This window comes from Hevea brasiliensis, chromosome 6 (genome assembly GCF_030052815.1).
Source record: "Hevea brasiliensis isolate MT/VB/25A 57/8 chromosome 6, ASM3005281v1, whole genome shotgun sequence".
Lineage (NCBI taxonomy): Eukaryota > Viridiplantae > Streptophyta > Magnoliopsida > Malpighiales > Euphorbiaceae > Hevea > Hevea brasiliensis.
Window position 1 is genome coordinate 18,603,325 of NC_079498.1, and position 72,089 is coordinate 18,675,413.

A 72,089-nucleotide genomic window follows, 5' to 3' on the forward strand; every position below is an offset into this window, starting at 1 on the left:
AATTTTTGTTTCAAATTTTGAGTTAAAAAAGGGCAATAATCTTCTCATCTTGTATAATTGAATTAGTATTATGGATTAAATTTACATCTCCTATCATGTATAACCAAAGATAATGGAAATATATCTATGTATCTAAAGTGTCATTCAGTAATTATGAATAGGTTTTATAAATTTAAGGTCAAATACATCATTTTGGCACCTGACTTTTACTGGAAATGTCAGTTGGCCCCCTAACTTTTTCCTTGTCAATATTTAACACATGACCTTTCCTTATCAGTTCGCCAAATTCATCTTAATAAGCATGTCACATGGAATCATGCATTAATACTAGAGTGATATTCTTAAATGAAGATGACAGTGTACATACATATATACATACATATATGTGTGTGTGTGTGTGTGTGTGTACACTGTCACCTCATTAACAAAATAGTAAAATACCTTATGCATCTTATACAAGAAATCCAAAAGTAACCAGCTTTCTCCTTGATGCAAAGCATGAGCTTCCAACCTCTTGGCAATGCATCCCTAAGCACACTAGCATCCACAATCTTCTTCTTCTTCCTGCTATTCACCTATTCTCCCTCTAACGCTTGCAAAAACCTTAACAACTCTGCCTCTATATATATTCCCACCATTTGCCTCCTCAGCTTCTATCTCTTGATACTCACCAATGCCACTAAGTCCATCTTAATTCCATTCTTATTCATCATCAACATCTTTCCCTTTTCCATCTTCATTCAATATTCTTCACATTGCCATATGTACCAATTGCCTCTCTCTCTCTCTTCTCTCTCTCTCTCTCTCTCTATTTGCTTATGCTTAGTCTTAGTCACTTGATTGAGTAGTTGATTGAAGGCGAAATTTATTGAATATAGAGCAATCTATTTGGGAAGTGTCTATATTAGTTTTGTTTTGGTGATAATAGAGATAAAAGGAAGAGGAGAAACAAAGGGAGGAGGAGAGAAGTTCTAACTAGGAGAGAAGGTGGAGATGGATGAGAGGAAGGGACTTTGTGTGGAGGTGGTTTAGGTGATTATGGTTGTTAGAGACAAGGGAGTCAACAGTAGTAGTGATTATAATAGTAGAAGGAGAAATGATATGGTTCCTTTGGATTGGTTGTAGAAGATACAAAAATGAGGGTTATGTTATGTTTAGGGTTAAATAAATTTTACTCTTTTTTTAGCATTTTTTTTTCTTTTTATCATTATCTTACTTGGCAATAGTAATACAAATGGACATATTAAAAAAATCATGTTAGCGTTACTTTCCATGTTATCATGCGTGTTTATCACGGCCATTAGTCTTCTAACGTCATGTGTTAAATTATTACAAATTTTAAAGGTTATGTGTTAAATATTGACAAGCGAAAAATCAAGGGTTAATTGACTTTTCCTATAAAGGTCAAATGTCAAATGATGCCTAAATTTAAATTTATTACTGATTTTAACGCCTTAACTTTTTAAATTTTAATGTCACCTATATATATATATATAGCCTAAAACTAATTGAATGACTTCTAAATTAAGTCATTTAATTTAATAATAGTACTTAAAAAATGTTTGATGACATAAACTTAGAAAATGGCCACGTGAATATGATTCAAAAAATAAAAAAAAAATAATATATTAATCAAATTATTTTAAAATCTTAAATTATTTGATATTTATCTTTAAATTTTTAAAAATACTTTCTAATACTTAAGTTTGAAAATTCCCTGATATAATTACTAATTAATCATTAAAAATAGGTTATCTAAACAGTTTATGCTAAAATGCAAAACAATTTCTATCTATCCATGATAGAATTGCCAGTTGTGTGGCATTTAGTATGATGGTTGTTGTAAAAAAATATTTAAAAAACTAATAATCATTTAGCAATTAAAAATTTAATTTGATTTAAATAGGCATATAATTATTTAAAATTTTAATCTAAATTTAAATTATATTTATTATAATTAATAAATAGTATGATTTTAAAAATACAAAATAAAAAAAATATTAAGTTATATTATAATAAATAATTTGCCTAATGCATAAATAAAATGATTAGTTTTGATTTGAAAATGAATTATGACAATAAATTTTAAAAATATTTTTTACCTAATTAAATAAAAGTTCTAAATGATGGAAGAGTATATGGAATAGTACAAAAATTTCTCAAACAATATTTCAATATAATTAAGAAGAATTAAATAAAAGTGAAAATTTTCCTTTCTGTGTCAATTTATTTGGTTAAAAATTACCAAATCCTTATATAAAATTAAAGATGAAATAATAACACTTTTTTTAGAATACATTATTAGTTTTAACTATTATAGATAAATTGAAATTAATTTTTAATTACTCAAACAATATTATTTCATAAAATAAATTACAATTAGTAGATTAAAAAAAAGTACTATTTAATCTTTCATTTTAATAAAAATAACTACTAAATCTTTCTATTTTGAAAATATGTTATTTATTTTTATTATTTATAATCTGTTAAATTATTTAATCTTTGCATCAATATTTCTGTTGGTCAGTATATTTTAATGTCATTCAAACTATTTTTTAATATCTTTATTTTAATAAAGTTAATTAATTAATTTCTATATTTTAAAAAATATATTTATTAATCCATGTAATTTGGTTCTGTTAATTTTGTAGACTTTTTTTGTTCAAAAATTTTTTGTTATAATCAAACTGACTTGACCCTCTCTTGTTTATATGTTTCTTGACTTGACCCTCTCTTGTTTATATGTTTCTTACACAAACCCCCAAACCCCCCCTCTACTCATATGTATATATATATTTTTTCCCTTTGCACCCATACATTTCTCTTTTCATTATCTTTTATCATCTTTTGATAGAAAATGGTACAAGATGTATTCAAAAAAAGTTAATCAATTTCCCTAAATTTTGAAGTAATTAAGACGATACTATTAGACAATTATTCTAATAAAGAAAATATGAAAAATAATACTTAGAGAATTATATAAAAAGTGATTAAGCAATTTAAGAAAAATGTAAATTCAGATTTAGTCTAGCAAAAGTTTCATTTTTGATCTAGGAATATATTTCTAAAATATTATATTTTTTAAAATTTAGAACTCAATTAATTAATTTTATTAAAATATAAAAATTAAATAATATATTTTTTTAAATACGGGATCGATTAATTAATTTTAATAAGATAAAAAAATAAATAGTAATTTAATTATTATTAAAATAAATCAATAAAAAATATTTTTTTATAAAAAAAGTAAACTATATTTAAAAAAAAATGACTTATATATGTGTGATATACATGTATCGTTGGTTTACTATTAAAACTAAATAATTGAAAACATTTTTATGAAATGAAAAATATTTTTCATGCACAGATTATACTTTTAAACAAATAGAGGCTATATATATATATATATATATATATATATATATATATATATATATCAAAATATTAGGTTAAATATTTAATTTTATTAAAATAGAGAGGTTAACAATAATTTTACCCTAAAATATAATTACTAAAAATAAATCAAAAGAAGAAGAGGGCTATAGGGGAGGAGGAGAAAGAAGGAGAGGTGCTTGTGCTGCTTCAACTGATGGGAAAAATTTTTTTGAATCTGGTAGATGCTCATATTCTTAGTTGAACCTTTGTTTTCTTTTATACTCATCATCGATTGATCTAACACGAACCTATAAACAATAACCTCAGATCATCCAAATGTAAGTAACCGACGAATCTTTCTCTGCTCTATGTCCAAAATCCAAACTCCATGGATTTCTCAACTCTTCAGTCTAGAGCTTCTACCGCCTACTTCCCACCTCACCGTACACAGTTGCATCCTCCCATGCACTTGGACTCCTTCTCTTCTCCATACCAACCTCCTCAAAATCCCAACAACAAATCACAAACCCACAAATTTCTTATCCTCTTCATCTCCCTTCTCACAGTTGCTTTCCTCTTTTACCTCTTTTCTACCGCTCAGAAGATCCACCATTCGTCGAAATTTGCCGAACCCAAATCCCAATTCTTCTCTGTTGTTATCGATTCGGGTCCTTCTGGGTCTCGCGTCCGCGTCTACGAGCTCTTGGTGGAGGGAAGCATGCCTTTTACCAATGGTCAAATGCCGCTGATTGCTGGGTCCATGAAGGTTCGGTCTCGATTGGCTGGATTTTCAGAGAACCCGGATAATGCAGGTGGTTTGGTTGATGGGTTGGTCGAGTTTGCCAAGGGGTTTGTACCCAAGAAAGAGTGGGCGAATACTAAGGTGCAGTTAATGGCCGGTGGTGAGGAAGTGGAGGGGTTGGAGTTGAAGGTGAGAGAGATGATATTGGAGTCTTGTAGACGTGTTTTGAGAGAGTCTGGGTTCACGTTTAAGGAAGAGTGGGCACGGTTTATTGAAGGTTTGTGGTTTTGGTTTGTGATGTGGAAGTTTTTTTTTTTTTTTTCCATCTTTTTTGTTTTCCTAGTTTGGTTGATTGAAAATGCAATTTGATTTTTTGATTTATTATTATTATTAAGATATGAGAGCTTAAGTTTCCTGATATTGACACTTGACAATGTGGCATTTTAGCTGAACCACTTTGGTTAAGAATCAATGTTTTATTATACCTGAACATATTTGTTAATGTAAGTAAGTGATCAAAGAGCAGCAGACAAGCTCGAGTGTAGTTTTGAGTTCTTTTCTTGTCTCTTTTCAACTGCTTCATGTTTTTTCATCCGGGATATTGATGCTGTATTTTTTTAAGCTTTTAAATGGTCTCATGATGGGGATGATCTGTCATTAGTTACATCATGTAAATATGAGATGTTATACTTTTTTGATGGTTAACCCTTACTGGTTTAGTAGTTGGTAGCAGACCATTTGACTATATTGAAGCCCATGTTGAAATTGATTTTCTTAATCGTCTTCATCATATTTCACATTGCAGTTATCAACCAAAAATACTCCTTAACAATTTAACCATTTCATTTGTTTTTGAACTTTCTTTTCTTTCTTGTATTAAAATGTAGACAGCAAACGGTTAACTTCTCATTCCTTGAATCCTTCATCCTGTGCACTAAGTGTGTACTTTTATTTTGATTTATCATTGTTTACAGAAGAAGGTTAATGGCCTTTGCTTGCAGCTCTTATGTTATAAAAGTTTAAGAATAACCTGATTTAGATGACAGATGATGTGATCACATTGCAGATGGCGAAAAGGGTGTCTTTGCTTGGGTTGCTGTAAACTATGCTCTTGGAACACTGGGAAGTGATCCTCAGAAAACCACTGGGGTAGTTGAACTTGGTGGAACTTCTTTGCAGGTTGTTTTCCACCATAAAACTTTAATTAAAAAAAAACAATTGCTTTTTTAAAGGGTCAAATTCCATGCATGCTACTTTGTACCCCATGCAACTCAAATTAAGGTGATCATCTAAGTCTTTTGATTGTTGTTAGCCAACTAAATGTTGCTTGAACTTCTGATGCTTGGGTTCCATTTGCTTCTGTCACAGACTCACGTTGCTTTAGTTTTTTAGATATACTAGCATCTTTTCTTCCCTAGAGGGTACATGCTTATGAATTAAGATGATAAATTCCTCTGCACTTGATAAAAATTTTGGATTTTTTTAAATTGGATTCTTTTCTAGCCTTCACGTCCCTTTGACATTTGATGCGAATCTCAAGAACGATGCTTGAAACCCACGAACAGGTTTAGTTTATAATCCCAATAAAGCCAAAATCAAGTTCAAACACCAACGAATATCTTGACCTATTAATTATAAAGAATTGAAAACTAAGATAATTCAAAGGTAGAATTAAGGATTCTTAACCCAAAATTTATAATCAAACAAGAACTAAGAATATCAAGATTATTAAATCCTACAAGATTAATCACTCTTGGAGAATTTAGTTTAGTTCAAGAAAGAACTTAAGGAAAAATCCCTCTCTTGTATTAATTTAATCAAAAGTAATGTTCAATTGAAAAAGTATTAAGTTAGCCTTATATATGTGGCTGAAACCCTAAATCTCTAAACTAAAAAAAATAAAATAAAACCTAAAAACTAATAAAAAAGTTGTAGTAGCTGCACTTCTACCTAACGCCCGAAAACACATAAATAAGTCCCAAAATACATAAATCTGACTAAAATAATTAAATAAAACTATTCAGACCTGTCCTAGATAAAAAAAAAAAAAGTTACGCCAAATTGGCATAGAAGCCCGTCAATTCTGTCCAAATATTTCTTGATCATCTCCCATGCAAACTTGGATCAAAATAAGCCACTTCCTATCTTCTTGTAACTCCAATTTATTGATTGTATCTCCATATTTAGCTTCTTGTGCAACTACTTCCTCAATTAACTCTTGCATCTTCTTAACTCTAGTCCTTGTGATTGGAGCTTCTTGTGCAATTGCATCTTGAATCATCTCACGAACATTCCTAGGATTTTATTGTTCTTGTTGATTTCCATCAACATTACTATTTGAACTGCTATTGAGAAAATACTATCTTAAATATATTAATTAAAGTCTATTAAAAATTGTTTTTAAGTTAAATTTGACATGTTTTAGTCATAAGAACTCCAAAACTGCTAAACAACTTTTCCAAACTACTTTTTTTAACAACATTTAAAATGGTGCTTTTCCAAAAAGCAGATTGGAACTACAATCCCAAAAACAGGCCATTTTTTGCCCCATAATAATCGTCAACATTGTGGATAAAGTTAATGTAATATCACAGGCATTAAATGATAATGAGTGCATTATATGTAAATGCCTTTAATATTGCTTTTTGGATGTATGCTATCCTAAATTGAAAATTTGATCCCTGTAATTAACATATGCAGGCTGCATTTGCTTCAAGAGAAGTAGCAAAAGGGCAATCTCTACGGATGATCAAATGGGCTGGAGTTGCTTACAATATTCAGACACAAAGCTTTCCGAAATTTGGCCAGGTGTTTCCCATGTATATTCCTTTGCTACTTAATGTTCAACATGCCCAATTTTCGTCTCTTTTTCATTCTTTCCAAATGATATTGGAAATCTTGCTATGGATACCAATTTGCATTTTTTCTGCGAATAAAAGCTGCTTTGGCTGGAATGAAATTGTATCACATGATGTGATTCATGTTTGCTGTTGATTTTTCTGTGGAAACTTACAGTAAAAGCTACAGTTTTTGTGCACGCTTGTGTGTTTACTCATTATCACCAGTTTGCACTGCAATACTCCCTGTTAAGCACCAGTGAGTCTGAGTTCATGCGTGAATATATAGACCAAATGAAAATTTGAAGCCTTCTCTTTAGTCGAAGACAGACAGACAGTTATCCACACGAGTTGGGCCCCAAATATGAGCAAGATATAGACCCTGAATTTTTTGTATCAATCACTTCTCTTGTGTCCCTTTCTACCTCAGTAAACTTTTGGGAGGCAGATTATAGTCCTCTGGCTTATATAATGTACGATATGCATCTATTCATGATTGCATGGCAGAAAGATGGGAAGGCAAAGTGGAGACCTTAATGGACTATTATTTTATTCATTCAAGTAGTTAAGTAGTTGAATCTCTTGCAGTATTGATTCTTTTGAACATACTGCAATAATTTGGAATTTATTATTCAACAGAATTATTCTTTTTTTTTTTTTTTTTTAATTTGAATACTTGAAGACTTGTGTTGGTTGCATTGTATTGACATTCATATGCTGCATACAAGCGTCAGAATGCATTACAGAGTTTAGCATTATCAATTAAGTCTGGATGAAAACACTGAAAATTGATTTCAATTTTCTCTAAAATGCAGATTTTTGGATGCTCTTTAATCTTCTTATGTACTGCTAATCTTGATGAATTTGGTATGATTAATCAATTATTCAATGCAGCAATAGTTATTTGGGGCAGGATTGGGGGTCATGGGGGTGTTTATTACAATCAGGTCCGTTCTTATTTGATGAGTTAAGGTCAAGACACAAAAGTAACCATACATTGTTTTCTTTATGCTATTTTATCACGTCAAGAAAGTCTTTGATAATGTTCTTTCTGGTTCTGTGCCATTATGTTCTCTTCTCTGCACAAGTTTGTGTTATTTTGTGCTGTTTCGATAAGATCAATGGTATTAATAATATTATGGAGGGTCTTTAACCAAAGAATGACTATTGTTTTATTGTAGGATGCAGCATGGGAGTCTCTACATGAGCTACACCATTCTAGAGAGTTGATCTCCCGTAAGTCTTGTGTTGACCTTTTCTTTCACAAAACTGTAGGATGGAGATTGAGTTTAGAGGCTTTGAATTTGAGGAATGCATCAGCACGATTTAATATCTTATTACTACTGCTAGCATTCTTTATCTCATTGCTTTAGTTACCCCCTCAAACATTAGTTATCTTTGGTTCTATTCTAATTGTGATTTTGAGAAGATTTGAGAAGTTGTAACAATCATGGTTTCAAATTGCGGTCGCGGGTAACGGAATAGGCCTATAACGGCCGTAATGTAACGGTAACGGCCTGGTGTTACGCAAAATTTTTTGAAAAATTTGTAAAGTTCATAAAATGACAATATTAGTAGGTACAAGTAAAATTAAGATATACAACTATATAATAAGCACAAATACATCAAATAAAGACATTAAATCTATCATATTTTGAATATCATTAGCATTAAATAATATTATAGCTAGAATAGAAATATTTACTGATGATCTTAGCCAGTGTTGTTAAAGGCGCTCCTAGGCGCTGGGCGAGGTGAGGTGATCCTCTAGCGCCTTGCCTAGCTCCGCCTAGCCTGGTTTACATGAGGCAATTGCCTGGGAGAGAGAGGCGCAGGGCGTGAGGAGAGGGAGGCGATGCCTCTATTACATAACGTTTATTTTTTTATTTTTTATTCATTCTTTAAACGTCAAGAGTTAAAAACCCTAAAGAGGAGGCTCTCATTTCACCCATGGCTCCACGGTTGCTTGAACAACCCAAGGAATAAGGTGTGTCTATCTCTCATCCTTCCTCTCTTTCCCTCCTCTACTTCTTCCTTCCTCTCTCTGCTCTCCTCTTTCTTCTATTCTTCCCTTCTCTCAAGTCCTGCATAGCACCCATGTTTTTCTTCTTTTCTTTTTTCCTTTTTAAATTTCTTTTTCTCCTCTCCTCCTCCTCCTTTTATTCTTTCTTCTCTCACAGTCATGCCATTTTTAATCTATCTGCAGCACTTATTTTCCTGCATTCTTTCTTCCTTTTTACTTTTTTTTTTCTCTCTCTTCTCTCCTCCTCTCTTCTTCTATGCTTTCTTCTCTCACAGTCACACCATTTTTAATTACCCAGCAGCAACACTTTTTTTTTTCTTTTTTAATTTGTTGTTTCATTGTTTGTTATATGGGCATTGTGATATGTATTTGTTAGATGGATATTGTCAATTTTGATATGCTTTTTATTAAATGAGTATTGTGATATGTTAGATTGAGATGTGTATTTGCAAATAGTTATTTAATTTTGAAATTAGGTCCTATTAATTGGAGACTTGGAGCATGGGTAATTGTCAATAGTGATTTTTTTATTAAACGGTATTGTAATATGTTAGATTGAGGTGTGTTATGTATTTGCAAGTGGTTACATGATTTTTAAATGGTTTATGTTCTATTAATTGGAGGTGTGATGTGCTTTTTAATATGCTTTTTTACTTATTAAACTAGTTAAAGGTATGAATTTTTATATTAAAAGTATATATATAAAATTTAGGCAATTTAGGCTATAGCATCTTGCTTCAAAAAGGTCCTCGCCTCGCCTCTCGCCTATCGCCTAAGGCTATAGGGTATCCTATTGCCTCAGTGTCTCCTTTCGTCTTAATAATGCTGATCTTAGCTTAGCAAACAATAAGAGAGAGATTTTGTAAAAGAAGGGAGAAATTTAAGTGAAAATTTGAGATAATATGAGAGATATAGTAGCTATGAAAGAGGAAATATGAAGACAAAAAAAGGAGAAGTAAAATAATACTATTTCCATGTAATTGCAGCAGAGGAATAATTAAGTAACGGCCGTTACTGTTACGTAATGGTAAAGTAATGACTATTACTGTTATGTAATGGTAAATAACGGCCATGAGTTATATAATGGTCATGATGGTAGTTGCACCTGCAACTCTAGATTTGCCTGTAAATAACAATGTATCATGTAACGGGCCATTGTAAAACCTATAAATAACAGCAGAAACCATGGTAACCATTTTAGTCTGTCAATGTGTGACAATACGTACTCTAGTCTTAAGGTAGGAGGAAAAGACCTCGTACTAAACCTCAGGGTTTCAATTAAATGGCAATTGAAAGTTTAAGGGTAACTATTCTAGATTTCCAATCTCCAAAATTGATTGCATATTTCCTTCTTAACGCTATTATTATGAGGGATTTTTCTTCACTATTATATTATCATTGTAATCTCTCTCTCTCTCTCCCCTCCTTTATATATTTAAAGTATTAAAATGACAGAGAAAGAAAGTTGATATAGTGAGTTTATGGAGAAGTGTGGCATTATATATGTGAATGCATATATTTACAGTTCTTCTTCTTTTATATGCACATCCAATGCTCCCCATCTCCTACTTAAGTTCAAGAAAGTGCTCTCTGAATAATTTACCTTGTTTTAGACAACAGGCCTGGATAAAACATAGAATTTTTCTTTTTTTCATGTTTTGGAGACAATTGAAATGTAGAGGGATAGAACAGATTGGAGAAAAGTAGCAAAAGAAGGATTTATGTGGTTTGGCTACAGAGAGCGTACATCCACACACACAAAACCTCAAAAGGACTACATTTTTTTCACTTATGTTGTGTGTCTTGCATAGTATATAGAACTCCATATTTATAATGGAAGATGCATAATATTTGTAGGATGCTATTAATAAATCATAAATGGCCCCTAAGATTTTAGTAATTAATCTCATGATTTTCTCATAATCATGGGATTGTTCACTGAGACATATCTCATGCATTAAAGAAAAATCTCATCAATTCTAATATTCCTCCTTGATGAGATTTTTGCTAAAGTCATGGGTTCATTATCAACCTCTCTCTCTCTCTCTCTTTAATATGTCCTCTCTTCCCTTTTTTTAAATTTGATTTTTATAAAAAATTCTCTCTCTCTCTCTTTTTTTTTTTAACATGTCTTTTTTCTTGGGTCTATTTCTTTTCTTGAGAAATAGGGGAGAAAATAGAGTAAGGACTTCAAGGCCTTGGCTTTGAGGAAGAAAAATAGAGTAGTGACTTCAACACTTGGCTTTGATGAAGGAGAAGAATAAAGTAGGGACTTTAAGCCTTGGCTCTAATGAAGGAGAAGAATGGTAAGGCCTTCAATCTAGACTCTGATATCATATAGAGAAAATGGATAAGAACTAATTCAATCCCAAAAGTTAGCTTAAGGAGGAGGATTGCTCAAGTTCTTATATTTAGTTCTCTTGCCTTAAGCTAAACCAATGTGGGTTCAGTGTTGTTAAAGGTAAGGTTAGGTGCGAGGCGAGGCGAGGCGAGGCTAGGTGCTAGGCAAGGCAGGCAAGCCCCTGGCACCTTACTTGGTTGACGTGAGTCAACATGTGCTAAGGCAAGTGCCCGAGGCTCTAAGTTGAGAGGCGAAAGGCGTGGAAGGCAATGCCTGTGAGAAATAATAAAAACTTTTCTCTTTTTCTTTTTTTTTTATTTTTTTTAAAACAATGTAAAGTTAAAAGAAACCCTAAACTTTTTGTCTTCTTTCACAGCAGCAGCAAATTGGAGACCACAATAACGTATTAATTCCTCTCTTTATCTCCTCTTCTTCTTCTTTCCTCTTTCTCTCCTCTTCTTCTATTCTCTCTTCTCTCCTTCTCTCTTCTTCTCTCAATCACGCCACAACAAAACTTTAATTTTTTTCTATTTTAATTTTTTTCTTCTCTTCTCTCTTACTTCTCTCTTTTTCTCTTCTTTTATTCTCTCATCACACCATCTTTACAGCAGTGCAGCACTTGTATTTTTTTAAAAAATTTTTGTTTCATTTTAATTTTTTACTAGATTTGTTTCTTTTTAATTTGTTGTTTCATTTTTTGTTAGATGGGTATTGTGTTATTCATTTTGTTAGATGGGTATTGTGATTGTGATATGCTTTTTGTTAAATGGATATTGTGATATGATGTCCTTGAAATTGAGATGTGAAAATCATTTTTGGGAATGAGGACTACTACAATGCTCCAATACTGCATGAATTCAAATATTTTCATACCATTTTGTTCTCATTGTTATTGGAGCATGCATGTGAGGAGGCATATTTATAGGTGGACTAGCTCTCTAGTGAAATATTTACTGTGAATCTTATGTTTTTTTTTATTGAAGTTCTAATTTACAATTCAATCACTCATTTATGAGGCAGTTCTCCTTCCCTTTAGATTTTTTGAGTATGTTTGCACATTATTATGTTCTTATTTTTTTGGTATTATGACTGATCTACTTGTATGATATTTTTATGTTAAAAATCTATTCGTGTTTGTGTGTATATAATTTAGGCAATTTAGGCTATAGCGCCTCTCTTCAAAAAGGCCCTCGCCCCTCGCCTAAGGTCATAGGGTACCCTCTCACCTAAGTGTTGCATTTCACCTTAATAACACCATGTGAGACAACACCCCTCCCTCATGCCTAGGCATAAACATCTAGAGCGTGAAGTTTGCAGGCATGAATATTTGCGGGTGGAACAATATCGAGACAATGGTTGACTTTGATACCATGTTAAAATTTAGAAGGTTAGAAAAGATAGGAAAAAAGTGGCAAGAGAAGGATATATATGGTTCAGCTATGGAGAGCCTACATCCACGGACTCTAATAGAGACAATTATGTACTCATATATTTTCATTTTGTACATTCTCAAGATGTTCCAACTGTATTTATATGTTACTTGCAAGATTGAGGAATTAATTTAACTCTTTCCTCTCATAATAAATGTTGTTGGGAGATGGGAGACTTATAAACTATAGGAATAATTAATTATCTAAATTTCACACAGTTTTCATCAAGAAAGAAATTTTCTGTAAGTGGACTGTTGAAAAGATATAAACAGGTGTTCCAAATCAATATAACCTTAATCAGATAGCTAAATGAACCAAACTTAGCTTATTACAAAAACTATTAGTTCCTTTTTATAAAAAAACAAGGGGTGTCCCTCCACAGTATGCCCAACCAATGCAAGTGAAAAGAGGATTGAGCTTTTTATTTTTTGTTGAATATTTAACTTCCTGTCATAAATAAACAAGGAAGTCAGCAATTTTAAATGCATTTCCCTAATAAATAAATTTTATTGGTCATTAAAAAAAATGGATTAAAGTCTCATTTATATGTTATATACAATTTACATAAAAGAAATTCAAAAATAAATGATGATTTGTGAATAATATACATACAAATATTTGGAATGAAGTTGGCTCCTGGAAAAATGTGATTTGAAAGGTTCACTTTAAACTTTACCATAAATTATGGTGTTTTGTGCATTGCATGTTTACTTCTGGGGGTCTACATATTTACTTGCAATGGTCAGGTATATCAGTTTCACTTCTATTCAAAATTTTGATGGCTTGTATAGTTAGTGTTTTAACATCAATTTCAATAAGTATCCTTGCATCTTTTTAGAAATGTTGTAAGTATTGCTAAAATGATTATGCAGTGCCTAATGATAAGGAGGGATCGTTTGGCAACCCTTGCATTCCCAAAGGATATGAGCTGGCATCCAATGCAAGTGATGCCAAACTTCTCTTATCGCACCCAGCTGGAAACTTTACTGCCTGCAGACTTGAAGCTTTGGCATTGTTGAAGAGTAGACAAGGTAACATCTTATAATTCTAAGTTTGATGAGTTTTTGACCTTTTATGTTTAATAATGTTTCGTTGTTTTATAATTCATTGTTTCCTTTGACCTGAGCCTAATGAGGACTCTCTTAAGATTGTCCTATTATTGTAGTCTTTTGGCAATTGTATCTAGACCTGATCATTGGCTGGGCTAGGCATCTGCCCAACATTAATAAAAAAATATTTTTAAAAAATTATTAAATAAATAATGTTTATATATAAAATATATTTTATTATATAAAATTATTTATTTGGCTGGGCCCTCTGCCCAGGCCCAAGGGTGTCAGGCTGGGCCAGGCGGACAGGAATTTGCAATTCAAAAAGTATAAAATTATGCGTACCATGTGTTAGTGTCATCTTGTTAGATACTATGATGTCTTTTATTATATATATATATTCTATGTTTTTTAGAGTAAAAAGATTTGTAACAACCACCAACCACAAGTTCACTATTTTGCTTTGTTTCTATTCTAGAGGCATCATATGGTCCAATTCTTAACAGATATTAGCAGCAAGAAAGTTTGTTTCCTTACTTTGTGACACCTGCAATGGCAAAGAACTTACTTCTTTTATTCCTCAATGCAAAACTAGGAAGGGGCTTGGGCTAATATGTGTAATGAAGATTGGATAGATATTGGAAAGGGAAATGACTTTGGCTTCTTGAATTTTTGATAGATTTTAGAATTCAATTCAACTCAACTCAACTCAACTAATCCTTTATTCCAAAAATTTGGGATCGGCTATATGGATTCGCTTTCTCCACTCTAAACGGTTTTGGGTTAAATCCAGATTTTAGAATTCATTGATCCAATTATTATGACTTTTGCATTTTTACCTTCACATTGGAGTTAATTTGATAGATGATAAGGTTTTGCATCTTTGCAGTTGGTTTTGGTTATCTGATAATTAAGATAATCCACCGACTCAAGGTAGAATCCTAATTTTCACAGCCTTGATAAGAATGATTTTATTATCCAAATTTTTTTCTTTGTTACTTGCCCCAAGACCTTTACTTGCTGTATTATTTAAATACAGCAATATGTTGTGATGACTAATAGAAGGTTCTTCGAAGGAGAAGGTATTGAGCAGAATAATTGATGCCTAAACCTTTAACTTTGTCAAGAAACAAGGAACCTGAGATGGATATCTAGAACTAGCAAGAGTAAGGAAATCTTGTCCCTCTGGTTTGAGACTTGTTAAGATGTTATTGTCTGGCTATGTCAAAAGAAAAGAAGTGGCAGATTGTGTATCTGGCTAACAAAAACGCCTGCCTTAAAGGGTACAAAGCTTTCCTCCCTTCACAAAGTAGGTAACTAGTCCAAGGTAGGGAGGGCATCCATCCCTACCTAGTGTAGCTTGCATCTCCTACCAACCAATTCATAATTCTCATGTCATCGTGATGTCAAAGGGCCAGCGTGGGCCTTCTTGCAGCCCCTGTATAAGGATGGTAAGGGTAGTTGTTTTAACATTTTAGTCCGCCATGTGTATAAACATGCTCATAATTTAGAGACAGATTTGGGTTAAGATGTATCTGATGTAGGATATCGCCCAAGAAAGGCAAGGATAAAATTATCTGATGCTTAGAAACATATCTGATCTTCGGGTTTCACCAATCCTGGTTGCAGGACCTTAGATTTCATTGGTTAAACTGTGAATTGAAATATCAAAGGTCTTGTTGTGTATATGAAGTTGTTAACTTTGTGAGCTAAATTATATGGCTGAGAGGGTAGATGAAATTATGGCTGGGATATGTGGATCTCTATTTTTTTTTATGCATTTATTTTTTATGGATGGCTTGTACCCAACAAGATACATATTAGCGTCCAAAATGTTGCATGCTGCACACAGTTTAGAAAACTCCAGTTGTTATTTCCATCATGAGAAAGACATTTTCAATCTTTGAGCCTGGAAAACCAGCAGATCAATTCTAGTAGTCAAACCAGGAAACATAGATTGATTTAAGCATCTAACCGGGTGAACCAACCAGCATCTTCAGACTTCCAAAAATGCTAGAAAAAAGATTTAGGCTAGGGAGCTCCTAGGCTGTTTTAGTTGCTTCATGTTTTGAAGTTGGTTTCTGTTCTCAGCAATATAACCTATCTTTTTGATAGATCTTTTAATAAACTTTTTTACTTTGCATCAATGGCCAATACATATAGTGGAGGTTGTAGGTTGCTAGTTGACTTATGCTTATCTCGTGCAATATTAATATGTCAGGCAATAATATTTTATAGATGGTTAGGCATCATCTTCTAATGTTGGATCTGAAATGTTGAGACCTTGAGGTTATTGATTCAACGTCTTAAGATATTAGTTTCTGTTGAAGTTTAATTTTAAGGCCATGGAATATCATATGTTATCATATATGAATAGGATTTTAAAATAATGACATTGGTAGTGGTGTCAGTGATGGTCTCTGTGTTGCAATATCCAACTATATTTGACCATATCAGATTGTAGTACTGTGCAGCGCTACTATGAATTATATTTTTAAAAGTTCACATAATGACACAAATCAGTACTGGAACAAGAATTTAACTAAATATGCAATAATCTTATAGATCTAACAATTTATTGTTCAACTCAAATAATAGCCAAATTAAACTGGACCAAAATGATGCCTTATAGTGTAAAAAGCTTTTGAAGCACCCCTTGTAATTCAACATAACTAGTGTTCTGATGTTGAAGTAATAGAATTTTGATGCGCTAGAATATAGAGGGCTGAAATGAAAAAAAGAGAGGACTCAGGAGTGTAAGTGTTTAAAGCTATTGGGTGGGTGAAATTATGTTTGGGAAAAAGAGAAGGTGCTCCTTCTTGGGTTTTTGCATCAGTAACATCTATTACAAATGTTAACTGGTGTATCAGACCATGTCAACATTAACTTGGCTAGTCATTTTTATATATAAAGCAAACTAATCACTTATATAAATTTGAATTAAAATGAATTAAATTGTAATTTGACTAACATTTTCTTTAGAATTTAACATAGCATTAGAGTCCGGATTGGATTGTGAGTTTCAGCTACGCATAAGGCTGTATAATTGAGCCCATATTAGGTTAAAATACAAACTAATTGTTAAGTGGCAACCATGTGGTTGCGTTTGAGTACATCAGGAAAGTATAAACATAAAAGGGTAAATATAAGTGGTTATATTGCAATATTGACTTGACTAGTTATTTTGATATGTGAAGCAATCTAATTACTTGTATAAGCTCGAATTAAAATGAATTAAATTATAATTTGACCAACACTTTCTTTAAAATTTAATAATTTCATATGACGCAATGCAGCTATAAATCTAAATTCACAGACCCTTATTGTCCAAACCCGAACCGATTTCAGTGTCTTAAATTTTCATGATGTTTGTATCTGCAGTTTTCCAATACCTTGTTCATAAATGCTTTTCTTCCAATGAAGAGATGCTTTTAGCTTCTTATAAACAATATTATTGGGCTTGGACAAGCTTATTTTGAAAAATCATTCCTTGTAGTTTATCTTTCCTTTCTGTCACTTGCACTCTCTTAAGTGATAGCACTGGTAGAGTTGTGATTGTTCTATTATTGCTTCATAGATATCCTCGCTTTCTCTACCCCTTTGATATTTTGCTTGGAAAGAATACAAGAAAATATTTGTTATATTTTTACGTTTTGCAGCAAAATGCTTACATTCGCCATGTAAAATTGTGCCATCTTTGTTCTCGGAGCTACAAGGCAAGCATGTTTCTCAAGAAACCTTGTTCTATACTTCTGAGGTTCGTATATAGTGGATTTAACTTGAAATTTAAGGCAAACACTTTAGGTTATATAATTTTAATTCATTTTATCTATGGGCTACACATATATCATGAAAGATGCCCTTTTCCCACCTCAGATGTATATTATGTTGTTGGTATAAATCCAAAAACAAATTTATTTGAATCTAAATTTAAAGCAATTATCCTAACTATGAAAACTGTAAATTTAAAAGCAAAATAAATGGAGAAAAGAAAGAAAAACTCTTTTGGTCTTCAAAAATTGGGTGATTGCTCCCCAAATCTTCCAAGTATCCAAGAGCTTTTCCTTGGGACCTTTTATTTGTGGCTGATTTTTGGTGTCTCAGCCAAAAGATGTTTTGAGCTGATGAAAGATATGTTTACATACCCTAGAAAGTGGTCCCAGCCTCCAAAATTCCCAAAACACAAATTTGGCTGGTGAAACACAAAAACAACGCCACCCTTCGTAGTTGACACGCCCTTGCCCATGTGACTAGCAGACTGGTGGTATTTCATGCCTTTTGGCATCATTCCCGCATAGAACACGCCCTTGAGCATGTCTCTTTCCATGACACGCCCTTGGGCATTTTTTTTTGCTGCCAGCTTTCTTTTTTGCGTCTTCAACATCCAATTACACAGCTGCATGGCACTTACAAAACATGGCCCAAAACTTGAAGAACATGGCCTCTGCATGTATTATCATCTTTGCATTTTCAATTTCTTTATTCTTCTTTTCATACCAATTAAAATATGAAACATGGTCCAATGAAGAAATCAATGCTTTGCATGATAATTTGCCCTTGAACTTGTCATTTACTGCATGCATATTGAGAACATGGCCAATGCATCAATGTTGATTCTCTATATAAAAGACAACACAAAAAAAAGGAATAAATAATAAAAAATTATTTAAATTATTAGAAACTTATTAAAATTAATAAAAAAAATAACATAAATAACTTACTGAAAACATGGCCAATGCATCAATGTTGATTCTCTATATAAAAGACAACATAAAACAAAAAATAGAATAAATAATAAAAAAATTATTTAAAGTATTAGAAACTTTTTAAAATTAATAAAAATAATAACATAAATAGCTTATAGAACTGTTAAAATTATGCACAAAAACAATAAAACTATCACGGTATCACCAATTATTGTTAATATTTTATGCATTTTTCCACAACATCTGTCCTTCCTTGATAAGAATTGTTGGAGTCTCAACAAAGTGGCTTAAACAAGACTTTGCTAGAGTTGATACTTATGGGTCCCTCTCAAACTGAAGGATTACGGGATTTCTTTTGTTATTGAAATTGAGCCACTTGGAGACTTAGACTGATGAAATGCGGTCTAAAATATGGCATACTTAACTTCCAGAAGTTTTTCAATGTATATGTAGCTTCTTAAAGAAATAGAGAACTTCAAAGTTATTATGGGTTGCGACTTGGGAAATTGGGACCAATTAGAACTCAATTATTTTGAATTGGATCGTGGACTTATGTTATTTGAATAGTTAAGGGATTACATTGCAAGTACACTTTCAAGTCTTTTGAAATTTAATGTATAGTGTGATTTGTATTTGAATGATATCTTTTAAAGCAAACAGGAAAAATTTCAACCATAGATCAAGGAAGCAAGGATACAGATACAAATATTTGGATACATAGATAAATATAACCAGAAAAATAAGGAAATAAATGAATAAAAGGAAACTATTAAAATTTTAGATAGAGAAGTTTGAAGTAAATATCCTTTTCTTAAACCATATGCGAGGGAATAAACAATGAGTCAATCTAAACCATACTTTAAAATGTGGCGTGACATTTTTGGCACCTGTTCTTGCAATTTACTGTGTATTTTAATGGATTGCACGTGTTCAACATTGTTTCTATGTTTCTTTGTAATTGGTTATTCTACTTGTTTCCTCATTTCCTCTCTAATTATTAAACCTTCTGCGCAGTTCTTTGGCCTGGCTCCTAGGACTACTTTGTTTGAATTGGAGGCAGTTGGGCAACATTACTGTGAAAATGATTGGGATGAACTGAGAAGTCAACATCATGGCATTGATGATATGGATTTGTTGAGATATTGTTTTTCTTCTGCATACATGGTAGCACTATTGCATGACAGCCTTGGAATTCCAATGAATGATAAAAGGTATTGTTGCTTTCCTTGCAACTTAAGCACCCAGTCTTTTGCATAAACCTGCATATAAAAAATCCTAGTGACCTTATTAGTTGGTATGTAGCCAAATTTGTTTTAATTTTCTGGCCTGAATAATAAAAAAGAAAAAAAAAGACCCAAACATGTGCATGTTTTTGCAATTTAATTCAAAACTTTCTCTTTTTTGGCGCAATAAGCTGGATTTCTGAAATTGATGGAAATTTTTTCCAAATTTTGAAATCAATTAGGGGGAAGTCTGCTTCAGCTGACATGGCAAGCCAGCTAGATTATTTTAATATAAATGTGTGAGATCCACATGCCACATCATTGTTTTTCTTCTGCATACATGGTAGCACTGTTGCACAAGAGCCTTGGAATTCCAATGAATGATAAAATGTATTGTTGCTCTCCTTGCAACTTAAGCACCGAGTCATTTGCATAAACCTGCATATAAAATCCTAGTGACCTTCATCGTTAGTTGGTGCATGTTGAAGCCTCATGTGTTTTAATATTTTATTTTCCGCCTAAATAAAAAAACTCAAACATGTGTGTGTGTTTTTGTGATTTAATCCAAAATCTTTTTCTTGGCACAATTAGGTCAGATTTCTGAAATTAGTAGAAATATTATCCAAATTTTGAAATTAATTTGGGAAAAGTGTGCTTCAGCTGACATGGCCAACCAGCTAGATTATTTTTGTATAAATATGTGAGAGTGAGGCCCACATGCCACATCATTAAAATGAAAAAAAAAAATTCTAGCCATGGTTTCTTATTATTGACCTTTATTAATCAAGGATAAAATTGTAATTTCATATGAAAAATAATCTGAGCTCTAAATTAAAAGCACAAATTATTAAATCGAATGCCCATTTCTTTATACCAGGGCAGCCTCCCAACACCTCACGTATTTCTGTCCACTTCCTACCACAACTGCAAACACCATTTTTTCCCATTTTCGACTTTTTGTCACACTTGAGCTCAAATGATTGCAAAACGGAGTGAGAAACCAGAAACCATAAAACCTCCATTTCCACTGCATTTGCATCACATTTCGCCATCAAAGCCAACAAACTGAAACCCAAGCCCAAATTTCATTAATTTATTTCTTATTCATCCATCTGGAGCTCACAAAACATTAAAACACAAACACTTTTATCTGAAATCCAGTTTCTAATTTGTTTTACTGCAAATTGCTTTTCATCTGTTTTTCTGCGAGTTGATGCTGAAGAGGGAAGGAAGATAGGGATTCCTTGAACTTGATATCACAGAAGAAGAGTATAGCGTAGGATATAGAGGATTTGTTGTGGTTGTTGAGGATGAAGGAGGAGGTGAGGAGAGAAAACTTTCTGTTGAGGTCTTGGAGGTGGAGCTCGTGCTTCTGATGGATCAACTTGTCGAATAACATGAGGAGGGAGTAGGGGCATGGAGTTTGGGTTGGGATTGTAGGGAGAAGAGTTTGTTGACAAGCTCTTCTGGGTCAAAAGTGGAAGTGGGATGAGAGACTTTGGTGAAAGAGGAGTTTGTTAGGTTTTTTAGTCTATTTGGGTAACTTTGGTTAATTGAAGTTAAGATTAGTTAACCAAGGATAAAGATAAATCATGGTTAGAATTTTGTATTTTGATTTTTAAAGATGTGTGTATTAAAATAATCAAGCTACCCTGTCACGTTAGCTGAGGTACTGGCCTTCTGTGCCACAAAAAAAAAAAAAAAGTTTTGGGTTAGATTGCTAAAATTTACAAAAGTTTGTATTTTATTGTATTGAGGCATTTTTCTCCTGCTGCGATGAAGATCATTGCATGGTGAACGAAAAGGGTCAAGTTGGATATATTAGAAGTTTTAGGGTCCAAACTGGGCCTATTCAACTAATTTACATCCTTTGGGGTTAAAAAAAAAAAAAAAACTCACCAACTAATTCGCACTTAGTTGTCAATGAAATACGTCATAATCATTGGTTAAATTGCGAATTGGTAAGCATCTTGCACATGCTGTTGTTATGGCAAAATATTTTCATTTTTGTAAAGCTCTTGAAGAAAAAAATTTCTTTTTTATGCCATCTCTGAAATTCATCCTTCACTTAAACAGAGGAAAAAGTGATGCATCGTTGTTATGGCGTCTTGACCATTAGCAGGAGAAAACTTTGCTAATTAAGTTGTACTAAGTCTTCCTTTTTTTTTTTTTTTTTTTTTCAGAATTGGTTTTGCAAATTATACTGGAAGCTTTCATCTTGACTGGAGTCTTGGAGCTTTTATCCTGCAATCCATGCTGGAGCCCCTTGACATGGAAATTGATAACCTTGACCAAATTGTTGGAAACGAGTCAGTGACATACTTCTCATTGTTTGCTTTTCTTTTACTAGTTTTGCTTGCTGTATTTTTCCTACTACAATGGCGAAAACCACAGTTGAAAACAGTATATGATCTAGAAAAAGGGCACTATATTGTCACACGGGTGCCCAGGTGATTGTCACCCAACCATTTTGTTCTTGTGAGAATAATATATGTGCATTCTGTTGTATTTTTATGGATTCAAGTCACACGTAGGGAGATTTTTATCTTTTATTTTAGAAAAAAAGTGAATTCATTTAATAATTAGTTGAATCAAGTTCTTCATTTATAAAGGATGACTCTTCAATCCACATTCCACATTAGAGGCGTACACAGGTGGATTGGTTTTAGTGTTAAGAGGCATAATGTTAAATGTAGTAAATGGAGAAACTGCAGTAACTGGTTTTGGTGGTTTACCAAAATTTATGGGTTTTTTTTTGGTATAATTAACTTTATTTGGGATTTAAACTTGAAACTTCACGGCCTTGGAGATGACTTAAATAGCATTAATGGAATATTGAACCTATTTCTACGTATACTACATCATCCTCCTTGTGAACTTGCATAAAATATGATGCGATAACTTTTTTTCTTTGATTTTTAGAAATAAATAGTGGAACGTGCATTAAACTGAAGGAAAATCCCGATACAAAGAATTAGCTACTGAAGGAGGAACATCCTCCATTCATTTATACTCTTCTGATAAAATGGGGTGTCATTTTAGCAAGTTTGTGAGCAACTACATTAAGACTCACGGCACGCATGATGCATTTGGAATATGGAGAAAGTCTGGTCCCAAAATAAGAATTTGGAAAGCTCTTAGTGTTGAAATGATGAGCGAGTGCCAATGAGTCCGTTTCCACAATCACTTGGAAGAAACCACCTTTTATCGCGCGTTATAATGCAAAAGAAGTCGTTTTCACCTTAGCATCATCAACTAGCATATGGTTACCCAACTTGTGACATCCAGACATCAGTGCAAGGCCATCGCTATCTCGAACAATGAAGCCCCACCCCAAAACATCCAGCATCATGCATCAGCATTGATTGGAGGAGGTTCCGTCAAGACTGCATTTGTGAAACAGTAGACGATAGCTTCTTCGGGTTACTTATTTTGAACTCGTGGAGTCGAAAGGCCTAATTTAGAGAGCTACTAAGGTGCTGGACTTTTTGCTGATAGACCAATTGATTTCTAACATACCAAATAGACCAGATTAAAATGAAAAACATCTCCACCTCCTCAGCCTTGAAACTCAGAAAAATCTCCCTCAACCAGTCCTCAAAAGAGTCATTGACCTTGCACATTCAAATTCAAAGCACTAAGATGCAATACTCTTTACTGGACCCACATCCTTAAAACGCTTGCAGAACTGTTTCCACTTCATCACCACTTCTCGGGCAAAGGTCATTCGTCAAAACCTTCCTTTTAGTTAATTTTGAGAATACTCGCAACTGTTTGGCACAAACTCTTTGCACAAGATGCTTTACTTTTGGTGGAACCATTTGCTTCCACAACAGTTTCCACATTGTGTCAGCGTTGTTAGCATTTGACAAAGATGGAGCCAATGAAAGTATAGCGTGTATTACAAAGTGATATGCATTACGAACTGAAAACACACTAAACTTCATATAATGTCAAATTAGCACATCGTCATTTCTTGCATGAGACAACGGGATAGCCTTTATTCTTTCAGATTCGGCTGGCCTAAAAATCTCATCAATAAGTTCACTTTGCCAACTCATAGTCCCAAAATCAATTAATTCATTCACGTAGCATGTGCATCAAACAAATTGGAGGAGCAGTAACTTAAAATTATTTTGCTCAGGAAGCCAGTTGTTGACTCAAATTCTAATCTTGCTCCCATTCCCAACAATCCATCTGGGAGCTATGATACTTTTCTAAGCAAAACTTGGTTGATAGCCCACCTATGCCTCAAAGAAAAACTTGATAATATCTAGCTTGGAAAAAAAAAAAAAAGAATTTCGATTGGTCACCAACCTCCAACATTGCTTGGCTAGCGTAGCTAGATTAAAAGCATTGAACCTAACATAGCTAGATTGAAAATATGAAAATCACAAAATCCCATACATCCCAAAACCTTGATGAACACAATTTGTTCCAAGAGCACCAATGAATCTTTCACGCATCCCTTGTTTGACCCCACCAAAACTTAGCCATCATGGAAGATAACCTTTGGTAGATACCATCAAAAATCAGAAAACAAGTCGTCAAATAAGTAGGGATAGACTAAATCATGGCCTTGAGAAGAATTTCTTTACCAACGCAAGATAGACACTTCTCCTTTTAGCCCTTCAGTTATTTCGCAACTCTATCAAATGTACTGATTGATCTACCAATATAGCAGGCAAACCCAAATACTTACTATGATGAGCCACTTCTCTGAAACTAAAAATATCACAGAGAGAATTAGCCAACAAAACTGGAGTATTATGGCTAAAACAAATCTCTAATTTATTCAAATTAATCTTTTGACCTGATGTAGCACTTTAACCAACACCTGAGCCTTTTTCCTTTGATGCCCTCCCATAAACTAGACCATTACCTGTGAAAAATAAATGGGTGATTAAAGGGGCCCTCCTGCAAGTTTTAATTCCATGAAGACTTGAATCAATTTTTGTTTTTCGAATTAGACTCGAAAATACCTCAGTACAAAACAGAAAAAGATACAGTGAAACTGGATCCCCTTGTCGAAAGCCTCTTCGAAGCAAGAAAACCTCCTTAGGTTCAGCATATGAGTAAAGAGTAGGACACATTGGTGATGCATCTCATGACTAAATCCACCCAGGCAACACTAAAAGCCCATTTTCAATGTCACATTATCCAAAAATGCCACTCAACTCTGTCATAGGCCTTACTTATTGTCTAATTTTAAAGTGTAATAACATCTCTTTCCCTTGTCTAACTTTCATATAATGAAAAATCTCAAATGCCATGACTGCATTGTCTATTAATAAAAAAAAAAGCCTATTCATACTAAAAAACTAAACATTTTTGCTCTCTTGCGATTTAATCCAATCATTTCAATTTTGACATAAAAATACAAATCTTCAAATATTGAAAAAAATTTATACATGGCATGCCACATTAGCTTCTGTTAGTAGTATGCCTTAATTGTATCTTATAAATATTTATTCTCTTTTATGACAATATAATTTTCATTCAGATTAAATTGTTTAACTTTATATGAAAAGATAGTAACTTGTTAGATGTTTTATTTTTAAGATGTTAAAAATATGAGTGATAGAATAATCTGGCACAAGTACTATGAATATTGGTTCACAGTTGATGATACCTCATTGGGCATGGTTTATTCGGCTAAACTGTAACATTTATTTGTTTTCACAGATTAGTATGAGATACTAATGGAAGTGGAATGGTGACTCTCATGCCATCTGACATTATGATGTTGGGACAAACATAGTGGATACTTGTAAGATAAGTAGGTTAAACCAGTGGCACATAGATGACACATACATAGAGTTTACTCTTGTCAATATGTTGTCATTTAGATCATAATAGTACATATAATCTCTTGACCTGAGATAACACAGTTATCTCATATATAAATGGTTTGAATTTGATACCACTTACATACTTGTACAATGAATGAGTGTACGAGCATGTGTTGGCTTCAACTAGTTGTGTATGGAGATAGGTATTCAGTTAATATGGGATCCATTATTCTAAGTAAATAGGGATAAAGTCCTATGCTATCTAAGTCATTCTTGATGCGTAAAGTTTCTAGCCAGGACAAGTAGGGGGCGAGCCTACTTTCCACTTTATTACTATGGAGTCGGGCAGCAAACAGGTGAATGTGATCCCTCCCTCCATCAGTAAAAAAGAGTTTCTGATGGGAAAGTCTCATTAATCAAGAATTTGAAATAAGATGAGGACATACGATTTGAAGCAAGTAGCGTCTAACATGAATAGTGACCTTAGCTTGAGTCAGGACTTTGTAATAGAGAGACTTTAGTGCATGGTATGTATGATCAAGGTTCTAAGAAAGAGATGATTTAATTCATTACTAATTGAATAGTCATAATACATTATGCTAAGTGTCAATCATGATTTATGAGAATCAAGGGTGGAAAGGGATTTCACTCTAGATATGGAAGGAGTTCCATTGGTATTAAAGAGTTAATATCATTCTCATTACTAATTAGTTATGAACCTAAGAAGTCACACACAATAAAAACATAATGATCAAGACTTAATTAATTTAATTGATTAATTAAATGATTTGATTAATTAATTAAATTAATGAATTTAGTTTTGCAGTGAGATTGCAAAAGTCCCTAACATGACTTGAAACTATATTCAAGGAATTGGGTAAAAAGGAAGAAATCCTATATTGGCCGAAAGTTGCATAAGATGCAACATAGGGTATGCAACATCTACGCAAGGTTCTCTTACATGAGTTGACTAGAGACTAAACTTAATGGGAGATAAGTTATGCACTTGTTAGCCAAGTGTTACATGTGTTTCCAAAGTGGAGAGATTCTCCACCACTTATATGGTTTAAGGATTGGAAATCTCTAAAAGTTAGAGATTTCCTCTCCACTTTAAGGATTATTATATCCCTAAAAGTATAAATAGAAACCGACATGCAACTTCAGAGATAACTTAGAGTTTTCCCATCCTCTTCTTCTTCAAACTCTCTTAACCACCTTTAGAGAACCTTCATGCCTTTCTTCCATAACTAGTTCAAGAGACATATGAAGTTGCTACTCTTGAACTAGCAATTGAAGGAATTGTTTCTTCAATTAACTCAAAGAAAACAATTTGAACCATAAACCTCTTTAGTGCCATTCGATCAACAAAAGGGAAGATACACTAAGGTTTGCGATTCAAGTGTTCAAAGGGCTTGATCTTTAGTTTGCGTGGCCGAAAAAGAGGGTTGACTTTTGGCAACCTAGCTTCCCAAAAAAATGAGGTACAATATTGATTCTATGCTCCTTTTTGGTAAGGTTCCTAAACTTAGTTAGGAGCTCTTGTTTGTGTCTCCTAAATTGCAAAATGAGATTGAGGACTTGTTGTGGTTGCAAGTGTTGCAACTTTGATGTTTTGATAATAGCTTGCATGAAATTGGCCAAGGCATGAGATGTATGAAATTTAGGCTACATCAAAATTTTAAAATTTTCACTATGCAAGTCCAACCTTTAACTTCCCCCTAAATTCAATTTCACAATCTGATAAAATTTCTTCAATCTTTGAAGGTTCGTATTTTTATGATAAATTTGAAATTATTGGATTAAATCACAAAAAGAGAAAAGGTTTGGCTTTTTAATATGATTAGTAAAAAAAAATGACAATTTAATAGATTGAATAATCATCATCATCGAACCTATTTCTTTAGGCTATGTTTGGATTGGAGGAAAATAAGGGAGGAAGGAAAATTATGAAGGAAAATAAAAATACCTTCTCTCTTCTCTCTTCTCTCTTCTCTTGTTTGGGAATGAGGGAAAATTGAGAGGATGGATAATAAGGGTGTATAAAAACAAAGGGATGTCACTATTCATTTTCTCTCCCTTTTGAAGAGAAAATGGTGGAAAATCAATAAGATTACTTCTTTATCTCTACAATTATTTATTTTAATTTCAAATAAAAAGGACAAAAAGGATATTTTATCATTGAAAAAGCTACTTTCCCATCTTGTTTTCCTCCTTAATATCCAAACAAAGAAAAGAAAATAACTTTTATATCACTTCTATTTTCTTTTCTTATTTTCCCTCCTTTATGTTCTTTCCTTTCTAACAAAGCTCCCAAGTATAGGCTAAGTATTTGACAAAGGTCTACTATACCACTAATATTCTATTTTGAACTATTACATTTAACTTTTCGATATTCATGTAAGACATTATATTCCTGATGGTTACTAATTAAGCCTAAGTTGTTTAGATTGAGGTTTGAATCCTTAATTTCATGGATAGAGGTAAGTGCTTAACCACTAAATTATTAGCCCAATGGCAACAAAATCCATAAATTTCTAGTACATATTTATGTGTTAGCCTTAACTTTATGCTAACCTGTTGTCTTGTCTCAATTCTATTAGCTCAATTAGGAGATTAGCCAATGGGATGCAAAATGGCTTGCTATAATTTGCTCAAATTACATACTACTATAATAAAAGCTAATTTGCAATGAACAATAAAATTGGAATCAATTTCACTAAAGGCAAATTACACATTTGAACTTAGTGTTTTTACAATGCTTTGTGGCTTTTAATGTCCTTTGCTGCCTCTAAAAGTTGCGAGGCTGTCCTTTTCCTAGCCTGTTGTGGCTCATCAAAACGACACCCTCTGTTGCAACTCCACGTTCTTTTCCTTTGCTCCCTTGGATTTCTTATCAAAACAATATTACCATTATTAATTCACTCAAAAATAAAAGCGAAATCAAACTAGAATTATCCATTACTAAGTGAACTATTGGCTTGTAATTATCCATTACTCAAAACTTCAAAAACATCCATTACCCTTTAAAGTAGTTATTTTGTATGTGTTGTGTTCCGTTCTAGTTTAATTAAATTAATTTTTATTTTTTCATTAATTTTTGTCAGAAGGCTAAAAAAGCAAATTATATATATATAACAAAATTAAAATTACGAAAACAATAATAAATGGCAATCAAATATTATTAAAATTAAAGAATTCAATACAATAAAACTAGAACATATCCTAATATTAAAGAAAAATGAAGTTAACACAAAATAGGAGATGAGTCAAAAGAATTTTGGACACCATCCTAGCTATACTGTCCTGATAAGGGGATCTGTTTAGATTAATAAATTTCAATATTATGGTTCGCACTAAATAAATTTCAATATTCAAAATTAAATTAATAGTGTTGGTCTCACATCAATGCCATTAAAATAAAATAACTTTACACTCATTAGATGCGAATAGATACGTGTGAAAATTTATAATTTTGAAATGTTTAAAATATATTTTTATTTTTTCAAAGCAAAAAAAAAAAAAAAATTCTAACGAAATATCAACATGAAATAATGTTGTAAACAAAATCACACTTTCTTTTTTATTTTTATAAGGCTATTGACGATGATGGCATAGCACATAAATCCTGTTGATTAACTACTTTTAAGGTAACATTTAGTATTTTAAATTTAATTTAAATATTTTTTTTATTTATATTATTTAATATCATAGTATTTGTACTATTATTTAAAGATTAAGGGAGTATCCTTCTAAATTTTAGATATTAATGAAGTGTTTTGACTGGAGTTAATAAGATGATACTATTATTTTTACATTTAATAGCTAATCTAACAGTTATTTTTATCAAATGTTTTTTTAATTCACTATATAAATAATTAACTACTAACAATTAATATCTAATAGTTAACAGTTAATAAAATATTTAATAACTATTAAAATAATTAACTATTGTTAAAACGGTTAATATTACTCAAGGCTTGAGATCCTTAGTCAAGTTGGGCCTGGAGAGCTTGAACCCAAGCTCGAGCATAGGAAAGGCAGCCAGGTTGGTCCTAATTTTTAACACAAAATTTTTATTTACTATAATAATATTTTTATTTTTATTTACATATAGAAATATATTGTTTTATTTATTATATATAAAAATATATAAGATAAACTATAAGTTAGTCACTGAGGTTAGTCAAAATTCACAACTCAATTATTCTATTTTCAATTTTAAATAATTTAGTTTCTCAAATCTTATTCTATCAATAAATTGGTTCCTTTTTTTTTTTTTTAAATTGCCGTTATCTCAATTTTCAATTAAAATAATTAACATATTTTATTTTTAAATAATTATATATTATGTTTAAACTATAATAAATATAATTTTTATATGTCATCTCTTAAATTACTGTGAATAATTGTGCTAAAATATTTGTATCATACTTTAAATGTATTTTTTTTATTCACATTTATAATTTATAAACCAAGTAAATATATATGAGTGTGATAAGATAGTTAAAAATAATTTTATTATAATTTTCATGAGTTAAAGTAAAATTTTATGGGTAAATATTGTAATAACTAAATTAGTAAATTATACTATATAATATTTTTCTCATTTATATTTGTGTATATATATATATATATATATATATATATATATATATATATATATTATATTTTAAATATAATTTATTATAATAATCAAATTAATAAATTTTACAATATATAAAAGGGGTTTTTCCCTTTATATTATTTTATAAAATTCCAATTCATTACTATGTAGTTTAATTAAAATTTTATTTCTTATACAATAATTAAAATTAATGTAGTTGACATTTAAAAAAAATTAATGTGATTGGACGTTTCCTTATAAAATAACATAAATAAAAATTATTATATTATAAAATTATTAATTTGATGAAAATAATATTACTTAGAAGATTTTAATAAAAATTATGAAAAATTATCATAATTTTATTTTAATTATTTAATTTTAAATGTGTCTTATCACAGTCAAAATTCAATGAGTCTATATAACATAAACATAGATATAGATATTTTGTTATAATTATTTCTAATAATTTAACACAAAACAAATAAGGAATATTTTTATAAAAAATTATATTAATTATATTTTAGACATAATATATTTATATATTATATTTTAAATATCACATATATAATTATTTAAGTATAATATATAAAATTAACTAAATATTAGAGAAACCAATTTGTTAATTTTGGCGATGTAATTATTTTATTTTAATCACCTTAATTTTAAATGTATCCTATCACACTCACACATTTTTAATGAGACTATAAATTATAAATATAAATATTTTATTGTAATTAATTCTTATAATATAAGGCCTCACAAATAAGAAATATTCTAATATATTTATCATATTTTAGACATATTATATGTACTGTAAATATAATAAATAAATTTATTTTAGATGATAGACCAATTTATCAATAAAACAAATTTTATGCTTAGCTTAACTTAGTCAACTAGTTGAATGCATATATCTCACTTAACATATCTAAGTTTGAGTCTCACTCTTTCGATCCCTAATAAAAAAAAAAAAGAGCTGAAGCAATTTGTCTGGAGTGGGATAATTTTACAAATGAATGTGGGATAATTTTTAATGCCCAATTGAGTTAGTGGGGTTTTCTAAATAAACACTATCAAATAATGTGAGATATGAAGAAGAAACTCAACGACTATATTTCTTAAAGCGAAACTCTACATGTGATATTGGTAAAGACAAAAATATAAATATCAATTTCATTTTTTTTAATTCCTTTTTATTATATCTCATGGGAAAATATCAAGAAGAATAGTTGTATAGAATAAAACAGGAAAAAAATTCTAATGTTTTTATATTCAAATGTTTTAATTTTAGAGCATGTATTTCAATCTTTATAATTACGAGCAATTATATTAAAATTTTAGCTATAATTGCCTTCAATCTTAAAAATTATGATATATGGCTCAAAGTTATAACATTTGTATATTATAATGTAAAACGACTCATTTAAATTATTATTAAAATATATATTTAAATATATTAATTAAATAATATTAAAAATTACATTTATATATTTTAATTATAAACATTTTAAAATAACTAAATAGTTTTTTTTTTAATTATTTTTTTAGCCCTAAGCTCATGCCCCCACTTCAGATCCCGTGAAGTAGTGAACCTTAACCCTCTCAAAACATTCAAAAAATAAAAAGAAAATCACAGAGGCACAGCAACTAGAAAAAACCGATAAAAATCACTGAAATACAAAACCCTAGCGTCCTCTCTCGTCTCTACCTTTACCATCTCTCTCCTTCATCTAATCTTCCCCACTTCTCCAAATCTTTAACAATGGCAGCCATGCTGGTGAGTAACACTACCTTCTCTCTTTCTATATCATATAATGTGTTGTTTGATTCTTACTCTATGTTCGTGCTTGTGGACATGTTGGTGAAATTGGGGGAAACGTTGAGCAGCAACCCCAGATCATACTCTTGAAGGAAGGGACGGACACGTCGCAAGGGAAGGCGCAGCTTGTTAGCAACATCAATGCTTGCACTGCGGTGGCTGATGTAGTCAGGACGACGCTGGGACCCAGGGGGATGGACAAGCTTATTCATGACGATAAGGGCAGTGTCACCATTTCTAACGATGGAGCTACCATCATGAAGTTGCTCGATATTGTCCATCCCGCTGCCAAGATACTTGTCGACATCGCTAAGTCTCAGGACTCTGAGGTAGTGTTAACATTTCTATTGGTTTCTTTTTCTGCGCTATTGTGAGTATATTAATTTATGGGCTGGAGTGGGAATAGAGGAAATGATATTGTGGGTGTGTTATTTTTAATGTTGGTTTTTCAGATAATTGGCATGTAAAGTTTTGACTCAAACGTATGAGGCTTTATTTACCTATTGTCTTAGTACTTGAATTGAACTTTGAATGGATCGTCAATGTGAATGTCATCTTATATGTATTGCACTGTTTTCTTTTATTTTTTATTTTTTTTATTGTATATAATTACGAGTTCAAACTTCTTTAGTTTTAACTAGTTCCAACCAAATAGAAATGATACTCTAATCAGTTTTCTGATGGTGGCCTTCTTGACTTTTATCGTCCCAAATGGCTAAATCATGGATTTGCGATATGTCCTTTACTTAAGGCCCTTTCCCTAACATTTGAATGCAAAAAAAAAAAAAAAAAAACATTAGTGTTTGAGTACTGCCTTTGTGCATATATGTAAGATCATTTTTTATTAGTTAAATTATTTCATGCAATAATTCAATGTTGTATTAAAAAGTTGAGAAGTGAAAAGCAAAACATAGTTACTTGCATTGGTGAATTGCTATTAGTTGAATTGGCCTTACATGTGAAGCATCAAATTTTGGTCAAATTTGATCTTGGAAATTTTATTGGGCTGAAGCAACTGATGCTTTTGTCCAGAATCGGAGACTCTTTGGATAAATTAGAGTGAAAGAATTTTTTCTGCTATCAAAGCATTACTTAATTGTAAATGCGGTTTATTAGCAATTGTTGAGCTTTGGATCAGGGGCAATTATGGACTTTTTGATTTCTTTTAGTATTTGTTAAAGAAATGAGACTTTCTTATCCAGTTCTCTGTTTGTGAAATTTATTTTCTGACAAACTTTGATGATGATTTTTAAAATATGTTGGCCATAGTTTCTTGGAAATTACATGTTTTGCTGTTTTACAGGGTGGTGATGGAACCACAACAGTGGTATTGCTTGCAGCAGAGTTTTTGAAGGAGGCCAAACCTTTTGTGGAGGATGGAGTCCACCCACAAAATTTAATACGGAGTTATAGGACTGCATGCTATTTGGTATTAATATCTTTTCTCCTTTTTGTTATGTACTGTTGAGATTTTGGGCCTGATCTTCCAATGTCTTAATTCTGATATGCTACACATGATGTTGCAGGCAATTGAGAAGATCAAAGAACTAGCTGTAAGCATAGAAGGGAAAAGTATGGAAGAAAAGAAAAGCTTACTTGCTAAATGTGCTACCACAACTCTTTCTTCAAAGCTTATTGGTGGGGAGAAAGAGTTCTTTGCACAGATGGTTGTGGATTCTGTCATTTCAATTGGGAATGATGATAGATTAAATATGATTGGAATAAAGAAGGTAATTGAATTTGATCATTTAGATTTGTTTATATATTATTTTTTTTTCTTACTATTGGAGTTGTAATGTTAACAATTGGCATTCTTTCATAAATAACTTTGGTGCAATGAATGTTAGAAAATCACAGAGGTTTGAATGTGTGGACATTGTTGAACAAATCATGGAGCCAAATGTGTGGAAATAACTGCATTGGTAGTCATATTGTGTCAAAATATAAATTGATAAGGATGTTTGACAACATGATAATCTGCAATATAGAGCTCTGTTTTTATTTATTTTCTGCAATGAATTCCTCTATCACATAAGGGGTTAGGTTGAATTCTAGCGTTGTAGAGTAGTTTGGTTGAATTGAGTTGTTGGCTTCATCCAATGGTACAACTGTAGGATATCAAGTTTGCAGCAAGCATGACCTTGTCTGCTCACAATTACCCTTAGTAAACTTTTGATGATACTATATTCTGAACTGTGGTTTATATGCCGAGCATGGTTTCAAATCGTAGTTGCGGGTAAAGGAAACATGCCTTTAACGGGCATAACATAACGGTAATGGCCTGGTGTTAGTGCTACATAAATTTTATTAAAAAACTTGCAAAGTTCACAAAATGACTATATATCGGTAGATATAAGTAAAACTAAGATATATAACTATATAATAAGCACAAATACATCATAAAGACACTAAATCTATCATGTTTTGACATCATTAGCATTAAACAATTTATCGCTAGAATAGAGATATTTAATGTAGATCTAACAAACAATAAGGGAAAGACTTTGTAGAAGAAAGGAGAAATTTGGATGAAAATTTAAGAGAATATGAGAGATATAGCAGTTGTGGAAGAGAGAATGCGCAAACAAATAAAAGAGAAGCAAAAATAACACTGTTTCCTTGTGATTGCAATAGAGGAAGTAACGGTCATTACCGTTACATAATAGTAAATAAAGGCCGTTACCGTTTCATAGTGGTTGTAACGTCTGTTATACTCGCAACTCCAGATTTGCTTGTAAATAACAATGTATCGTGTAACGAACCCTATCAAAACCTGTAAATAACAGCTGTTACTTAAAAGCATGATGCTGAGGCAAGAAGACAACCCAATCCTTTGGAGGCAAAAGGGGCTTATGGAAACCTTTTGTTGAATGAATCTCTAGGCTATTTACCTTCCCTTCCTCAAATGGCCTAGTTTTTCGGGGCATGCCTAAGGCTCAAGGCTCAAGAGGCAATAGGTCTAGCTCCTCTAACTTGGTTATGAGATCAATCTCTAGGCTATTTACCTTCCCTTCCTTAAATGGCCTAGTTTTTGGGGCATGCCTCTGGCTCAAGGCTTAAGAGGCAATAGGTCTAGCTCCTCTACCTTGGCTATGAGATCAATCTAATTGAGGCGTGTGCCTTATCGCTTAAGCTTTTTCCTTTTTCCATCATATTTTCATTGCCGCCATTTATTACTTTGTCTTTACTTGACGCTATTTAATCTATAAACTAGATATAAGATGCTGTATTAGTGTATGGTGTATTTGCTGCCATTTTTTACTTTCTCTTTGCTTGATGCTATTTAATCTATATGCTATTGATATAAGATTGTGTATTATAAATTTGTAATACACCCAACTAAACTCAAGGCAACAAAGAAAGGACGGACTAGATAGATGTGGCAACATTTAATATGTGTTTAGCGTAACCTTCATAGTAGAATATTCGTAATGCAAAGGAAATGCTTTGTGTATCATTTGTATTTGTAGGGCTGAACGCAAAATTGATGGAACTGAAGAACACTATGAATCCAAGCTAGGGCAACTTGAAACCAATTTTTACATAGAAGCAGCAAACTTGGTTACTGCCTCTGGCAGCAAATTGAATCACTAGTGACATGGTTTCATCATTCATGATTAAAATCTGATTGAACTGTGTCTTTGTTGTGACACAATTTCAGCCGTAATGCATGCTTGGCTGATTTCTTTACTGAAAGGTTTCTGGACCTTGGTTGAAATTATAATGCCTATATTTCCCTACATATTCAATTCTTATATGGCTGTATGTGGGGGAAATCTGACCTTTTTCTATTTTTCACCAAATGAGTTATTTGGAATTCTGTTGTTTCTCGTAACACTTCCTTGCCATCATATACAAGTTTTCTGTATTATTCTTGAGTGTCAACACCACTCCTTGATGACTTCTGTTTTATTAGATTGTTCTGATTTTGACATTCAAGTTATCAATTTAATTGATCTAATTTATGAAATGCTTGAGCATTCTTGTGAGTTGTGCACTTATTTCAGATCCATTACTCTCTAGTTATCATAGTTTCTTCCGTTATTTTTGGTGGAAGTTTTGGTGCTGTCTTGAAATTGTATTTTTGAAACTATTATAATGAAAAATATTGATTTGTTATATAAGTGTGTTTTCTTGCAGGTACCTGGTGGCAACATGCAAGATTCCTTTCTAGTGAATGGTGTTGCCTTTAAAAAGACATTTTCATATGCGGGGTTTGAACAACAACCAAAGAAGTTCTTAAATCCCAAGATACTTCTACTCAACATTGAATTGGAATTGAAGTCTGAGAAAGAAAATGCAGAGATAAGGTTGGTTTCTGTTGGTTTATTTTGCTTTATATTTCAATTTAAGAGGTAATTGCTGAAGCCTGAAGTCCACGCTACTATTTTCTCGCCGCAGGCTGTCAGACCCATCTCAGTATCAGTCAATTGTTGATGCAGAATGGAATATCATTTATGAAAAATTGGATAAATGTGTACAGAGTGGGGCCAAAGTGGTTCTTTCACGTCTGGCGATTGGAGATTTGGCAACACAGGTTGGCATTCTTGGCTGCCTAAATGCATCTGATTTAATCTAAAGATTATATAAAGATTCTGAATGGAATTTGAATGATTTATAGCACATATTTATCCTTTTATAAGACATTAATTACATTGGCAGAAGCATTTGCACTTCTGTCTTTATGCTTGTAAAATTGTTTTTAATTTGTTTGACTTTTAATAATTAAATTTAGCTGCAAAAGTACCTTTCAGATATTATTCTGGATGTTTTCTGTTTCTGATGGCCCGACATTTTTTTTTTCCGGTTTGTAAAAAGATACACACACACAAACGCACTTTGTTGATTCTTCCCATATATTGGCTCATAATTCTGCATGAGCTTTGCTGGAAAAAAAATATGTTGAAAATTTTGTTTTCCTTGTAGTCTAATATTTTACATTTCCATTTCACAATTGACTCCTTTTTGTGGTCATTGAGTAATAAATTGTGTGAATAGCTATCCAGTGTTACTAACAAAACATGTATTCTTTGTAATTTTTTGCGCTAGCTGTATTTATTGAATGCTTTGTTGGCAACAGTATTTTGCAGATCGAGATATTTTCTGTGCTGGTCGTGTAGCCGAAGAAGATTTGCAAAGGGTTGCAGCCGCAACTGGTGGAACTGTGCAAACAACTGTCAACAACATAATTGATGAGGTTAAACATCTGTTTTTATTTAGAATACGGAAACCTTTGTGATGTTTTGTTTTGATTAACAACTTTCTTGTCATTGTGATCAATTGAAATTATTTTTTTGTTTGGCCTTAAGGTTCTTGGAACTTGTGAGATTTTTGAGGAAAAGCAAGTGGGAAATGAAAGGTTTAACATATTCAGTGGATGCCCTTCTGGAAGGACAGCCACTATAGTTCTTCGTGGTGGGGCCGATCAGGTATCCTATTTTATTTTCATTGAAATTATAAATGATTACTATAATTACTTTAAAGCTCACCCAGGGTTTTTATGTTGGTCTTTGTGTTTTCTTGTGATGCTAATATCAGTTCATTGAGGAAGCTGAACGCAGTTTACATGATGCTATCATGATTGTTAGAAGAGCTTTGAAAAACTCTACTGTTGTTGCTGGTGGTGGTGCAATTGATGTATGGGTCTATCACAATTAATTATATCATGATTATGTATTATTCTAGCCGACCCCAAATTTTTGGGATAAGGGCTTAGTTGAGTTGAGTATGATTATGTATTATTCGAGGACATTGTAGGCCTTGGTAATAAAGATGATGCTGTTTTATGGCAGATGGAAATAAGCCGATATTTGAGGCAGCATGCTCGTACAATAGCTGGGAAGTCTCAGCTGTTTATTAACTCTTATGCAAAAGCCCTTGAGGTAACTAGCTTATATTAAGATATTCAAACTATGTAGTGTGAAATATGCTTCTTGTGGTATAGCATATGAAAGTGGAAGTGCTTAATTTTATTTGTGATTAACCTTCTTGGTGGAGTATTAATTGGTAGAAATTTGTTACAGTTGTCTTGAAATAAAAATTTTGATTTTGGAATTTCTATGGCATTTTGCAATATGTGTGATTTCCAGTGGTTCATTACGTGAAAATATGCATCATAGCGTTTTTCTAAATTAGTAATTTATGACAAGTAATGATGTCATGCTATTATGCTGTGATTATGTGTATATGATAAATTCTTTATTTATAATCCCAAAGATCTTTGACTCTTATACATTGTATCTGTGTAGCAGAGTACTTTATTTAGGCTGTCTTACATGTTATATTTCTTATATTGATGGAAGTGTAAAATCTTGGCACTAAATGTAATATTTAGTGTTTTTCATTTAAAAAAAAAGGAAAAAGTTTAAGCAGGTATTGTTCAATCTTAGAACAAATTGTTTGAGATTGTTTGTAGATCATTCTGAAATCTAACATTCATTTATTTTGAACTATGAATTGGTTGGGTTCTCTTGATAGAACTGGACCAAATATCTTGACGTTGTTGAATAGTGCACATCATGGAAATGCATTTACTGGTAGAGTCAGAGATTCTTAGTAACAGTTCTTCCTTGTGCAGAAAATATCTCATACTCTCAACAGACTATAGAAGGTTCATGAGGTTTATCTTTCACATGTTGCAGGTTATCCCACGACAACTATGTGACAATGCTGGGTTTGATGCTACTGATGTGCTGAACAAATTAAGACAGAAGCATGCACTTCCATCTGGTAGGTGTAGGTCTCCATTTTATAGTTTCCCATTTGAAAAGAAAGGGTGCTATTTGCCAATGGTTGAAGGGAGTTTTGATTTATTTTATATATTGGCTATTCCCCTTGTCTTTTTGATGAGCTGGCTTCGTTTATGATACATGGGACTTCTATTGATGGATGTCTAGCAAATGGAGTTTCAATGGTTATTTCCAGAATGAAATTCAGAGTGACCATCGCTTAACATTTTGAGCTTTTTAACAGGTGAGGGTGCATCTTTTGGAGTGGATATCAACACTGGTGGAATTGCAGATTCATTTGCCAATTTTGTGTGGGAGCCAGCTGTTGTGAAGGTGTCTTTCTTTAATTCCTCTGTCATATATGATTATATTGGATGCATTATTTCTCTTCTGCCTTTGTTTTTATATGATGAACCATATGGTGGTTGAAATCTTGTAACAGATCAATGCTATAAATGCTGCAACTGAGGCTGCCTGTCTTGTATTAAGTGTGGATGAGACGGTGAAGAACCCCAAGGTAAAGTGAATTGCGGATTATGCATGTTATGTTCATATTGGAAGTTGCATTTAGCTGCATAACATTGTTTGCTGCATCAAAATGATATTCAGGCTGCCAGGTATGATAAATGCTTTTATCTGAAAAAGTAAAAATGTTAATATTTCCGTAATGTGAATGCAGCTCTTGTAGTCCTCTATCAGTTTAGTAGTTACTTGGTTTCTCAGTGGTGCCACTGGGATAGAGAATAACCATATTGAGAATAGATAATGAATCAAATACAGATTAAAATAATTGAATGGTTATGTAACTAAATTGCACATTACATGGAAAAGGTTCATAACAACAAATTTTTCTGTCATTCCACTGAATGATATGATATCAGCATAAGGGAGTGCTTATGTGAATGTTTTGATAACCTATTCAATTGATAACGATTTTTAACCAATGGTTTAGAGTATTTGATGCCCTTATAATTGATGTACTTTAGAAATTGTCAAGGATATTAAAAAAATGGTGTTATCTATAGTTGCATTACCTTTATGTTGATTTCTTTGATCAAGCATATCTTGTTTGTCTATTTGAACGGTATGAAGCAAAAACAGGTTTCAAACCTGACATGTTAGGTAAACTTAAAAAGGCTAAGTGAAACCCACTAGTAGGTTAAACCCTAGATATTCGCAAGCAGCATAATTTAACTTATTATTCATTATAATTTTAATTTAGTTCTATTATAAATACTGGTGTATTGTTCAAATAAGCTAGAATGTGGCTGTATCTTGTTGTATCTTGCTCCTAGCCTCCTAGTATTAGTTGCTCAAAATGCAGTGGTATTATCATACATATGCATTTAACTTATTAGTCATTATAATGGTGAAATATGCTGCAAAATAATACATATTAGATTAACTTAGCCATCTTGTAATTAAGAAGTGTCCTAAATATTTTCCTATTAGTTGATTTTTTTATTGGATTAGAATATATATCAAAGCCTACTGAAGCTTACATGTCAATGTGCTTGAATTAAAATTTCAATTTTCTGATGGTTTCCGTTTTTTAAATCTATAGTCTGAAAGTGCTCAGGGAGAAGCGGCTGCAAGTGCTATGGGCGGTAGAGGAGGTGGAGCTGCTTTCCGTGGACGTGGACGTGGAATGCGAAGACGATGAGCTTGTTATTATTACTTGTTAGCTGCATCTTTTCGAAATTTCCTCCTTGATTTTAGTTGGTTTCACATTGTATCATCTTTTGAATTAAATTTATTCTATCTGCCTATACTTCCTGCGATTCACTATCAAAAATTTTGTTGTTTGCTTTTTGAGATGCATCTGCTGCTTTTTTTATTTATTTTTATTTTTTTAATTGGGTGTCCAATCTTTTTGGGCAAAGGTGTTTTGTAATTTAGAATCACTTAGAGAGAATATTTGAAGGCAATGGAATTCAATATTTGTTGCTTGGTGGAATTACTATCCCTAATTTCAATCCTTTCTTTGACTTTTATTTTATTTTTCTTTCTGGTGTAATGAGGCCTAGTAATACACTTTTATTTGCTATTTAATCGAGCATATCATGACTGCACCTATTATAATATTTTGAGGGTCGGCCCATTGTGATGTAGGGATGGAGAAAAATAGTGGTAAATTGGTCCGTTTACTGTAATTAAGAACAGTAAAAAGTAATAATTGTTTGATAATATTTAGTAATATTTGATAACGAGTTAACATATTTACACTCTCCCTTATATATATATATATATATATATATATATATATATATATATATATATATATATAAAGGTGAAGAATCTTTATTTATAGTAATTATCATGAAGTAAAATATATATTCACAATATTAATTAGATTAATCATACTTATAATAGCAAAACCCAACACCCAACCAAATCCAACCTCCAATCTCTTTTTTTTTTATTCAGTTTATTTGATTTTTTCAATTCTTTCTCCTTTTGTTCATCGTCTCAAGCATCCATTGGCCCATTCAATTTATGAGAATTTGATGTTTAATCCATTTATTGTGGAATGTGGAATTAGAAAACTATCAAATATATATATATATATATATATATATATATATATATATATATATATATATATATATATTATTTTTCTCAATAATATAGAGAATTTAATATTTTCATATTAAATTCTTGACATTAATTTGTACATGTTCATTACAATTTATAATATCAAGATTAAATGCAAATTGGTATGAAAAATTTGTTACGAATTTTAATTTTTTTTGTGGAGCAAATATTGCTCATGAATTTTTTTTTTCATTAATATAATTTTTAGTGGGAAAATTTTTATTATTAGTGGGGAATTAAAGTTGCCACAAAAATAATGTTTAGCGGTTTCCTTTTATTTCACCACTAAAACCTTTTATGACACTTTTTTTTGTGAACTAGAGGTGATTTTAAGATATGTTCTAATGTCAAAATGCGATTTGAGTTTGATTTATATTATAATTATAAATTTTATTATAATTATATTTAGAAAAGTATAAAAATTTGATTTTTAGTTTTTTTTTAAAAAGTGATTTTTTAAAAAACATGAAAATTATGATTTTTTTTTATAAAAAAATGAATTTATAATTTTAAAGAATTCTTGTTTATAAAATTTTATTTAGACTTGTAATAAAAAAAAACTTAATTAAGTAGAAGTAACCACAATTAGGATATGAATTTTAAATTTATACAAATTAAAATTTAATTTAAATAAATTATAATAAATTATTTGTAAAATTTTAAATAATTTAAAAATTAAGAATAGTTGTGTCTAATCAAAAGTTCACCTTTTTATTCATACATTTACATATACATTATAGATTATAGATATAGATAAATATATTATAAATATATTTTTAATTTACATAAAATACTTTTAAGAGGTTATTATTATAGTTTTTTAACATTACAAATAATTTTTTTTGTTTGTGTTAAACTATATAGTACAATAGTAATTTGTCATTTTTATTTTCTAAACAACATCTCTACCCATTCTTTTTTTTTCAAATTCCTTATAATATATATAATTATTTTATTTTATTACATTTAAGTCAATAATTAGATTAATTATAACGTATAAATTTTCTTAAAAATATTTACTAATTAAAACATAATAATTCGTAAATCTTTTCTATAAAATGATTTATAAATTAATAAATATTTTTATTTATGTAATTAACTACATTAATATTAAAATTTTAATTTTAATTAAAATAATTAAATTATATATATATAAATAAAAAATTATAATTTATATACTATTATTGCACGTACCTCAAAAGCTTGTTAGAATATATATATATATATATATATATATATATATATATATATATATATATATATATATATATATATAATAATCAATCCTAATTTTATCTTAATTTGATAGGACAATAAATCCTTAATTAAGTGAAAAACTATTTTATCTTAACTATATGAAATTCTATCTAATAAATAATGGGTAGTATATAATTGAAATACTAACTTATCCTTAATATTCATTATCTGTTGCATATCCCATAAACAGAGAGACATGTGAATTTAATCGCCCATTAATAGACCTGATTTCCGAAATCGTGGTGGTATTGAATCAGATGACTTAGATTTACTGTTTGTGTGATTAAGAGGGCCTCTTAATTGAAAGCAAATTTTACACCATGACTCACTGGGCAGGAGTGTTGCACATGCTAAGATGATAATTTTTTTTTAATTATTATTGTTTTCGATTTCATTTTATTTCAAAACGATTTTAAGATCACCATGATAACTAATCATTTTCTAGTTAGGATTCACCGAATTTAAGTCCTATATGGGCTTACAGTAGCTGCAGATACATTATATATCACAATTATTGCCACAAAAACCAATTGCAGTATAAATTTTCTTTAGCTTAGCATCAGTAAATAACTTCTGCATTGTTTATTTAAAAAATGTAAGCCTCAAACACACTTTTCTTTTTAATTTTTCCAGTGTATATCTGTAAATCTGCATTGTTTATTCTCACTCCAATTATCATTTATAATTTTCATATATTATGATAAAGCAATAACTAATTAAAAAATCAATAATTAATTAAAAAATAAATCTTAAAAAAAAGAAAAAAATAAATTAAAAACGCTTTTTAATTTTAGGGATTTATTTTTTGCTACTAAAAATACTACAATACCATTCTCTTGGGGCGAAATACAATCTCGCCAGAAAAGCTGCAACTTTTGGCTTCTAGCTTCTGTCCCTCTAACATGGCCTCCACTTCTTCATTGTTGATTCAACCATTATCTCACCATCCTCCTTGTCTACTTTACAAGTGAGGAGTCTTCATCATCGGCACTTCTCGCCTTTCACAGTCTGGATTCCTATCCTAATTTGATAGGATAACGAGTCCTATCCTTAAGTGAAATTCTAATCCTTTTCTAGTTAGGATTCATTGAAATCAAGTCCTACAAGGACTCATAGTAGCTGCAGATATTGTATATATATATATGTGTGTTATATTAATATTACAGCTACAAAAACCAATCGCACTAAAAATTTTCTAGCGAGTATAAATTTTCTTTGACTTAATATCAGTAAATAGCTTCTGCATTGTTTGGTTAAAGAAGGTAAGCCTCAAACACTCTTTCTTTCTAATTTTTCCAGTGTATATATGTAAAATCTTAATTAGATTATATTCTCACTCCAATCTCATAGGATTATGCCTTGTTCTGTAGTTCATCTAAGTCTTTTCTTTCTTCATTTTCTAATCTTAGTGTGGTAGGTTCCTAGTTTAGTGTAACTTCAATTAGCATCTTCAAACCATAAGCAGATGTGACCCTAACTACATCTGGGAAACATTATATGATAACTGGTTGTTCTTGTATATAGTAATATGAATACATTAGCAGTCATACCAGAATTCCCATTCACACTTGCAGGTTGAGTGTTACTCTGGATCTGAGGAACATAAAAATTCGTGCTGTTAGTAAGAAACACCTGTATCACTAGGTAGAGATGATGTCACTAGGCAACTTTTATAGTAGATGTTCTTTCATTGTAGATCGAGTACTAGTTTACAGTTTGTCTTGTGTTTGACAGTGGCCTTTAAATGCTAAATGTGATAATCTTTGGGTCACACTTTTTTCTTTTTTGAATTAAGCATTTGGGTGAGGGAACTATGCATATCTGAATTGGAGGTTATTAATTCGCATTGGTTTTACAATGCAATAAAGCTATGTTTAAAAATTAAAAAACGCTTCCAATATTTCTAAGCTGATAGTTGAGATTATCAATTTGCATTAGTTTTACAGTGCTTTAGTTTGTTGCAAGATCCTTAATTAAGCAGTACTAATTTTTATTGAAAGATGTGTATTGATCCTATATTTTCTATCTAATATTTATATATAGATCACTCTAATATATTATTAAAATTATCTTTATTATAATCCAACAGATACAAAATTAATGGAGTTTTCTCAAATTCAGACAATGATTTCTCAATGTTTCTGGCAAATTGATTTCCAGGATTTCAATTTCCAGCCCAAGGCTCCTTACATTTCAAGTATAGTTTGTAACTATGCTTGGTTGAATGAACCTTAGGTATGGACAAAACGGAATGTGATGATATCTGTGCAGGCAAGAATGATCTTTGATGTCAACTTGTAAAGTCCTTGATCCATGTGTCCAATAGCAATTGGTCTATCAGTCTAGGGGCCCTATAGAACACAAGAGCAAGCAGATAAGAAAACTAAAACATGAGAATCTGCAGAAAGTTGACTGACTGACAACAAATCATGTTTGAATCCACATGTATGTATAGAACATTTTTAAGGGGGATGCAAATGTGCTATTCCTATATGATGAACTAATTGTGTTGTCCCATCTGGAAGAAAGAAAGTACTAAAGAAGGTAAAGAAATGAGTTCAGAAAATAAGGATTTGTTAGAACACGTGTGAAGTTGCACCACTGTCAACAATCCATATAGCTGGCACATTATGATCAAAACCAAGATTATGTGAAGCAGAAACTTTTCCTGCAAAGCTCGTGTGCTTAACACATCCAGCTTCATTCACAATTTTACCTTTCCTGTTGAATCAGATTGGTCTGCTGAATCAAGTTGGCAAGCTCATCAGTCCTCTCCTCAGATGGCCTAGGTGCGGCAATTGTTTTTGTGACCGAAGCATCCTCTGTAGACTAATTTGCCAGGAAATTTGCCCCTTCTCTTCTTATTCTTATTTGGATGCCCAATCAATTTGAAGCATGACTCTTTGGTATGTCCAATGGCTTTGCTAGAATCCTTCTTCTCAAATGGAGGCTTATCACCAGACCCTTTCCCTTCCTTCTTGGTATTATGAGTTTTGACCAGCATAGCCAAAGAGCTCTCAGTATCATCTGTCACCCCATGTTTCACTTATCTCTGCTTCTCAACTCGAAGTATCATAGAGTAAGCCTTATTTAAATGATCATATCCACCATTAAGTCCCATGAGAACTGTATGAGTTTGTCATCATTCTCAATAATGGCCAATTCCTTGAAAGTGCCACAACTACAGGTTGGAAAGGGCATTAAACTTGTAGATTCATCCCACAACTTTTTCAGTTTTGTGAAACAAGCCATGATCGACATATTCCCTTAGTGGAATGAACAAATTAAACTGGTTTTATTTTGGAAGTAGAATTATCATAATAACATGAGATGGGCATTTGTTGAACCAACATGGAGCAGATGAAATATGTAGGGTTGAGGAGTTGAATCATGATGATGCCCTTCAACTTTTTGTTCAAAAGCCATAAAAGAATAATCATTGCTTAGAGGAATAATATGCAGAGCTTTCTAACAAGGTTGTAAAATATGCCAATAGTCTCCCTTTAGCTCTTAATGTTTTAGGTTCCTTTCTCTATGGTAGATCTTTGAGGGAATGGAGTAGCACATTGGATGCTGAAAGAAATTCTAAATGGAAAAAATTATGAGCAACATTCATATAAGTTATGATGCACTTGATGAGTTATTGCAAAACATCTTTATGGATATTTCATGTTTCCTCAAAGGGATGGAGGAAGATTATGTGAATAAGTGTTAGAAAGTTATGGATTCTTCACAGATAGTGGAATAGGCTAGAGAGCTCGTTGATAAATCTCTTATCACTATTTCACATGGACCTGTGTGAATGCATGATTTGGTTCAACAATGGGTCAAGAAATTATTCGTCGAGAGTCTTATGATGAGCCAAGACAACATAGTAGGATATGATTTTATAAAGATATGTATCATATCCAAATGAATGACATGGTAATTAACTCATAATTAAATACCAACTATATACTATACTAAGAAAGTTGCCAATTTGATGGATCTAATTTGTGTTTGATTTATATTGTTTGTATTTTGACCTCTGAATATCAGGATTCAAGACAAGCTAAAGCTTTAGTCCTACATTCATGGGAATAAGAATATGAACATTCGAGTCTTTGCTGAAGTGTTCTAAAAAATGAAAGAGCTAAGAATGCTCATACTTCTTAGCCCGAGAGAGAGAAAATGAGAGAAACGACGATGTACCTGGAGAACAGGCTTGGGGAGAACCTCAAGCTGAATGACATGTAAATTTTATTTTGATATGAAATGAAGTCCTTTTGTTCAATTTCTTTATGAGATAGTAAAGTGTCAAAATTATATGAGTAATTGATTGTCTTGAACGTGTTGGACAGTAAACTTAAAAGCAACCATTAACCTAAGTATAAGAGATCGGGAAAACATTATACATAAGCTTGAGATCGGACTAAGCCACGACCAAACACCGGGTAAGACTTTAAAAAATTAGAATTGGAAAGATTGGACATTGATTTGAATTCTAAAGATCGGGATCGTCATTAGATCGGATAGAGACCTTAACTTCACTTTAATATCTGGGACATTCAAGTGAGAACCCGATCCTGACATTGGCCAAATGAAGTTCCACAATATTTGTAAGAAGAGATCGGAAGCAAGACTGGATGGTCCGAAGATCCATTTTTTATTCGAAACCTTTTGACAAGAGATCATAAAACTATTAACTAAGTATGGGATCGGTTTATTCCATGGTCGAGCAATCGGTGAGTTCGAAAAAGTCATTTGTGATCAAAGGACATTGGTTGAGAGTGGATGATGAATTCGATTTTAAAGTCCCTTAACTTCGGAGGTTAGCCAAAATATGGTGTTGACAGCATCAATAAATAACTTCTGCAATGTTTATTTGAAGAAGGTAAGCCTCAAACACGCTTTCCTTTTAGTTTTTCTGATGTATATCTGTAAATCTCCATTGTTTATTCTCACTCCAATTATCATTTATAATTTTCGTATATTATGATAAAGCAATAAATAATTAAAAAATCAATAATTAATTAAAAATAAATCTTTAAAAAAAGAAAAAAATAAATTAAAAGCTCTTTTAATTTTAGGGATTTATTTTTCGCTACTAAAAATACTATAATACAATGGGGCGAAATACAATCTACTTGGAAAAAGTGCAACTTTTGGCTTCTTGTACATCCCTCTAACATAGCCTCCACTTCTTCATTGTTGATTCAAACATTATCTCACCATCCTCCTTGTCTCCTTTACAAGTGAGGAGTCTTCATCATCGACAATTCTCGCCTTTCACGATCGGATTCCTATCCTAATTTAATAGGATAACGAATCCTATCCTTAAGTGAAATTCTAATCCTTTTCTAGTTAGGATTCATTGAAATCAAGTCCTACAGGGACTCATAGTAGTTGCAGATATTGTATATATATGTGTGTGTTATATTACTACTACAGCTACAAAAACCAATCACACTAAAAATTTTCTAGTGAGTATAAATTTTCTTTGGCTTAATATCAATAAATAGCTTCTGCATTGTTTGGTTAAAGAAGGTAAGCCTCAAACACTCTTTCTTTCTAATTTTTCCAGTGTATATATGTAAAATCTTAATTAGATTATATTCTCACTCCAATCTCATAGGATTATGCCTTGTTCTATAGTTCATCTAAGTCTTCTACTTTCTTGATTTTCTAATCTTAGTGTGGTAGGTTCCTAGTTTAGTGTAACTTCAATTAGCATCTTCAAACCATAAGCAGATGTGACCCTAACTACATCTGGGAAACATCATGTGATAACTAGTTGTTCTTGTATATAGTAATATGAATATATTAGCAGTCATACTAGAATTCCCATTCACACTTGCAAGTTGAGTGTTACTCTGGATCTGAGGAACAGAAAAATTTGTGCTGTTAGTAAGAAACACCTGTATCACTAGGTAGGGATGATGTCACTAGGCAACTTTTATAGTAGATGTTCTTTCATTGTAGATCGAGTACTAGTTTACAGTTTGTCTTGTGTTTGACAGTAGCCTTTAAATGCTAAATGTGATAATCTTTAGTGTCGCACTTTTTTCTTTTTTGAATTATACTAAGAAAGTTGCCAATTTGATGGATCTAATTTGTGTTTGTTTTATATTGTTTGTATTTTGACCTCTAAATATCAGGATTCAAGACAAGCTAAAGCTTTAGTCCTACATTCATGGGAACAAGAAAATGAACATTCGAGGGCTGAAGTGTTCTAAAAAATGAAAGAGCTAAGAATGCTCATACTTCGAAATTTATACATTTCTTAAGACATTGAATATCTTTTGAAATTCATCCTGATAAATTTGTTGAGCTCCATATGCAATGCAGCAGTATTGAACAACATAGTAGGAAGAGGCAAATAGAAGTATGATTTTTTTGAATTTGATTATTAACTACAATGCCATTAATTTTATAGTTTTAATATTCTAATAATTTATTCTTTGATAGCCTATAAAATTCTTCAAGATTATTGATTTCAGTAATTCAATAAATTTAATTAGCACGCCAAACTTAAAAAATTTTGAGAAAAATATAAAAATACAAGAATTGTATCGGTCTATTAGAGTTTTGAAAAGGTTTTTTTCTCTTAACTTGAACAACTGTCAAAACCTTATAACTCTTCCGAGCAACATGTGTAATTTGAAATCCCTTAATATTCTTGTTTTGCATGGCTACATAAAAATTGAGAAATTGCCTTAGAGGCTAATTTGACATGTTTGGAAAAGTTTGATGCATTTGGAATTTCATACGATAGAAAAAAACATTGGATTTTCTTTTGCTTTCTAAGTTTAGTTAGCCAATGAAAATCAATATATATTAAGCAAAAAAAAAATATCAGTAATATATATATATATATATATATATATATATATATATATATATATATATATATATATATATATATTTACCAAGCAATCTGTATTATAAATAGACTATAATAATGTTTATTAAAAATAATTTAAAAAAAAACAGAAGTTATTTTGACTACAACTTTTATTGAATAATAAATTTTGTTCTATAAATTAAAATATTCGTTTCCTTGTACCATAATTTAATTTATAATATTTTAACTAACTAGAGTTATATATTTTATTAATTTTCGTTAGTTATAAATTTTTTAAAATCAATTTTAATTAAAGTAAAATATAGATGATAATAAAAAATTAAATTTAATTAATTGTTGAAAATAAATATATGATAATAATAATATTATATCATATATATAAAAAAATTAATGATAAAAAAAATAAAATTATGTAGTCTCGTTATCATCATTATTATATAAGGATATTCAGGATAGTTCTAATGCCAAATCTGTTTAAATTAATAAAAATCTAATCAACATATTTCTATAGTAGAATTTGTGTTAGTTACAATAATATTTTTTTAATTCTATTCATAGTTGTGAAAATCAGATTGATTGACCAATTGGACATATTTCATTGGAAACCAGAGTGGCGGCTAGTTTGATTTTTACTCTAAACCTGCATTAGGAGAAAATTGAAGTTGCTCTCTCAAATCATCCGATTAATCAATAACCCAATTAACTCTATTCAATCCAAAAAGGGTAAACCAGTTCATTCCCTTCATAGAAAAAATAAGTGTTGAAATAGTGCCATGACTTCTTGAGCCAACATTGTTGACATGCATTACTTTGCTTCAAAATATACATACGCTCTATACTAGCCTTTGTGATAAAAAAAATAATAATAAATAAATAAATATGCTCTTTGTATCATAAAAATAAATTTACCTTTTTATTTATAGGCACTGTTTTTTTAAAATAGATATTCATTTAATAGTTTATCAATATGACTTATTTGATATGTATTAAAAAATAAAATTTATTAATTTCAAGAATAAATTAATAATATAAGTTATTTAATTAAACTAATATGAGTAGAGAGTATATTAAGAAAAGTGAATAATATTTAACTATATTTTCTTAAATTAAGTCAAAATAGAGGGAAAATATATCGCTATGACCTAGAGGGAGTATATATATGTAAGAATTAAATATTAAATTTAGTTAATTATATTATAAAATATTTAAATTTTTATAACATATATAAATATTAAAGTACATGATAAAAAAAATTCAAAAAATTCCAGCTTACATTAAATTTAGAGGCAATGCTAACTTAGTGGACCACCAAATCTAACAAATGTAAATCTGAATTATTAAAATTTCTTGGTAAATAGAATTTTATTTAGTTTTAAATTATTTATCTAATTAAATTACGATATGATATGTTTTCTCTTATTTTATTTAACATGAAAACTTAAACAATTAAAATTTAAGCTTAATTAAATTTTTTAATATCATGAATAATATAATAAAAATTTCACTTATTTAAAAATTAAATTTAGGATTACTTGTCAATTAAAATTATAAATATGAATTTTAATATGTATGCTTTTTTTTTTAAATTGATCGGTTAAAGAATTTAAATTTATTATACTTAGTCTCAGGCGCTACTGAGTTATCACTGATCTGAGAACACTTTTAGAATACCCTTGAGCCTTTAGTTATGGATCTGAAGATAGTTTGTTTAAATTCCTTCTTGATCATATTTAGTTTAAATTGTCCGATGAGCATCTTCTCCTTTTGATCTTCAATCAATGTGTAGTTGGCATCAAATCGATACTTGTGGAGTGTAGATTATGAGCCTTAGGTTTGATCGTCCAAATTGGTTGTCAGTTGTCCATTTTCTCTCTTTTGGTTCTCTATCCTTCGACCACTAAATGAAGCATCACTAATCTCATCTGAAAGCTTATCATCCTAGGAGTCTATGGCTCTTGGAATCACCAGAAATGGCCATGGGAAATGGCTGGTATGGCCTTTTGAAGTTCTTACCATCCAAGAGCCTCCCTATCAATTTTCTCTGCCTAGAGCACCATTTGTCCACTCGCTTGTCACTATTGGAGCACGCCGAACTTCATCTGGGGTTACTAGAGTGCTGGCGTTGGGGCGTGCTAGAGCACGCCGCAAAAGCTCTCGTAGACGTTGGAGGGTTCCCGCCTGCCTAACTTGCATGTTGATTTTTTTAATTCTTATTATGTTATTATAATATTATTTAAACAATATTTTTTAATAAAATATCTTTATTTCCCCCCATAAAAATATAATAATAAAATTAATGTATCCACATATAATAACTAAATTTTTGACAACTTGATTAAAATTAAAAATAACAAAATAATATTATTACAAATTTTCTAAAATTTAATATAATCAAATTTAATGATCCAAGGCACAAATGTTAAAAAAAAAGTTCAATTCCATAACTCATAATTTAATTTAGCATAATCACAATAATAATATGTTTAAACAAATTATTTAATTTACAATGATATCAATAAAATAATATTAAATTTATAAAATCTATAACTTTAAATTTAGGTTATTCCAATTTTCTCTCTTAAGGAAATTGGTCCTAAATAAGATAAGAACTCCAAACAAAGAAGGTGATCACTTCAAATAAGGCAAGAAGACCTGAGCTAAAAAGGAAACCCCAAAGAGCACTAAACGATGGACCTAGCTAAAATGAGACTCCAAGACCCTTGAATGGGGTATTGGGTCAATGGGCCTTGTAGTAAATGGTTTTTTATTATTATTTAAAGCTTTGAATTTGTAATTCTTTTTTCCTAACCTCCATTCTTTAGTTATAGGTTTAATTAAAAGGTTTGAAATCTTTTCTCCTTCCTCATTTCTTTGTATGTTTTATTTACTTATTCTAATCACTTAAATTGAGTGTAAATTGCTTACTAAACTAATGGTAAATTAAAATAAGATTATATATTAGAAACACGGGATACATGCATACGAGTTGTTATTATTTTTATTTGTCTTCAATATGTGTAAATCAACCCAAAGCATGAAAAGAACATAGAAACATGTTAATGGGGCAACATGGTAAATAAGGTGATAATTTTTAATATAGAAATAAGGCATGAGTTAGGGCGACAAATATGCACATGTAATAAGTGTTAAAATGTTTAAATGAATAAAATGTGCATGTTTAATATAGACTTGTAGTGTATGATCAAGACCTTTAATAAAAAAATAATAATAAGATAGGCTATAAGAAACACAAGTAGAAGCTGACCCTTATTCTAAGGTAAGCTCAAGCAAAGAGGATGCCTAATACATTCTCTCTTCTGTACTCACTATCCCGAACTTAAGCTATTGAGCTCATGGTAAGAGAAGGATAGTATACTTCAACCACATCCCTTTTGAAGTATTTGTCCTAGTTATCATCCAAGTCGCGACTCCAGTCAATCCTCAGGCTCTTAAGGCATTTAAATCTAAGCTCCATGTTAGCGTTATGGGATAAATTTTGATAACTGTCCCTGAACTTATCTAGTTATAATATTATAGTTTTTCAACTTAAAAATGTAACATAAAACCCCATTAACTTTCAAATTTTGCACAGTAAAATCCCTCTAACCTTTAATTATCAGTTTTTTAGTTAGACGCTGACTTGGACAGTTTTAGCATGGAGCTTAGTAAATATTTCTCTTTTCTCTTTCAAGCCTTGTGTAAATTGAATCCTTTTTCTCTCTATAGACATAATAATTTTTCATGCGTAAAGAGAATAATTTTACACTTTGCATAGAAGAGGAGAAAGAAATGTTGACTAAGTGCCATGCGAGAGCTATTCACATCAGTTTCTAACTGAAAAATCAGTAATTGAAAGTCAGAGAGATTTTACTGTGCAAAATTTGAAAGTTTAAGGGGTTTTATGTTACATTTTAAAGTTAAAAGACTGTAGTGTTATAACTATATAAATTCAGGGATAGCTGTTGAAATTTATCCCTAGTGTTATGGGAAGATGGAGCTAAACCAATTGGAGAACAACCCATCGCCCACAGTGACTTTGAAAACTTGATAGAAAATTTGAAGTTAACATCGAATCCTAGTTGTATTCCTAAACATCATAATGATGCTGATGCAGAAGTTGGCATTTGGCAAAATCATTACCTGATTTATGGCACATTGATAAGCCAGGTACAAAGAACTCTTGCCCTCTTAACCATTCACTGGACTTGAATTCAAAATCCTTGGAGTGGATATTGCACAGCAAGAATGAGTCGCACTTTACCAGTTCGGATACAGGCAATGAAAGTAAGTCATTAGAGGGTTATTCCAACACAGAAGATACTCAACATTTGGAGGACGTCAAAGATGGTGTTGGGAGGACTTCAAAGATGGTGTTGGCAAGCCTGTTGTTAGTAACAGTACTTGTATATTTGCTTTTGTGCTAGTTTTATTTTGTGGGCATGTATTAATTGTATTTTGGTTGGATAATGTACTAATATGGAAGCATTTTTTCTATTTCAAATTTCTTAAAATGATCATTAGTTCTCTTAGTGACTTTTGCAAGTGCATAGGATGTTGCTATGCTTAGACAACATATTTTTTTTATCCTTATACAAAAACCATTTGGACATTTCCTCCTTATGGTAATAGTTTGTTCTTTTGTTTAAAAATGTCTCTAAATTATTCATTTATTCATTTGAACTGCCACTTAAGCAAAGTGGAGCCATGGGTGGGTTTGTTGATTAGTATAGTTGTTATGAGACTCCTTATGTAGAAACCAATAAATAGCCATATGAATTGTACTGATTGCAATGATCTCATGTGACTTTCTATTGGTTTCTGCCTAAGAAGCCCTAAAAACAACTGTAACAATCAACAAACCTTACTATAGCTCGCTCCAAAAGTATTTTTATCCACTTATTCTTTCACTTTTCAAAAGAGGCGAAACTAGGAAACTTTTATTGGGGAGGCTAACCGTAATACATCAATAAAAAAATATATTTTTAGTACTTATTTAATAACAATAAAATAATTTTGACACTTTAATTTAGCCCATAATAAATAAATTATAAACTACTAAGGATCAATAGAAAACTTAGGGGGTCAATTAATGAAAAAAATAAAATTTAATATATATATACATTAAGATTTTTTTAAAAAAATATTTGGGGAGCTAATAGAGAATTTAAGAGATTAATTAACAAAAAAATCAATTTTTTTACACCTATTAGAAAAAAAAATTATGAACTCTCCGCTCTTCAAGCCCTAACTTATTTTGATTTTATAGAATATGTAAATCTCTACCTGCATTATTGCTCCCTCACTGCCTACCAACCAGTGGTTCACTCCAAATATGTTTTGATCTATTTATTCTTTAACTCCTCAACCCCTACGCTACACATGTGCTATCCCTCCTTATAAAATAAGCAATAGGAAATAATGCAAATTAAATAATAGTAGAACATATTCTTCTCTCCTTCAACACATGCCATAGATCATTGAATAATTTTATGACCATATACATGCATGCAATCAAACCTCTCTTAAATAACTAATTTTCCTTCTGTGTTAGCAATGACATCAAACCATTAGTTGCCATGCCTTTTTTTTTTTTTCCCTTATTTCATAGATTGGACAATGAACACAAAGAAACAATCAAGAACTAAATCCCCAACAAACAACAAACATAACATAGACAAATCACAAAAATTTATTTAAGACACAATAAAATCAAAGTCCATAGCTAGCAACATCCAGGGCATTGATGTGAAAATATATAGTACACCTTAAAAAGCACTAATAATGACTTCAATTTTGATGAATTCTCAAAGAACAAGTAATTTGTAGCAGTTTTAATAAAATATTTTGCTGAGAGCCATACCACATCATTAAAAAAAAAAAATCAGCTCCTTGATAAATTTCTCTCCGTTATAATAGTTATCCTTATCGTGTTATAATATATTAATATTTGTTTTTCATTTGTATAAACTAATTTATTATGATAAGATTAAAATTTTAAATTATTTTCTAAAAAATATTTGCATATTAAATTTCACTAAATTTATTTTAATAATCCTTCAAAAAAAATTTATTCTACTAATTATTTACAATATAAAAATATCAATTATAATAAAGCGTTATTATTAATTTTATAGTATTTATTTAATAATGTACCAGTTAAATCCTAATTTGACCTCGATTGAATCTTGAGCCCTTAACTCTCGGTTGAATCTTGATTATAGCCATGACCAGAAACGCAAAGTAGCGAGGCAAATGATGTCGTTTTGTTCAACTAACATGGGCAAGAGTGTGATAAGTACAGGCAAAAATGTATAGAAATTTTGGTGCAAAAACAACCCACACACTATAAAAAGGACATAAAAAGACTACCATAATGCGCCTATTCTAGTAGAAGACCATGGTAAAAATTGTTATTTACAATAGCAAAATCAATTTCATGTTTATTATTCAATTGAAAAATCAGCTTTTAATGTATTTACCAGCAAAAAATCCGTTCATTGCTTCGAGTAAAATAAAAATAAATAAAACAACATTATTTTTTATTAATTTTATTTATAAAGTTTTTAATATATAACATTAGATTTTTAGAATCAGAGTACTAATAATAGAAGATAAAGTAGAAAAAAACTACTGAGTATGAACATAAAACAATTTTAAATTTTATATGACAACAAGAGATATATATTTTATAACAGGTATAGATAATTCAAAAAAGAAAAGCAAAAAAGAACATTATAGCTATAGATAAATATTAACAAATAAATATCTCATAATATATAAGTATTTAAAATTAGTGAGAATTACTAAAAGTTTTACCAATATTATTAATGATTGTATTGTTAAATAAGGATAAACATAGGTTTTAAAAAATAAATAAATAAATAAAGTGTTCAAGCATCTTCACTCGTTATTTTTCCATACTTTCCCATGAGTTGATAAAAAAAGGGGAAAAAAAAAAAGATCCATATGGTTCTATGCTTTGACACATAGGGACTGTGATTTAATTTTTGTTGTGCTTTAATTTTTATTGATTCGATACTTTGTGTTTTTTTCCACTAGCAAATGTGGTTCAAACTATAAGTTACAGTTAAATGGTATTGACATTGCAGACACATGGTGGATGTGGTATTGACGTCAGTAATAACAACATTAAAATTGCTAACATGACGCTGATGTGTCTACCATATCAATGCCACCTAACGGTAATTGATGGTTTTGACCATATTTGCTAATAGAGGAAAACACATGGTATCAAATTGACCAAAATTAAAGCACAATCCCTTATATGTCAAAGTGCAAGATGTGTTGTGTCACACCTTACCCCTCTGTAAGGCATAACATGATCCCGTAAAATACCTAATGAACTACCGAACTTTACCTACCGATAACTCATTAAGTACTCTACAAGGAATTTTAAAACAATTTTCTTATTTTTGACAAGTGGTGAGCATTTTCCAATAGGTATTTAAAACATTTAATTGAAATTAAAAACTAGTTAAAACTTTTGGCCCATTTTATTTTTCCGCAAATTTTATAAAAATTTTGACAAAGTTCTATCTGTATTTTGAGAAATCTGTTCTTCAAATACCTGTAAAAAGCACTTCTAAAAATTTTTCTCAACAACTACATCAATTTCACAATCAAACTCAATCCATTTCAACAACTCCACAATCATTTCAATCAATTTCTCAAGTCCAAAATTCAATAATCCTCAAAATACTAGCAATACATTTCATTCAAATTAAATAAAATAGTTCCACTCATATTTCATTAGAGAAAAAATAATTTATATATACATCACTACAAAATTTACATCAAAGGAAATTCACATTAAATTTTTATTACAAACTTCATACAAACTTTGTACAAGCTGCTCAAGACCATTTTACATGTCCATACATTTATGTGCAATATATACATCAAAAGAAATATTTACAGTTAGGGTATAAATTATACCCGATGACTTCAAGCTGATAGCTCCTCACACCTCAGCAGCTCAGTCTGCTGCTCCTCTAGTCTCTATATCTGCGACAGCAATAAAAGCTATCGCTGAGTATTAGGACTCAGTGGTGCACAAAATACTAAAATAATCTTTATGCAGAAATAAAATCACATTTATTCAAAATTTGAACTGAGCATGCGAGTTAAACACAAAGCATAATTTATGAGATTTTAATCCCAAACAATTTCATTTTGAAGTATCAAATCACATTTCATAAAATCCACAATTAGTTCATGCCATTCGAAACAAATAGAATCTCAATAGCTAGAGGCTAAAGAGAAATCACATCACAAGACTAGCTAGCTCAAATATATGGATATCCATTCACATCCTCTTCTACTGGCACACCTTAACACTTCTCCAGAGAAGGAATCAAAATTCGAAACTAATTACCCCCACTAGTCGTGCTAGTGAGGTGTTCAAATATATGGTCATGATACTGTGGTTTCAAAACTTATCTTAACAGTTTGCTAAACATTGACATTTCAAATATACACAATAACTTTCAACAATTTCGATTAAAGCATCACAAATAATGTCTCAATTCACTTTTTCAAATCATTCAAAATAATATGCAGCAAATAATTTACAAAAATTACACGTTGTGCACAAACCTCAAGCGAGTCGCCTCTTGGCCTCGACTCGGTTCCTTGGGTTCTTTCCAGGTATTCTTTCCAACTAAAACACACAATTTTACAATGTTTCAGTACTAGAACTTAAAATAAACCCAAAACAAATTTAGCTTCACTTTTACCTAGCTCTAACGTGCTAAATTCGACGTTCTCTAAATTTTTGTGTTTTGGGTTACTATTCACTATACTATTCAAGTCAAATTGTTGACTTTCTAAGGCTTAATAGGTATGGGAATTCCAACTTTACCCACATACCACATTTTGGTCACTAAACTTGTTGGTTTTGGTCATTTTCTCAAAACTTAGGTCTTTTAGGCAAAATTGCCAAATTTTCAATTTTGGTGTCCCTAATTGTACTGTTTCATTGGTCAATTTACTGTTGGAATTTGGCAAAACTTTCTTCATAGAAAATGTTCCTTATTGTCTTAAGTTTATTCTCCTTTTTGAATCACCCCAATTGGAGTTTTGTAGCTCAAGTTATAAGCAAATTACTTTTACTGTTCATGCTACAGAATTTTGGTTCTGCAAATCTGTTGATCCAACTTCGTTCAGTAATTTGATCAAGTTAAGTCCATAATTTGGTCTAATTTTCTTCATATGAAATGTTCTACTATGTCTTAGGTTTCCATCGGTTCAAGAATCTCCTAAATCGGAGTTTTCTAGAGAGAGTTATAGCCATTGAAACTTTATTGTTCAAATGGCAAATCTGCAGTCTGCAGATTCAGTGACCCAACTTTGCTCAGTAATTTGATTTAGTTAATGGAATAATTTAGGTTAGTGTTCTTCATGAAAGTTTTAGGTCTATATCTCATCTAACCACTGGTAAAATTTCAGGTCATTTTGACCTGCCTAGCTCGAGTTATGACCAAATGAACAAACACTGTTCATTTGGTCAGTTTGTGCAGGACAGCCTGCGATTTTCCGACTTCGGTCACTTTGTTCACTAGGTTTTAGTCACTTTTTGGGCAGGCTTCCTAAATGAAAATTGTGTCATTTAGTGCCTATTTTCATCCCCAATTGCTCCCATATCCATTGGACTTGTAAAATTTCATTTTTAGTCCCTCAAAGAAAAATTTGGTCATGCTGCCAGTACATGACCTTATCCAATCCGAATTGGCTTTTAATTCCAACACTTCTAACACACCTCATTTGGTCACAAATGACCATTTTTCACTTCACATTAGGTCAAATATATCATTTACCAATTTCTCCAAAATTTTTGCCTCAAAACCCTAGGTCTCAAACCCTAACCACACTAATTCATTGTAATTAACTAATTCAAAGCATATAAACACAATCTTTCAACTCATTCAAGCATTTTAACATGTTTAACTCAATCAAACTCATGCAAATCACTCTCCCCTCCCTGCTGGACGAATTTCAGTTTAGTCCCTCACACATATTTTTTTTTATTTTAAGTTTATTTCTATGCTCTTGATGCTATACATACACTAATTAAACTAAAAACTTGAAGTTTGCATTACTTACCTTGTTAGGTGTCTTTGAACTTTCACTTCCTCTCAATTTTCTTCAATTCTTTGATGACTAATCTTCCTCTCAAGTGATTAAATCAAGTTTTTGTGAAGCAAGTATGGGAGGATTTGGGGTTTAATGGTGGTTTCAAAGCTTGAAGCAAGCCTTAATGGAGGTTTCAAAGCTTGAAGCAAGCTTTAATGGAGGTTTACAATGGTGAGGGAGAGAGAAACGTAAATGGTGAGGAAGATGAGGTTTTTACTTTTTTTTTTTCCTTTTCTTTTCTTTTGTTTTTATCCTTATGGAAGACTCAAAAATCCATTTAATTAATTTATTAATTATATGACTTATGGCATCATGCATGATATCATGCATGATGTCATCTTCCTACACCTTTTTAACTTTTTCATTTTCTCTTCTTTTTTTTTTTTTATTTTTCTATTAGTTCTTTAATTTAATTCTCGATTCTGAAATTTTCTTTTATTCGATTTTATTTGACAGTTAGGTCAGGAGTCAACTCTCGGGCGGGGTCAATTGACCAAATTGCCCCTCGCCGGTTCATCCCGGTTTGCAATTAATTTCATATTTCTTTCGGCTCCCTGACCTAATTATTTGACTGGCTTAACAGTTCTTTTTCATGATTTTCTCTTTTCCACTGTGTTCATAAGGGTCCTAAGGACCGCGGCGTCACTTTTTACTGTTCAAAATTTGAGTTTAAAATGACTTCACAGTCGTTCCCGAGAAGGTCACTTATCGCTGTGACTCTCAGCTCGTTTAACTTCATATGTTATGTTTTTCTTGTTTATACTTAACAAATTGAACATTACTAATTATTTGTGTTTATAGCTTCTCTAGTTGTCTTAAGTGTGGTTCTAATCCCCTTAATTGTCCGGACCGACACCGGTCACCGGAATAGTGAAATATACCAGGCTATATAAATAGGGGTGTTACAATTCTCCCCCCCTTAAAATAAATTTCATCTCGAAATTTTACCTGGTATCAATCTCTAAACAGCTGTAGGTGCTATCTCCTCATGTCCTCCTCTCGTTCCCAAGTAGCCTCCTGGCCCGAATGATGGTTCCACAGCACTTTTACCAACGGTATCTGCTTGTTTCGTAGCTGCTTCACCTTATAAGCCAGAATCACTATGGGTTCTTCTTCATATGTGAGGTCTGGATTTACTTTAATTTCTTCCACTGGTAGTATATGAGATGGGTCTGATCGATACCTCCTCAACATAGACACATGGAAGACATTATGTATCTTCTCCAACTCTGGAGGTAGTGCCAAACGATAAGCCAAATGACCCACTCTTTCCAGAACCTCATATGGCCCAATGAAACGAGGACTTAGTTTCCCCTTTCTGTCGAATCTCATAATTTTCTTCCAAGGAGAAACTTTGAGGAAAACTTTCTCACCCACTGCATACTCAATATCCCTTCTTTTCAGATCAATGTAGGACTTCTGAAGGTCTGATGCAATCTTAAGTCGATCTCTGATCACCCTGATCTTCTCCTCAGTCTGCTGAACAATTTCGGGTCCAATCATCTTTCTTTCACCCACGTCATCCCAACACAACGGGGTTTTACATTTTCTGCCATACAAAGCTTCATATGGAGGCATCCCAATGCTTGATTGGTAGCTGTTGTTGTAAGCAAACTCAATCAAAGGCAAGTGTGTATCCCAACTGCCCTCAAACTCAATCACACAAGCCCGTAGCATGTCCTCCAAGATCTGAATTACCCTCTCAGACTGGCCATCTTTCTGTGGATAAAATGCAGTACTGAAGTTCAATCTAGTTCCTAGGGCTCTCTGAAGACTACCCCAGAATCTAGAAGTGAACCTAGGATCTCTGTCTGATATGATGGATACTGGCACTCCATACAGTCTCACAACCTCATCAATGTACAACTTGGCCAATCTTTCTAAACTGTAGTCCATCCAAACTGGCAGAAAATGAGCAGATTTAGTCAGTCTGTCAATAATGACCCAAACTGCATCATGACTCTTCTGTGTCCTCGGAAGTCCCATCACAAAATCCATCGTTATTCTCTCCCATTTCCATTCTGGTACTGGTAGTGGATGTAACAACCCAGCGGGTACTTGATGTTCTACCTTCACTTGCTGACAAGTTAGGCATTTAGAAATAAACTCTGCCACATCTCTTTTCATACCCATCCACCAGTAATGCTCTTTTAGCCCCCTATACATTTTTGTGCCACTAGGGTGCATGGCAAAAGGAGACTCATGTGGTTCCTTCAAAATGATCTGCCTCAAATCAACAATTAGGAACACACATTCTGCCCTGGTGTAGCAATAGACCATCATCTCTGATTGAGAATTCTGGTTTCTTGCCCTGTCGGACTTCTTCCATCAGCTTCTGATACTTCTGATCATTCTGAGTAGCCATTCTAATCTGATCAATCAACACTGGCTGTACATGCTACGCAACTGCTGTCTGCCCATCATCATTAATCTCTAAGCTGGCATGCAAAGATCTCAACTCGTGTACCAAAGACAAAGGAGTAACTCGTAGACTTGCCATAGTCTTACGACTTAAGGCATCAGCCACAATATTAGCTTTCCCTGGCTGATAGTCTATCAGACAATCATAGTCTTTTATCAACTCTAACCATCTCCTCTGTCTCAAATTCAACTCCTTCTGAGTGCCCAAATACTTCAAACTCTTATGATCTGTGTAGATGTAACACTTTTCCCCATACAAATAGTGTCTCCAGATCTTAAGAGCAAACACAATAGCTGCAAGCTCCAAATCATGTGTTGGATAATTCCTTTCATGCGATTTTAGCTGACGCGATGCATAGGCAATGACATTTCGATCTTGCATTAGTACACAGCCTAACCCATTGTGAGAAGCATCACTATATACTGTATACTCTTTACCCGGTGTAGGTAAAGTCAGGACTGGAGCTTCAGTTAAACATCTTTTCAATTCATCAAAACTCTGTTGGCATTTATCCGTCCACTGAAATTTCACATCTTTTCTAAGCAGCTTGGTCAATAGAGATGCCAACATGGAGAATCCCTTCACAAATCTACGGTAATATCGGCTAAACCCGAGCTGCGAATCTCTGTGACATTTCTGGGTGGCCTCCAATTAAGGACAGCTTCAATCTTACTTGGATCTACCTTGATGCCCTCTTCTGATACTACATGCCCCAAGAAAGATATTTCCTTCAGCCAAAATTCACACTTAGACAATTTGGCATACAACTGTTTCTCCCTTAAAGTCTGCAGTACAATCCACAGATGTCTATCATGCTCTTCTGCATTCCTCGAATAGACCAATATATCATCAATGAATACCACAACAATCTGGTCTAGGTATGGTCTGAAGATAGTGTTCATCAGATCCATAAAAGCAGCCGGAGCATTAGTTAACCCGAATGGCATAACTAGGAACTCATAATGGCCATAGCGGGTTCTGAAGGCAGTTTTAGGAATACTTTGTACTTGTACTTTCAGCTGATAATAACCTGATCTTAGGTCAATTTTGGAGAACACAGCTGCACCTCTCAACTGATCAAACAAGTCATCAATGCGGGGCAATGGATATCTATTCTTTATTGTCACCTTATTCAACTGCCGATAATCAATACACAAGTGGAGAGTGCCATCCTTTTTCTTTACAAACAACACTGGCGCTCCCCAAGGTGGCACACTAGGGCGGATAAAGCCCTTGTCAAGCAGCTCTTGCAACTGTGCTTTCAACTCTTTTAATTCTACAGGTGCCATTCTATATGGTGTTATGGAGATTGGGTCCACACCAGGCATAACATCAATCTCACACTGCACCTCTCTTTCTGGAGGTAATCCTGGCAATTCATCAGAAAACACATCCGGAAAATCACATACAGTAGGGATGTCTCTTAGTGTTGGACTCCCCACTTGGGTGTCTATCACATGTGCCAAGTATGCTTCACACCCCTTTCTGATCATCCTTCTGGCTAGTGCAGCCGAAATAATGTTTGATGGCAGTAAATGCCTCTCCCTGTGACACCCCTTACCCGACTACAGTGTAGCCGAGCAAGTTATGCCACTCAGTGTGCCGGAGCACTCTATTTTATCTTAATTCATTTTTATCATAGTTTTGAAAATAACTTGTGAAATATAATTCATTTATTGAAATTGTAATTTATTTGAGGTTTCGAAAATTTTATAGAAAATCCGACGGAGTACCGGCTAAAAATGGAGAAAACAGTTCTTCGGAACCTGTGAAAAACACTTCCTATGATCATATTCAATCAATCCCAACTCCAATTATCAACAAAGTCTCAGAATAATTTCATCAATTTCATTTATTTCTCAATCATTCATCTCATGGTACTCATATACAATTCACATTTTGTATCACATCAAGTTACAGCAATTTCTTAACGATTCCTCTATTTATCATTTCACATCATCATTAGACTCAAATCATAAATAAATTCTCAATTTACTAATCATTTTGATTACTATTCACCTTACTAGTCAACCAAAATGTTGACTTTTTTATACTTAGTGGATATATTAATTCTAATTACACCAAGATCCCACATTTTGAGTTTTACATTTGCTAGTATTAATTGCCAATTGCAATTTAAAGTCCCCTAGATGCATTTCTAAATTTTCAATTTTTACTACCTAAGTTTACTGTTCCATTGGACAATTTTAGAGTGGAAACTAGGCTAACCTTTCATCATCAAAGTTGTTCCTTATTGTGTCTTCTTTAATTCCCTTTTTGAATCACTCCATTTGGAGTTTTGTAGCTCAAGCTATGGTCATTTTACCATAACTGGTCGGAGTGACCTGTACCCAGATTTTCTGGGCAATTTGGTTCTGCCAGATTTGGTGACCTACGTTTAGTTGGCAATTTGACTAGGTTATGGTCATAATTTGGGTCAGGTTTCTTCATGAAAGTTGTTGGTCTATATCTCAGCTTGTTGTTGGTAACATTTCAGGTCAATTGGACCTTTCTACATTGAGTTATGACCAAATGTCCAAACACTGTTCATTTGGTCATTTTGCCCAGGCAGATTGCAGGTCACCCTGATTAGGCCAAACTTTTGGTCAACTTGGTTTTGTTTTCTGGGCATGGTTTCTTCACCAAAGTTGTTCCATTATGTGTCTAGTTTCATGTCCAATTGGCCAAATACCAATTGAACCTCTACAATTCAAGTTATGGCTGCCCAAACCTGCTGGACTCATGTCCAATTCTGCAGGTCATCTAGGGCAGTCACACTAAACCTAAATCCCATCACTAAACACACTTCATTTCTTGTTTACCAATAACCAAATGGTCACTAATTGACCATTAAAACTCACTTTCATTATTATATGATCAAAGTCTCAATTTCATGCTCAAACCCTAACTCCAATTTCCAATTCATGGCATACACACACCAAACCCATACCAAATCACTTTATCCATCATCTATACTCATCAATAACATAATTAAGCCACTTAATTTTATTAAAAACCAACAATCCTTAAACTTTCTCATGGCTTCCAAATTTAGAGATTTCATTTACTCAAGTTTTTCTTTTAATTTCACATAATATCTACTTGATTTAGCATGCTTACAGGATTAAAGAAAGAAAAGAAATTGTTTAGGGCACTAACCTCTTGTAGCTCAAATCCAAGCCAACCAAGACTTTAATTTTTCTTTACTTTCTTACTCTTTCTTGGCTGCCAAATAATTCTCCTTGGTGTGGGTATAATTTTTAGTGAAGGGAGGATAAGGTTTTATGGTGAATTGAAGTGGGAAATGAAGCTTAAGGGAGCTTTAATGGTGGAACCTCTTCTCTCTCTCTCTCTCAACGTTTTTGGCTGCCCAAAGGTTGAAGATGCAGATTGGTTTTTCAATTTTTTGGTCTCTTTTATCTCTTTTAATGAGTTTAACAAATTGTGATTGGTGGAGGAAATTTAAATGACATCATATGATGTCATAATTAGCATTTTCTTTCATTTTCTTTTCTTCTCTTCTCTACTCATTTTCAATTTAATTTTTAACAATATTTATTCATATTTTAGATCATAATAATTATTTACTTAACTGGACAAGTTGGCCAAAAATCATCTCTGAAGACGAAATGACCAAAATGCCCTCCGTTTGGCTTATTGAGCCAAAATTGTCTGTACCGATTGAAAAATTTTCCTAAGTATTTTCTTGGCATTCTAATGCCATAGAAACCTCAATGACCCTTCTCTGGAGTCTCAAAAATTATTTTATGAATTTTCCCCCAGGTCTAGGGCTCCTAGTTGCGAGAACCGCAACTTCCTACTAGGTTACCCATTGCTTGGGCACCGGCTCATTTTAACTTGGTTGTATTTTATTTCTAAAATTTTTCCTAAATTATTCTTATTAATATTTGTGTTATTTATGACTCCTCACTCTAGTCTAATTATTTTTTCAGACGTTCTAGCTGTTCGGACCAACACCGGTCACCGGAACAGTTGAATGTACGGAATTGCTACAGTGAGGGTGTTACACTCCCCATGTATTACCACATCACCGTACAAAGGTAGACCAAAAGTGACTGTCTTCAGTGTACAATCAATCATAGCATGATGCCTGGCTAACCAATCCATGCCCAAGATGATATCATACTCTCTGAAGGGCATTTCAATCAAGTCTGACAGGAAAACATGTCCTTGGATCACAAAAGGACAGTCTCTATAAATTCCGTTGACCCGGACCTCTTGTCCTAACGGACTAGTTACTAGCACTTCAAAACCCATTTGCACACATGAAACAGTAAGTGAACTGATTATACTAGCACTAACATATGAATGGGTTGAACCCGGATCAAACAACACAAATACATCTTGATTAGAGATAGAGAATGTACCAGCTACCACATCAGAAGTCTCAGCCTCTTCTCATTGTCTCATTGAATAAACCCTAACTGAAGCACTTCCTTGCGCTGTCCTGACTGCCTGAAGCAGTGCCTCTACCTCTGCCTCTTCCTCTGCCAACAGACTGTGAACCTCTGGGAGCAGGACTCTGAATAGATCCCTCGGCAGTAGTAGGAGCTGGACCATATCTCGAAGACGGAGCACTAGTGCAATCTCTTGCTAAATGACCCTTGCCTCCGTAGTTAAAGCAGGCTCCAGTGGCCTAATAGCATTCCCCTCCATGAATCTTGCCACAAGTCTCACAGGAGCGGGCAGCATGTGAACCCCTGCTTGACTGTTGACCAGACCTAGGGGGTCTCTGTCCGAAAAATCTGCCCCTACCAAATCTTCCACCTCGACCCCTACTGGGTTACTAAATTTCTTCTTTTTCCCAGAAGTCCCACCAGAACTCGGCTCTACTGACTTTTCCCCTTTACCTTTTTCTGATTTCTCAGCTCTCTCTGATTTTTCTTTTACTGGGATTGCTTCTGATTCTATTCTTTCCAACTCAAGTGCTTGAGACATGAGCTCTGAGAAGTTGCTATGTCGAAATCCCACAACTTGCATTCTTATGCTGGGCTTCAAACCCGTCTCAAATATCTTACACCTTGCCTTGCTGGTGGAAAGGAGACTCCCAGCATAATGACTTAAGCGGGAGAACTCCCTCTCATACTCTGCCACTGATCTATTCCCTTGTTTCAAACTAAAAAATTCTTGCAGTTTCTGATCAACATATACATTTGGGATGTATTTATGTCTGAATTCTCTGATGAAGTCATCCCAGGTCAGCACTGGTGGTTCAGCCAAGCTGTGGGGGATGGTATTCCACCAATCATACGCATCCCCTTGAGTAGCGACACAGAACATTCAAACTTCAACTCATCTGGGCAGTGCAGTTTCTTAAACACTCTGTCTATTCTTTCAAGCCATTGCTCTGCCTCTAAAGGGTCCACTGTACCCTTAAATTCTGCAGCCCCATACTTCAATAATTTATCATACTGTCTGGCTGGAGGCAGTGGTTGTGCCACAGGTGGCTGGGGTGGAGCTTGAACAGGCATACCCCCAAACATTTGTTGAAACATTGCCGCCATCTACTGTGCGAACTGTGCAGGAAATTGCGGCATTTGCGGGGCTGGTGCTATGGATCCACTGACATTCGGTAAAGCTGGGGCTTCCCCTTGTGCCTCATCTTCAATAGACTGCTCAACTAAGTAATCCCCTTCTTTCATTTCAGTCTGAATTAGGGTATCTCCTGAACAAGTAACACATGGAGATTTCCCTCCGTTAGTTCATATTATGATGTAATGCACTGTATGTAACAAATATGGACATTGAGCAGTTGTACTTAACAAGAAAGACACAAATTCTCAAGTTAAAATATACTTCAAAAAAATTTGCTTTGATACCACTAAAATATGTCACACCTTACCCCTCTGTAAGGCATAACATGATCCCGTAGAATACCTAATGAACTACCGAACTTCACCTACCGATAACTCATTAAGTACTCTACAAGGGATTTTAAAACAATTTTCTTATTTTTGACAAGTGGTGAGCATTTTCCAATAGGTATTTAAAACATTTAATTGAAATTAAAAACTAGTTAAAACTTTTGGCCCATTTTATTTTTCCGCAAATTTTATAAAAATTTTGACAGAGTTCTATCTGTATTTTGAGAAACCAGTTCTTCAAATACCTGTAAAAAGCACTTCAAAAATTTTTCTCAACAACTACTTCAATTTCACAATCAAACTCAATCCATTTCAACAACTCCACAATCATTTCAATCAATTTCTCAAGTCCAAAATTCAATAATCCTCAAAATACTAGCAATACATTTTATTCAAATTAAATAAAATAGTTCCACTCATATTTCATTAGAGACAAAACAATTTATATATACATCACTACAAAATTTACATCAAAGGAAATTCACACAAAATTTTTATTACAAACTTCATACAAACTTTGTACAAGCTGCTCAAGACAATTTTACATGTCCATACATTTATGTGCAATATATACATCAAAAGAAATATTTACAGTTAGGGTATAAATTATACCCGATGACTTCAAGCTGATAGCTCCTCACACCTCAGCAGCTCAGTCTGCTGCTCCTCTAGTCTCTATTTATGCGACAGCAATAAAAGCTATCGCTGAGTATTAGGACTCAGTGGTGCACAACATACTAAAATAATCTTTATGCAGAAATAAAATCACATTTATTCAAAATTTGAACTGAGCATACGAGTTAAACACAAAACATAATTTATGAGATTTTAATCCCAAATAATTTCATTTTGAAGTATCAAATTACATTTCATAAAACCCACAGTTAGTTCATGCCATTCGAAACAAATAGAATCTCAATAGCTAGAGGCTAAAGAGAAATCACAACACAAGGCTAGCTAGCTCAAATATATGGATATCCATTCACATCCTTTTCTACTGGCACACCTCAACACTTCTCTAGAGAAGGAATCAAAATTCGAAACTAATTACCCCCACTAGTCGTGCTAGTGAGGTGTTCAAATATATGGTCATGATACTGTGGTTTCAAAACTTATCTTAACAGTTTGCTAAACATTGACATTTTAAATATACACAATAACTTTCAACAATTTTGATTAAAGCATCATAAATAATGTCTCAATTCACTTTTTCAAATCATTCAAAATAATATGCAGCAAATAATTTACAAAAAGTACACGTTGTGCACAAACCTTAAGCGAGTCGCCTCTTGGCCTCGACTCGGTTCTTCGGGTTCTTTCCAGGTATTCTTTCCAACTGAAACACACAATTTTACAATGTTTCAGTACTAGAACTTAAAATAAACCCAAAACAAATTTAACTTCACTTTTACCTAGCTCTAACGTGCTAAATTCGACGTTCTTGAAATTTTTGTGTTTCGGGTTACTATTCACTATACTATTCAAGTCAAATTGTTGACTTTCTAAGGCTTAATAGGTATGGAAATTCCAACTTTACCCACATACCACATTTTGGTCACTAAACTTGTTGGTTTTGGTCATTCTCTCAAAACTTAGGTCTTTTAGGCAAAATTGCCAAATTTTCAATTTTGGTGTCCCTAATTTTACTGTTTCATTGGTCAGTTTACTATTGGAATTTGGCAAAACTTTCTTCATAGAAAATGTTCCTTATTGTCTTAAGTTTATTCTCCTTTTTGAATCACCCCAATTGGAGTTTTGTAGCTCAAGTTATAAGCAAATTACTTTTACTGTTCATGCTGCAGAATTTTGGTTCTACAGATTTGTTGATCCAACTTCGTTCAGCAATTTGATCAAGTTAAGTCCATAATTTGGTCTAATTTTCTTCATATTAAATGTTCTACTCTGTCTTAGGTTTCCATTGGTTCAAGAATCGCCTAAATCGGAGTTTTCTAGAGAGAGTTATAGGCATTGAAACTTTACTGTTCAAATGGCAAATCTGCAGTCTGCAGATTAAGTGACCCAACTTTGCTTAGTAATTTGATTTGGTTAATGGAATAATTTAGGTTAGTGTTCTTCATGAAAGTTTTAGGTCTATATCTCATCTAACCACTGGTAAAATTTCAGGTCATTTTGACCTGCCTAGCTCGAGTTATGACCAAATGAACAAACACTATTCATTTGGTCAGTTTGTGCAGGACAGCCTGCGATTTTCCGACTTCGGTCACTTTGTTCACTAGGTTTTAGTCACTTTTTGGGTAGGCTTCCTAAATGAAAATTGTGTCATTTAGTGCCTATTTTCATCCCCAATTGGTCTCATATCCATTGGACTTGTAAAATTTCATTTTTAGTCCCTCAAAGAAAATTTTGGTCATGCTGCCAGCACATGACCTTATCCAATCCGAATTGGCTTTTAATTCCAACACTTCTAACACACCTCATTTGGTCACAAATGACCATTTTTCACTTCACATTAGGTCAAATATATCATTTACCAATTTCTCCAAAATTTTTGCCTCAAAACCCTAGGTCTCAAACCCTAACCACACTAATTCATTGTAATTAACTAATTCAAAGCATATAAACACAATCTTTCAACTCATTCAAGCATTTTAACATGTTTAACTCAATCAAACTCATGCAAATCACTCTCCCCTCCCTGCTGGATGAATTTCAGTTTAGTCCCTCACACATATTTTTTTTTATTTTAAGTTTATTTCTATGCTCTTGATGCTATACATACACTAATTAAACTAAAAACTTGAAGTTTGCATTACTTACCTTGTTAGGTGTCTTTGAACTTTCATTTCCTCTCAATTTTCTTCAATTCTTTGATGACCAATCTTCCTCTCAAGTGATTAAATCAAGTTTTTGTGAAGCAAGTATGGGAGGATTTGGGGTTTAATGGTGGTTTCAAAGCTTGAAGCAAGCTTTAATGGAGGTTTACAATGGTGAGGGAGAGAGAAACGTAAAAGGTGAGGAAGATGAGGCTTTTTACTTTTTTTTTCTTTTCTTTTCTTTTGTTTTTATCCTTATGGAAGACTCAAAAATCCATTTAATTAATTTATTAATTATATGACTTATGGCATCATGCATGATATCATGCATGATGTCATCTTCCTACACCTTTTTAACTTTTTCATTTTCTCTTCTTTTTTTTTTTATTTTTTTTTATTTTTCTATTAGTTCTTTAATTTAATTCTCGATTCCAAAATTTTCTTTTCTCCGATTTTATTTGACAGTTAGGTCAGGAGTCAGCTCTCGGGGTCAATTGACCAAATTGCCCCTCGCCGGTTCATCCCGGTTTGTAATTAATTCCATATTTCTTTTGGTTCCCTGACCTAATTATTTGACTGGCATAACAGTTCTTTTTCATGATTCTCTCTTTTCCACTGTGTTCATAAGGGTCCTAAGGACTGCAGCGTCACTTTTTACGGTTCGAAATTTGAGTTTAAAATGACTTCGCAGTCGTTCCCGAGAAGGTCACTCATCGCTGTGACTCTCAGCTCGTTTAACTTCATATGTTATGTTTTTCTTGTTTATACTTAACAAATTGAACATTACTAATTATTTGTGTTTATAGCTTCTCTAGTTGTCTTAAGTGTGATTCTAATCCCCTTAATTGTCCGGACCGACACCGGTCACCGGAACAGTGAAATATACCAGGCTATACAAATAGGGGTGTTACATGCTATATATATATATATATATATATATATATATATATATATATATATATATATATATATATATATATATATTGCTTTAATTATGTCAATTTGGCTTGTAAATTATTAATAATATATTTGTGTCGTTCTTTCTAGATATGGACATTGATGTGCAAACTAATAATAATGATAAAGATAAGGAAGAATAGATGGCATATTTTAGATAATATGCATGTCTATCATTTTAAAATAAAAATGAAAATTGTTATTACTTTAATGGTTGTGCATAATTATATCCGAAAGAGGTCAAGAGGCAATAGAGTTTTTCAAATATTTGATAGAAATCCTGAATACGTGGATTCCAGTGCCTTGCCTGATGTTGAAGGTATTAGAATTGATAGTCAGAAAGATAATGAATAATATCATTCCTGATCAAATTGCAAGTAGTTTAATGGCATGTAGAAGTTAATTGTAATAAATATTTGTACTTTTTAATTAAGTAAGTGAAGTATTAGTTTTGATAATTATTTTGTAAATATTAGTGAAAGATTTTGATGATGTTTATTAAAATTTAACTAATACCAAAATTTTTAAAATA

At 32.2% G+C, this 72,089-nt stretch overlaps 2 protein-coding genes across 2 annotated transcripts; both read left to right on the plus strand.

The window, feature by feature from the left end:
- The first annotated feature begins 3,548 nt into the window (after nucleotides 1–3,548).
- LOC131180774 (probable apyrase 6) lies at nucleotides 3,549–22,234 on the plus strand. The gene is made up of 8 exons (XM_058148443.1): nucleotides 3,549–4,394; nucleotides 5,184–5,296; nucleotides 6,818–6,925; nucleotides 8,136–8,190; nucleotides 13,621–13,779; nucleotides 17,457–17,554; nucleotides 19,518–19,714; nucleotides 21,910–22,234. The coding sequence occupies exons 1-8, from the start codon at nucleotides 3,764–3,766 to the stop codon at nucleotides 22,178–22,180; spliced, it is 1,632 nt and encodes a 543-aa protein (XP_058004426.1). The 5' UTR covers nucleotides 3,549–3,763; the 3' UTR covers nucleotides 22,181–22,234.
- A 9,519-nt stretch (nucleotides 22,235–31,753) lies between these two features.
- On the plus strand, nucleotides 31,754–40,628 carry LOC110655727 (T-complex protein 1 subunit eta). Its single transcript, XM_058148444.1, has 14 exons — nucleotides 31,754–31,901; nucleotides 32,012–32,272; nucleotides 33,247–33,372; nucleotides 33,470–33,673; nucleotides 36,084–36,253; nucleotides 36,345–36,480; nucleotides 37,024–37,140; nucleotides 37,253–37,372; nucleotides 37,482–37,580; nucleotides 37,736–37,825; nucleotides 38,585–38,672; nucleotides 38,916–39,004; nucleotides 39,114–39,188; nucleotides 40,236–40,628. The coding sequence occupies exons 1-14, from the start codon at nucleotides 31,887–31,889 to the stop codon at nucleotides 40,332–40,334; spliced, it is 1,689 nt and encodes a 562-aa protein (XP_058004427.1). The 5' UTR covers nucleotides 31,754–31,886; the 3' UTR covers nucleotides 40,335–40,628.
- Nucleotides 40,629–72,089: the final 31,461 nt, after the last annotated feature.

Excerpts from the sequence above, each read along its gene's own strand:
- LOC131180774 (XM_058148443.1), top strand. The coding sequence starts at position 3,764 with ATGGATTTCTCAACTCTTCAGTCTAGAGCTTCTACCGCCTACTTCCCA. Across the intron at positions 13,780-17,456 it reads ATTGTTGAAGAGTAGACAAG|CAAAATGCTTACATTCGCCA; the intron begins GTAACATCTTAT and ends TACGTTTTGCAG. Across the intron at positions 19,715-21,909 it reads ATTCCAATGAATGATAAAAG|AATTGGTTTTGCAAATTATA; the intron begins GTATTGTTGCTT and ends TTTTTTTTTCAG.
- LOC110655727 (XM_058148444.1), top strand. Across the intron at positions 33,373-33,469 it reads ATAGGACTGCATGCTATTTG|GCAATTGAGAAGATCAAAGA; the intron begins GTATTAATATCT and ends ATGATGTTGCAG. Across the intron at positions 39,005-39,113 it reads GGGAGCCAGCTGTTGTGAAG|ATCAATGCTATAAATGCTGC; the intron begins GTGTCTTTCTTT and ends ATCTTGTAACAG.